Source organism: Dermacentor andersoni, chromosome 6 (assembly GCF_023375885.2).
Source record: "Dermacentor andersoni chromosome 6, qqDerAnde1_hic_scaffold, whole genome shotgun sequence".
NCBI classification, from domain to species: domain Eukaryota; kingdom Metazoa; phylum Arthropoda; class Arachnida; order Ixodida; family Ixodidae; genus Dermacentor; species Dermacentor andersoni.
This window is the reverse complement of record NC_092819.1, coordinates 59,434,706-59,506,794: the sequence shown is the minus strand read 5'-3', so window position 1 is coordinate 59,506,794 and position 72,089 is coordinate 59,434,706. Positions and strand designations below refer to the sequence as shown.

Genomic DNA, 72,089 nt, shown 5'->3' with positions numbered 1-72,089 from the left:
GCCGCTTACGGGTAAAAACAAAAAAAAAAGTGAGCGGCGCGCGCGGCATGGGGGAAAGGGGGAAAGGGAGTGGAGCGGGTCGGCATAATAAAAACAGAAAGGAAAGAAAAACGTTTGGGAGAGGAGGTGCCGCGCGGCTGCTGTTGCTGTTGCCATGACAACGTAAACAATCATGTGCGCCGCCATTTTGCTTAATGCGTCGCCCATTGGTTAGGGCCGTAACTGAAGGGGACCTTGGCGCTAGCGTCGAAAGAGCGTCTGCTCGAAAACGGCCAAGGGGATGTATACGGAGTGTCCCCCCCCTGATTGAATTGTGAAAGTAGTGCAAAGCTTCGCGGAACGCGGTTGCGGAAGAGCGTTCTCCTGGCCAATCCGCCAAGCCGCGGTATCTCTAGGGCGACGAACTGAATTGTTCGCGTATACGTCCAACGTAGCTTTAGACAGTTTCTTCGGACGAACGTTTACTGATTGCAGTGTGGGAAATCCTACTCGTGGGTATGAGCCATGTATTGAGGCAACAACAACATCAAGTGAATCCCACGTTCTGTGAGAATCGGTTTAGTCAGCCTTTCATTGGTGAATGTGAAAAATGCTGTTTTGCTTAGCGACCATTCGACAAATTAGAAAATATATTAGCTGCCGTAGTTGCTCGGTGACTTTGGTGTTGCGCTGCTGAGCGAAAGGTCCCGGGATCAAATCCTGGCCATGGCGGCCTCATTTCGATGGAGGCGAAATACAAAAACAACCTTGTGCTTAGATTAAGGGGGACGTAAAAGAATCCTGGGTGGTCAGAATTAATCCAAAGTACCCACTATGGTGTTCCTCATAATCAGATCATGTTTTTGGCTCGTAAAACATCATACCTTAATTAATTATAGAATACATTACCAAGTCGTACAAGTTCTCTTTGGGAGCCACTTCGCTCAACTTAATCTCGAGGATCTCGAACTCGCAGATCCCACGCATGACAACGATGCAATCACAACGGTGTGACCATTACTACAATGGGATGACGATGGTAAAACGACGGTTACGGCATGGCGACGACTGTATGACGGTCGTCGCCACACAAGGGCAACAATGGCACGACGCCGACGAAAATTAGGTTCCGAGTGTTTACGTGCCAAAATCTCGATATGACTGAGGCACGTTGCAAGGAGTGACTCCGCATTAATTTTCACCGCCTGGAGTTCTTTAACGTGCGCCCATTGTGCGCTACACGGACATTTTTTTTTTTTTTTTCATTTCGCCTTCAACGAAATGCAGGGGCCACAACCGCCATGTGGGCCCGCTCGATCGGGCTTGGCAGCGCAACGCCAAATCCACAACGCTGCTACGGCGGGTGACGACGGGATTCCAACGACGGTGCGACGACGACAAAAGAACCACGATACAATGAAAACAGAGGTATCACGACGATGGTATGCCGATGAAGGCGTCGCGACAACGGCAAGGCTAAATAGGATGAAGACAGTGCAACGAGAACGAACACATGATAGCGACTGTATTACGATGGTAATATGACTCGGTAATATGAGACAAAATGACTCGCCGGCATAACGACGACGGAACGGCGATGAAGGTGTGAGGATGACACCATGACATTGATGACATGACGATGATAGAACGGCGACAACAGCATGATTGCAGCTGAATGACGACGATGTCTTGATCGCTGCAGAATGACGGTGAAGGCGAGATAGCAGGAGCATGACGTGAGTGACATCGCGACGTCGACGGCATCGTGACCTTGGTATCGTAATGAAAGAACGACTAGACGACATTACTGTGTGAATACAACATAATGACGTCGAAGGCATGAAGGTAGAATCACGACGACAGCATGATACGTCTATGTTAGGAAGATTATATATGATGAAGGTGGAATAAAGAGCGTATAGGGACGATGCAATAACTGCGACTGTATGACAATGACGAAATGGAGAGTGGGAAGAAATCTTGCTTGATTGGCATTGCACTAAATGAAATAAAACCAGGCATCTGCCACAAAATAAATTATGAATGTTAACATGTCTGCCACACGGTAGCGATGTTCCCAAATCAGAAACAAAAGTGATAAAAGAGGTGTCTAATTATGATGCTTGACGTGTCCGAGACAGCGTATACAGGACGCAGATTTCCATCCTTTAGATTAGAATGTATCTCCTGGCATCATTATTAAGCAACTTAAGACGAGGACGAACGTTTCTATTACTTCCTTTCGTACTCGAACGATCCTCATCCCTGTTAATAACATGCTCTGATAAATCACAATCTTCAAAAAGCGCGCTACATGATACGTATTACTTAACGTCGTTCATGTGCTGCTAGAGCTGCCTTCCAAAGTTTCTACTTTCGCTGACGTAAACGTACGACTTATTCGCGTATGGGATGGCATAAACTACACCCAAAACTTTTTCGCTGTTTAGTGTGTCCTTCATATTCACGAAATAATGTTCAAGCTTTCAGCTTGCCACATGACCATTATGCATGTCGTACTGGCGTAGGACGCGTGCTATGGCTTCACTTATGCATGGGATGCCAAGACTGGAGGCCCATTTTCTGCTTGAAAACGCAGATGGTGCCATTGGGCGAGTACGCCGGCATTCCGTAGAGCTGACAAATGTCTAGCCGCAAGACGAGAGCTCTTGACCTACGCGAACGACATTAGCTTGTGGTCGTCACTACTCGTGCAGCTTTTTTTTAGTTCTCGCGATGAGTGAGTTGACAACAGGTAGAATAAGGTGTAATAAAAATGGAGATAGCAACCAGTACTGGTCCGTTTTCTAAACACGCTGAAGCACAGCCCGGTTACGACACAGTACGACACACTTATGCGAGCGTGTTATCGCTTTTAGTCTCATTTGTGAAGAAGGCTCCCCTGCAGAAGCAAAATCATTAACTTTACTAAATATTTTGTGGTTGGTGCCTTGTTTCATTTCATCATAAGACGGCGATGTAACCATGAAGCTCGAATGACGATTATGAAGTGGCAGCGACGGTTTGACTACAATCGGATTGCGACGATGAAGCAATGGCGGTTTGCTGACGACGCAATGAGGACTATAGAATGATGAAGATGGCCTGGCAACGATGGTATGATGACAGCGGCGGCACCACGACTGCATGACAATGACTTCACGAATCTGGAGAGACGAAATGATCCGGCTATGATGGCATCACGGCCCACCACGAATCCAGGACGGCGCCTGTGTGACGACTGAGTGACAATAATTTTTTGACGACGGCTTAATGACGATGGTATGACAATGACAGCGAAACGGCTGCATAATTGCTACAAGGGCATCACTACAATGGCGTGGCAACTATGCAGAAACCACGGAGTGTTAATGACGGCGTGAGTCGGCGGGGTTCTTGCAGCATGACAAATGTAGTAACGACGACATAGTGAAGACAGTGAAATGACGACGACACGGTAACGGATGAATGATCCCAATGGAACGAAGGTCTCAAACAATGGATTAAAGAGGACGGCATGACAAAAATTGCGTGTTCGTTAGGCTTGATTCACACTGCCGCCAAACGCCCATTACTGTCACCGTCGCGTTGTTGGCGTCTGTCGTGACACAGAGTTTTCTCGCTGGTTGCGCCTTAGAAGTGGAACGCCGATGACGTCGGCCGATCCTCCTAACCTGGCGCAACGTCTCATTTTTGTTTATAAGAAACATACGAGTAAACGCTGTCTCGTGACCAGTGTCGTGACGATGGCAGGATGGGGTGTTTAACGGTTACACGAATCTGACCGACACGTTTAACGACACGTTTACGGGCTTTACAAGACCTGCAGTGCTAATTTTTGTACTAACGCGCAAGAACCCAGGGAGGAGGCACACAGAACTGTTGAGAGGAGATAGAGAGACGAGACAAAGGATGGGAAGACTGGAAACTCGAAAAGCGTGGACTCTAAACGAGCGAATAACAGCCTTACCACTAATCGTATATGACAGGTGGCGTATACAGGCACTGTCGCAGGGGACACCAACAAATCACCATTATCATCATTATCATCATCTTCAGGAATGAGGGAGGCGCCGTTAGAGTGATTAGTTGGGGTTCTATTATATAAAGTAAACTCGCTCGTCTACTAGAAATAGAAATATTTGCGGACAGACTAGATAACAAATTATTTAAGGTCCGGTGCGGTAGGTTTCCGATTTTTCTGCAAATTGCACACTGGGCAGGTTTCTCTCTGCCGACAACCGCAGCAGTGAGTGCAGACGCAAAGCCGCATTAAAGAGCACACAGCGTCACGATGACTCGGTTCATGCGGCCGTCCAGCAGATCAACACTTCAGCCACGATGCGATACACTGCGCGAGGCAACGACAGTGCTAACCTTATGGCATGCCATCAGGACTAGCGCACAACAACGCCTCCTGCTAGCACGATTCGCTGTGTGTTCTGTTGTCTGCGTGCTGTTGTCAATAAGAGGATACCAATATATTTGCGGCAATTTTCATTTTTTTCCGTTAAATGAAGGTCTTACGTTCCTAACCCTACAAAAAATAGGGACCAGCCTCAGAGCACCGTAACTAATTTGATATAAGAGCTTTTCTACAGTCAGCTTCAGTTTTGTTTCCCAAGAGAATACCCTGTCGTCACGTCACGACGCCGTATGTGGTCACGTGGGAGCAGGACATCACGACGCTTTCACACTCGCTCCGGCTCGCATGGCCGCATCGCATGCTGCTACTCGTTTAGCAGCATAGCGGACGACTCATCGAGCCGAAGCATGTGTCAAAAGATCACAATGGCTCTCCCATATTGTGCCCTGACATCACGAGACAGTATCGCCCTTGAAACGAAACGGAAACTGAGTGTAAAAAAGCTTTTATATTTCTAGTGGAATTTTGAGGCTTGTCACTATTTTGTCTAGCGTTTAGAGGTCTGAAACTTCCATTTAACGAAAGAAATGAGTAGTCAAAAGTAATATTCAAAAGACCTGTATTTTAAACCCCCTACGATAACGCCGTACAGGCGATGTAGGTATACCGAATAAATAAATAAATAATAAATAAAATTATGCCAGTGCCCCTAAAAGATTGCTGCTGCCTGACCAAACATACCACCCAGAGTGTTTTGTTTGCTTCAGCGGTGAGTGACTTTCTCGTGGGCATTTTTTAATAATTTTAATTCTTTATAAATATCATTTGCGGCGTAGGAGTGCAATATTTACGTTGCAAAGTACGAAACCCGCCCTTGCCACTTTCGCCCATTTCTCTCGATCGGTGATCTCAGTCTTCAAACATACCGTGTGGCTCCTCTCTTCAGTAGCATTAAAGAAAACCTGCTCCCAAAATTGAAAAGGGTTTATCAATGTGAGTTTCCTAGTAGGTATCTCAGAGATATTGAAATAGAGAAAACATTAGCCGGAAGGGCAAGTCGTCGACGCACACAGCGTAATTGCATCGGTAGTGCAGCATTAACCGTGCTGATATTACAATGCAGCTATGGGCAGACTGTAGGAGTCTACTATGTGGACGCGGCAGCCTACACGACTAGACATCGTTGTGCTTTAGTGGTCGTAGACCACCAGGGCAACACTGTTTGTTCAGCATCAATCAATACCACCTCGGTGGGCGACGCGGAAGAGGCCGCCATTGCACTCGCATTGGTGCTACCCGATTGCGACGTCATCATTAATGACTCTAACATTGCTATCCGGAACTTCAGTAACGGCTACATTAACAACCTCGCGCACTCTCTACTTGTCGCTCACCCACCAGAAAATGACATCGCTCTCGTCTGGACTCCAGCACATCAAGGACTTCAGGGCTGCGAAGTGGCTCATGCCGCTGCTCGAGGATTCACGGACCGAGTAGCCACAAATTTGTGCCTATCTCTAGAACCCAATGACTCCCAACAACACACCAATAGAGACACACTCGTCACATTCCATGAAATTTGCACACATTACAGACACCAACGCCTATTGTATCCACCTCTCTCTGTGCCTAGAACGCGCCAGAGAGAAATACTGTGGCACCAACTACAAACTCGCACTTTTCTTACGCCACGCACTTTGCACTTATTCTTTCCCGCCACATACCCGACACCCAAGTGTCGCTTTGCCCTGTCCCGATAGCAGATCTCTCCCATATCATGTGGCAATGCACCATCAAAACTCCCCCTCCCCCCCCCCCCCCCCCCCCGCACGCTGAAACCATTAATTAGTAGGGAGGAGCTGTGGGAAACTGCCCTGCGCAGCTCCGATCCCACCCTAAAGGATCGAATCCTGAGGTCGGCTGAGGAGGTAGCGGAGGCCTACCAAGACTGGTAGACGGACGTCTAGCTGCATAATGTGGTGACGGGCGCCTGCTGGGACTGAAGTAATAAGACCTCCCTCCCTCCCCCCCGGCCCCTCCCCTCTCCTAAAAAGGGAATAAAGTTCATTTATTAATTCATTCACCCGTGCTTTCGGTGACTTGGCTGAAGATGGTACGCGTTTTTCTTATCAATTTCACAATTGCTCCTTTTGAGGCGATTTTCACGGTGCTTATTCGGCGATGTCACATGTATATAGCACCAGCAAGATCACACTGGAACGTGTGCTGGCACCGCGCCGTGTGCAGTCTGCGGCAACGACGTGTGATTATCATTGAGCTACAGAAACAGCAGTGAGGCAAGGGTAGAATAAGAGGAAAGATCGAGGCAACACATTAGTCGACAGAACAGAACAGCTATTTAACAGAGGCTTCACTTCGTAACTGGGCGTCTTTACGCTTGTCTCCGCGATGCACCTGACAGATATGCGGACTGAGTTGTCTCACACTCCGGTAACATCGTGTGCATGTCGGCTCTTTACAGGCCCACGCCTTTCCTGCAACTTTCCCTGGAGAAGAAGCAGTCTGGCATCCGAACAAAAGAGAAATCGCCGCCGCCGCCAATGTCAGTCGTTCCCTCTGAAAAGGGTTGTCGTCTGCGATTGCTCCCGAGCGTGCTTTCAAAAGCACCCGCCAGGTGGCTATGAGTCTATAGGCGGCGCACTACACGTGTAGTCGGTGACAATGGAAAATTTATATGTCTGCTGTCAAACTAAAACACAAATTACATATTTGCACCAGCCAATTTGGTTCGCTATTTTCGTGACTCCATCCGGTTTGGAGCGTGCAAAACGGCCATCTCCTCTGTTTTGATCTGTCTTTGTGTCGCTTGTTTTAGGAGGAAGCCTGGACGTCCCTGGTAAATTTTAAGGGTGATACTATTATCAGTGCTTTCGTCAAAGGGAATATTATCACTTTAAACAGAGAGCGTTTAGTAGAAGAGCTATGTCGTTAAGGTTTAAGCCGACCCGATCTGACTCGGCTCTCTTTCAGAGGTAAAAGGACAGTTCACTACGGTTTTGCTAGCGGAGCATATTTATAATACTTATGTTATCACCGGCTATAGTATTTTTCTATGCGAAAGCGTCAAATGGCTTACTGAGCGAAGAAGCTGACATCTGTATTTGCGAAACGGCACTTAAATTCCTACTGGCTGCGACGTCACGGCCCGAGCGCGCCTCGACGGAGCAGAGCAGGTGACAGAGGCACCTGCCGCTGCGCTTGCGCTCTAGGCGTTGCGTAAGGGGAGTAGGCGTCGCCATGTTGGTGACAGGCGGCGTTGGCACCGCAGGCCGCTGCTGCTGCTCCTTGCCGGCTCTAGCAGCACGAACCGATATGGTACATTACTAACAGCGCTGAACTAGAACGACCGCTCAGTGGCGTTCAATTGGACATCAGCGCTTTCCCTTTCACAACTCATAACTGATTAGGTGTCCTCAGATCTTTTTGAACTGCACAAATGCAGAAAACCAGTGTATTAGAAGACCACGTTTGAACAACGGGACATTAGAAATCATAGAGGCATACAGCTGCTTCCTTTCTCGACTTATATCCCTCAGCCATTAAGAGAAGCTACAAAGCATATGTTATATCATTGTTTTGCGCCTAGTTTTCAGCCCTTGCTGTTGCGATGAATTCCATCAGAAATTGTCAAATGCAAATTAGGTCAGCAATGCTTACCCATATTTGCTGTGTGAAAAAAACTCAGACTAGAATCACACAGTTTTCGTTTTTGTTGTCGCCTTTAACGTATGGCACGTACCCACGAGGGGGGATTGACCAAGGTTCGAAATGGAAACATAATATAAATCCTTGCTTCCCCTTAACTTAGTGGTCCGTAATACCTATATATAATTAATACTTATTACAGTGATAAAAGTAATAATGCGTAAGACCTTCTTGATGATATTTGTCGGGATTGCACACCAGTTGGACTAAGAGTGGCGCTTCAAGCGAAGACCGTAGCATGCATTTGCAGAGAAAACGCCGCTATCAAAAACGCAGCACAAAAGCAGAAAGGATTACGCAAACCACCATGTCTTCGTAGATACTAAGTTCACAATCGAGCTACAAATTAACAAGAATATATTCCCACGTTAATATCAACATGTGTACTGGTGGCGTCATTCCCTTCAAATAAATGCCTGCACAAAGGAGTCTGATATCAAGTTCGACACAAGTGCTACACTTCCTTCTTCTGCCCTTGCGCTGAAGCAGTCAATCTGGTCCTAACTAAAATGATATGTTTTGATAAAAGTATTGCGTTCCTTTGATTTTTCGACTAACAATGTCCGTGCAACTCGTGGCAGCGTCATTTACACTAGCATTATCTTCAACACAGTCCAAAAAGAAGGAAATGGTGGAAATTATATTCGTAGCCCAAATTGTGTAGAATCTTTCCCTTCAATTTTTTGCTGTTCTGGCTGTCGCCTTTAACATGTGGCATGTACCCACGAGGGGAGATTGGCCAAGGTTCGCAATGTGAATATAATAGAAGGCCTTGCTTCCCGTTAGCTTAGTGCTCTGCACTACCTATAGTTAAATAATAATAATAATAATAATAATAATAATAAATTCTTGCAGTGGCGAAGAGAGTCAGGAACTATTGAGAGAAGGCCAAGTATGGCAGCCCGGAGAGTGCGAGATCCAGTTATATCCCTTTCATAGAGCCATTCCACTATTCCACAAGTGGAAAAAGTCAAGTACCTTAGAACTATTTATAATGCAAATCTTAACTGGCGTCATCATATGGAACATATAACTTCAAAAGCTTTCCCCTAATATTTGGATATTAAGAAGTATAAGCAATAATCGATGGGGCATGCGCCGACAAACTAATAATGACTTGCCAGATGTATATCCGACCTATGCTAGAATTCGACTGCGTTTTATTTTCTGGCGCCTCTACTTATATACTATGTCCACTAGTTTTCCCGGAACGGGAAGCGCTTCGCTTATGTCTGGGACTACCAGGGTTTGTACCAAACGCTGTGCTCTACAAGGAATCACGAATACCTTCCCTTGAAAAGAGAGTTAAAAACTCACCCTTCAAATAATTCATAAGGCTCTATGAATTCCCACTAAGAAGGTGACAGTCATTTTTTATCAATCGATCAACCGGCCCAATTTTTTGGAGTATCATGGCATCGGTTTCACGCACCACAAGTGATTATAACACAATCGTTATTGGGTCCGTTAGATGTACATATAAATGATGTAATCACGATAAAAATTACCTCTAATTCATTCGGTATTACTTATGATGACATATACCCAAACAATGAAAAGAAGCTGCCCTCGCATATTCTTAAAGGCTTACTCCAGGATCACTTGAATCAGATCCACACAAACATAATTATAGCAACAGATGCTTCGCAAAGTAAGGAAAAGGCCGGAGTTGGAATTTTTTCATCCTCACTGGAGTGGCCTTTTCGGGCTCGGCTTCCCTACTTTACGCCAATATTCCTAGCGAAATTCCTACATAATGTCCCAGCTTTGCGTAAGCTACAAGCTTCCAGGAAAAGCGTAGTAATAATCACAGACTCCTTATCGCTGTGCACCTCACTTACTGCTCCCAGCGGGTCGCATATATTAAGAGCTTTGTTTTCACTGGCTCCAAGTCATTTGCGGAGTTTACTATTAATGTTGGTACCTGGACACAAAGGCCAATTTATGAATGAAGCGGCACAGCGGCCCTGTGCTTACCTTTCTTCCAATGACAGATTTATCATATCTGTCCGGTTTAGAATATACATCCTTTAAAAACCAAATATGAATCTAACATCACCCTTGGAACAACAGCACTTACAATTCCCATGGTGTGATCGCGTGATGAGGCAGCCCGGCAGTGACCTCTTCCTGTATCACTTGTCGTATGACTGGAGCTAGATGTGCCTGTGCTGCCTCTGGCGAGAGCTGTCGGGCGACCTCCTTACGCACGACCTGCTTGATCTAAATCAGCAGTGCATCCTGGTTGCCCCAAATCAAAGGCGCCAACGAGTCGTTCTCTTCCAGAGGGCGCCATGTTTAGGCGCGTTGACTGCGCAAATTGTCGGAACTCTAACAGAAGCTGACAATACCTGAGAAGGTTTGTGTGTCTTTGGCCAATAACATTTGAAATGCGTCATGGGCTACTCCTTGGACGATTTGTTGATCTTATCGGACTCGTGCATCGACGAGTTTATACGCTTACACACGGAGAGCTAGAGATAGTGACCGACGCTCCTGGGCCGAGGCTATTGCGGCGTAGCCCTACTTTTAAATAAACGCCCTTATATTCTAAAAAGGATTCATGAGCCACTCCGCTCTGTGAAGGTGAATGACTAGTGTTGTAATCGCACCGCTGGCACGAGTTGTTGGGGTCTCGGTGCTGACGCCCGTTAATGCCAATGGGTCGCAAGCCCCAAGGGTAGCGTTGGCCTGGCGGCCTGGGGCACAGGAAGCATCCGAAGGTCCCGGCAAAGCAAGAGAAGACTGGTAACAGAACAACTTGTTTATTCTAACATAGCAAAAGAGCGGCCGGTCAGTTCGACCGAAGTGGAGAGACGGGAGAGCACGTAACTCAACAGTACAAATCGGAGCCTCTCCCCTGGCGTCCGGGGGCAGCTGCTCTTATACTCTCGGCGTCGCGGTCCAAAAAGGGAAGGTCACGGGGAGAGCCCACGCGACGGCGGAGCATGAGCCCACGACGGCGCGCACGGTCGAGCCGAGAGACCTGTTGAGCCGAGAGACATGGTGAACCGAGTGCAGTGACGCATCGCCAACCCGCCCACACGACGGCGCGCACGGTCGAGCCGAGAGACCTCCTGGCTCCTCATTTGGGGAACTCCGCTCCCCGGCTGCCGCGCTTTGACAAGCGAGGGCACACACACACACACACGCACACACGAAGACACGTGGCACTGAAACACGCCTGGACACGCTTGGCGGGGAAGCGTTGCAGCGGCGTCGCACGGGCCAAAATGTCCGCCGCTTTGGACGAAGCCCCGGCGTCCGTTGCATCCGCGCCGGCATTACCGCGCGTTGTAGGCGAAACGTAACAGACCGCCCCGCCGGGGGAAGGAGATCCCGATGGTCAGGGGACTGCATCCGCTGTCCGGAGGGATGTCGCTCGATGATGCTCATAACCGAAGTCGGGCGTCCTTTGGCGTTTCTTGAGCGCAGCGCACAGAGAAGGCCTCGTTCTCACGTTCAGGTGCACACAGGACACTGCAAAGTGACTTCGGGAGAGTTGACATTTTTGTTCTCGTTTCCGGCAAGCGTTAGAACTACGCCGAAAGTCAACCGCTCAGTCAGCAAGCACGGCACAACCCTCACTAAGCCCTGCCAGGCTCTTTCCCCTTTTATACTGCTGCCTAGTTCCTTACAGTAGTTTAGCAGCACTCAGAACGCGTCCACAAATCGGAAAATTGCACTAGAAAGCACATCATCACTTTGAAACACTACACAAAAGCAATAAGTTAAAAAAATTCCTGCCTCAGGAAGAAAAACATCAGTAACAAGCAATTTTGAGGCTGATTCCCACGTTAGGGGCTTCGACTTAAGCCATCGGCGTTACCGTTGAGACTCCCCTTTTTGTAACGCACCTCAAAGGAATATTGTTGCAAAGCGAGGCTCCAGCGCAGGAGGCGGCCATTTTTGGGAGAGATGGTCTGCAGCCATTGGAGAGGGCAGTGATCCGTTTCAATGATAAACCTCGAGCTAGCTAGGTAACATGACAATTTCTGAACGGCCCACACGATACACGCACACTCTTTCTCGGTGGCGCTATACGCCTGCTCACGACTGGTCAGCTTACGACTAGCATACAGGACGGGGTGTTCTACTTCTCCATTTTCCCGTTGGCACAGTACAACGCCCATGCCTCGCTCACTAGCATCACACTGAACAACGAACCCTTTTGTGTAGTCGGACGATCGTAGCACAGGCTGGCTTGTTAGGGCGCTCTTTAGGGCGCTAAAAGCTCTTTCCTTCGTCTCATCCCAGACGACTGTTTGCGGCTCTGTCTTTCTTAGAGCATCCGTCAAGGGAGCCGCGATATCAGAGTACCTGGGGATGTACCTCTGATAGTAGCCGGCGATACCTAAGAACGACCGAATATCGGTCTTCGTGCGCGGTTGCGGGAAGTTTCGCACAGCGGCCACCTTTATTTCAGAGGGGCGGCGTCGACCCCGACCAATCACGTGTCCGAGGTAGACAACCTCGGCCTGTGCTAACTGGCACTTGGGAGCCTTGACTGTCAAGCCCGCATCGCGCAGGCGGGTTAGCACTGCCCGCAAGTGCGCCATATGCTCAGGCCAGGATGCGGAGAATATCGCTACGTCGTCTAGATACGGTAAAGCGAATTCTTGCTGTCCCCGCAACACTTTATCCATGAGGCTTGAAAAGCAGTATGGCGCGTTCTTCAAACCAAAACTCAAAACTTTAGGACGGAATGTCCCCATTGGTGAAATGAACGCCGCATACCTACTAGCCTCTTCTGTAAGTGGAACCTGCCAATAACCCCTGACAAGATCTAGGGTGGAAATAAACTGAGCGCTACTCACTCTCTCAAGGCGCTCCTCGATGTTAGGGATCGGATAAATTTGATCCTTAGTGATGGAATTAAGCCTGCGGTAGTCGACGCAAGGACGAGGTTCCTTGCCCGGTACCTCAACTAAAATCAAAGGGGAGGTATAATCACTCTCACCCGCTTCAATAACACCGAGCTGTAGCATTTTCTTTACCTCAGCCTCCATAATATCGCTCTGGCGGGGTGACACCCGGTACGCCTTGGATCGTACTGGCTCTGGGGAGGTAAGTTCTATGTCATGAGTAAGGACAGAAGTCCTACCAGGCCTCTCAGAGAACAGACCTTGAAACTCTTGTAAGAGCTGGTGTAGTTCGGTTTTCTGCTCAGGCGACAGCGATGCTTTACTTATTAAGTCACTAATGACTTGATCGGTGTCTTTCCTGTTTGTCACTGAGCCTAGTCCCGGAAGCTCGACCGGAAGCTCTTCTAACTTTCCCGCATCGGGAATTTCCTCTCCAGTATCTGGTGCCTTTAACGCTACAGGCTCAATTTTATCCCGTTCGGGCGTGCTCTGAATACCAGCTTGCTGCGCCTCTGACCCTTTTTCATCGTTCAACAACGTCGGTCCCGCAACTACCGCCTTTGCAGCGAGCTCCCGAACCTTCGATCTGGTTAAGGCCTGAACGCTGGCCTCACCAAACAAAAGCCCCTTCTCGCGCAGGAGGTGATCGGACCTGTTCGAAAATAGGTACGGGTACTGGGGGGGCAGCATAGATGACACTGCGGCCTCCGTCTCAAGTGCTCCGAAAGGTCCTTCAATAAGCACTTTTGCTACCGGCAGACACACGCTATGAGCTTCCACTGCTTGCTTGATCCATGCGCACTCGCCCGTGAACATATCGGGTTCTACGTAAGAGGGGTGAACGACATCCATCGTAGCTGCGGTATCGCGAAGCACTCGGCACTCTTTCCCGTTCACGAGGAGGTCTCGCATGTAAGGCTCGAGAAGCCTCATGTTCTCGTCAGTGCTGCCTAATGAAAAAAACACGACTTTTGGTTTTGTTTCTGGGCACTGCGCCGAAAAGTGACCCTGCTTCTGACACGTATAACAAACGCGCGCTTGCCTCGTCTCGAACCGCTTTCTGCGTTCGGCTTCGGCTGCCGCCAACTCCTTAGGTTCGGTCGGACACTGCGCCGAAAAGTGACCCGGCTTCTGGCACGTATAACACACGCGCGCTTGCCTCGTCTCGAACCGCTTTCTCATGGGCGTGAACTTCGGCCTCTCAAACTTGGAGCCAAATTCACCCTTTTGACCGTCCTTAGCTCCGCGAGCCCGACGCGTCACAAACTCCTCGGCTAGCTCAGCGGCTCTAGCCACCGTACTAACGTCTGACCTATCCAAGACCCAGTACCTCACGTTCTCAGGTAACCGACTATAAAACTGTTCTAGCCCGAAACACTGCAGAACTTTCTCGTGGTCACCAAACGCTTTCTCTTCTTTGAGCCACTCCTGCATGTTTGACATAAGCCTGTATGCAAACTCTGTATATGACTCACTTCTGCCTTTCTCATTTTCCCGAAACTTCCGACGGAACGCCTCCGCTGACAGCCGGTACTTTTTTAGCAGACTCGATTTCACTTTGTCGAAATCCTCTGCCTCCTCTCTCTCCAAGCGAGCGACTACGTCGGCCGCCTCGCCGGGTAGCAAAGTGAGCAAGCGCTGTGGCCACGTTTCCCGAGAGAACCCCTGCTTCTCGCACGTTCGCTCAAAGTTAACCAGGAACAAACCAATGTCCTCTCCAAGCTTAAACGGCCGCATCAGGTCAGTCATTTTGAACAATACTCGTTCTCCTGCACCGTGTGCCTGACTTCCATTACGAGCGCGTTCCATCTCTAACTCGAGACGCTTCATTTCCAAAGCGTGTTGACGGTCGCGCTCTTCTTTTTCTTTCTCTTTTTGTTCTTTAAGTTCGCGCTCATCTTTCTCTTTCTGTTCTTTACGTTCGCGCTCATCTTTCTCTTTCTGTTCTTTACGTTCGCGCTCATCTTTCTCTTTCTGTTCTTTAAGTTCGCGCTCCTGTTTCTCTTTTTGCTCCTCCCTCTCCTCAATGGTCTCAAGGCATTCCGACAGCTCGTCATCCTCAGCTTCTAACTCAAGAATAGCCCTTAGCAGTTCTGGTTTTCTGAGTTTGTCTGAGACATCCAGACCCAACTCTCTCGCAAGCTCCAGCAATTTCGGTTTGCGCAACGACTTCAAATCCATGGCTGCTCTGAATGCTGCTTTCTCTACTGCCTACTATTGTCTTGCCGCAAACTAACCCGGCAGCAACGACAACCACAATTACCAGCTCTGTTTCTAACACTAACAAAAGCCTGGCAAAACTCAGAAGAAGAAAGTCCCGCACTCACCAAACCTCGCAGCCAAGACTTCAGCGCAGTCGTTCCGCTGCAGGCAACCAGTCATCACACAGGGCTCGTTGCGCTGCTCCCGGATGGTCGTTGTGCTGCTCAGCATACATTCAACCGCATCTCTTCGCTGCTGGCCGCCGTTGTCGCGATCTCACCGCTGGCAACCAGATGTTGTAATCGCACCGCTGGCACGAGTTGTTGGGGTCTCGGTGCTGACGCCCGTTAATGCCAATGGGTCGCAAGCCCCAAGGGTAGCGTTGGCCTGGCGGCCTGGGGCACAGGAAGCATCCGAAGGTCCCGGCAAAGCAAGAGAAGACTGGTAACAGAACAACTTGTTTATTCTAACATAGCAAAAGAGCGGCCGGTCAGTTCGACCGAAGTGGAGAGACGCGAGAGCACGTAACTCTACAGTACAAATCGGAGCCTCTCCCCTGGCGTCCGGGGGCAGCTGCTCTTATACTCTCGGCGTCGCGGTCCAAAAAGGGAAGGTCACGGGGAGAGCCCACGCGACGGCGGAGCATGAGCCCACGACGGCGCGCACGGTCGAGCCGAGAGACCTGTTGAGCCGAGAGACATGGTGAACCGAGTGCAGTGACGCATCGCCAACCCGCCCACACGACGGCGCGCACGGTCGAGCCGAGAGACCTCCTGGCTCCTCATTTGGGGAACTCCGCTCCCCGGCTGCCGCGCTTTGACAAGCGAGGGCACACACACACACACGCACACACGAAGACACGTGGCACTGAAACACGCCTGGACACGCTTGGCGGGGAAGCGTTGCAGCGGCGTCGCACGGGCCAAAATGTCCGCCGCTTTGGACGAAGCCCCGGCGTCCGTTGCATCCGCGCCGGCATTACCGCGCGTTGTAGGCGAAACGTAACACTAGCGAAGCTGTTTAGAGCACGATACAGAGGTGACACTAAATGTTGAACAAAGGTACGAACATATTTATTCTCCTGATCCATGGTCATCGTGATGATATAAGTACGTACACATATTCGCTTATCACCTCTGATGCTAAATGTGTTATTTACATAAGAGAATGAATGCCTCATACCCACTTAATAAATGACCCATACCCCCGTAAATGCGGCCTCCCCAATGCGACGACAGACGAGAAGTGAAACTATAGGCTGGAATGATGAGCGGCAACGGGGCCAGCTGTGGAATATGATGACGACGCTCGAGTCATTGCTGATGATGATAGTTTTTTTGCACAATGGAGCAGCCATTGAAGAAGATGACGATGAAGACGAACGCACGAGCAGGGGCACGAGCGCATTTGCGCGGTTGGCGACGAGCATTGTGTAACATTCCCTTTCAAAAACGCTTTACAAATTTTTTTTTTTCAACAACATCTGCTCTTACCCTTGTGTCAGAGGCCTCTTTGGATCCCAGGTGTGACAAGGGTAGTTCAAGGGCACGCTACAGTCCCCTAGCCCACAGGGGTATGTGCCATCGCGCTTGGACCCTCTTCGCACAAGCACCAGCATCGGCTCACATGATGATAGTTTCTGCACACGGACGCCACGATACCCCGGATCTAAGGCCTATACAGGTTTCCTTTACACATTTCAAAAGTTATTGTGGGAATATTTATGCAGCTGGTAGATTATAAAGAGTTGATCTGGTTAACGATGAGGTAAATGTGTTAGATATGTAAGCCTCCCTGTAGCACTGAGGCGTCGGGCACAATATGGCACACTTCCTTTCGAGCTCGACCAAGGGTGCTAGCACAAAAATATAAAATATTTCTTCCTAAGAAAGGAAGGCCAATACGAGATAGGCTTTGCTGCAAGTAGGTCTTCCCTTCGAGATTATAGCTCCCACAAAATTGGCGAAATGATCTACTGATTTTACATCACGGTATGATGCCCAACGGTTCCACGCTGCGAACCTACTCCTACTTAGTTGCAGATTTAATTGCGCTGTTCGACACAGTAGAAGGGTTGCCGAAACTCCGCATTGTCGTGAGGGACGCATTCTACATTCCAGAAGAACGCTAAGTGGCTGTAATCCGGTGTGCATACCGTTGCTCATATTTCTCGCGGGTGAAATTTTTGTCTTCCGAATTTTCTCACCGCCAGCAGGGTAAAGTTTGGTACAAGGCAACCTACGCACCCATCGAGCGCTCTCTTTGCTGAACTACTTGCAATCTCATTAAATACAAGAGCACGGTGTCCAGAAATCCCCAAAGACAGAATTTCTTTAACGTGAGGCGGTATGAAAAGTGTAATGACCAGTGGAGTTGAGAATGAATTATGCTTACTAGTGACATAATAAATGACAGGCAGCCGTCGTGCATGATACTATGCGACACATTGTTAGAAATATCATATAGGGCCGTGCTAATGGCCATAAATTAAGGCCCCATGAATCGCAGTATGATCCTGAAGACGTGTAGCAAAGCTACATGATATTGATTCAGAGCAAATGACAATGGCGAATCTTTAGTCTTTCTGCGAGACATCCGTGCACACTATCTTGTGCGAAAGAAAAGCTTCCAGATATTCATTCAAGATTCAAACTTGCGTCATACTGGTTTATGAGCTTTACATTCCTTGGAATAACGTAAGCAAACTTAAAAATACTACAAGCTTCTATAGAAATGACACAATTCACCGTAGGTCAACGTTTGTGTTTTTTCTAGCAGACTTTGCGCAAACACTACCTTGTACGTTTTTTTCTAGATAAACAACAAATTTCGCAACATACTTAAGGCCACCATGACACTGACATAGCGCCAAACTCTCTACTATAAATAAGTGGTGTCCTTCAAGGACGCACAAGTTCTGGCGAGGCAGCCCGAGGCACCGTCTCGAAAGACACCAGCGACAAGCAGCGCGAGCATAGCGCAGTGATATGTGCTATAGGGGGCAAAATAAAGCGATCAGTGGGAGAGCAAGCCAAGCGTTGGCAATGCTGCTGGACGGAGACGCGCCTTCATCTTCACAGGTGCACTTTATAATTTACAGTGCCAGAGATCCACACAATCCCATTCAACAAAGGGCATTAAATAAGCGTGATAACTGTAAAATATGGTATTCCTATGGATTGCAAATTTCCTGTTGCATTATCTTGTCAGCGCACGTAAAGAAAATTCACCCCATCTCACAATTTTTATATGAGGACGCCAGTCTATGCCAGCCACGTAAATGATAGCCAGGTACCTTGTAGTATCCCTAAAATTTGTTTTGTAAAAAGTCTATAGACAGTCTATAGACATTTGTCTATGAATTCTATAGACTGTCTACAGACATTTCTTTAGACTAGTCTATAGACAGTCTATAGTCTTATGACCATACACTTTTTATAGACTAGTCTATAAAAAGTCTGAGTCTATAGACTTGCTATACACTGTCTATAGACTTATGGCTATAGACTTCTTATAGACTAGTCTATGAAAAGTCGGAATCTATAGACTTTCTATATACTGTCTATAGACTGTCTATAGAATAATGAAAATTCATGTTTGCAGACAATTGTCTCCAGAAAGTCTATAGACAAGTGTATAGGCTTATAGTTCTACATTTGTAGACTGAACTCTATAGAATTTCTATAGACTATCTATAGGCTATTCATATAGACCAGTCTATAGACTTGTGGCCATACACTGTTTATAGAATACTCTATAAAAAGTCTGAGTCTATAGACTGCCCATAGAGTGTCTACAGATTAATGAAAATTCACGTTTGTAGACAAATGTCCGCATAATGTTTATAGACAAAAGTGTATAGGGTTATATAGTTCTACTTTTGTAGACTGAATACTATAAAATCTATATAGACAAATGTCTATAGATAGTCTATAGACATTCCATAGGCTTCAGTCTACCAAAATAGAACTATATACAGTTCTGCTTTTGTAGACTGAAGTCTATAAAATGTCTATAAGCAAATGTCTATAGATATTGTATGCACACTCTATAGATTTCAGTCTACAAGAACCAGAACTATATATTCCTATACACTTTTTTCTATGACATTCTGCAGACATTTGTCAACAAACATGAATTTTCATTAATCTATAGACTGTCTATAGACATAGACATATTGTAGACAAGTCTACAAAGAGTGTATAAGGCCATTAGTCCAGAGCTATCTGCTATCTACAAGTTAGTTTACATGTGGTAGCAAAACGTTTTAGATGTATAAATGCATGTGCACCTGTTGCTTTTCATCTGCACTTATGCATTAACGTTAGTAGATTAATAATGCTCCTGAACCAGCTGTACTTTCATATATGTTGCATAAACAGACAGAATTGAAGTGCTGAATCATGCAGTGCAAAAAAGAAAACAAATGCACCGGCAATGAATTAACTGTTTTTATTGCACGATATAATAAATTAATTTCTTAAAATACATGTCTTACGCTATTATGAAAAAAGACTAAATATTTACACTACTTGCCCTTGGCAAGCATGGTCGCCAGGCTGGCCTTGACCTTTGTGTCATTAGACCCAAAGGGGATGCAGGTGTATGCTGCAAATAAGTAGATGCAGCAATATCAGGCAAAAATAACAAGTGTGTATTCTTTGTATGTTCATTAAGCAGCTTAATATATTTGCTCAAACCATGTAAGCCAATACTTCATGCGGCTTATCTATGACTAATGGCTGCTTGTCAATAGAAATCAGTAGCGTTACGCAATGTTTTATTTTATGGTATGGTGAACGATTAAAAAGTCACAACTGCTGCTCGTGGCAGCTACAGTGTGTTCCCTTTTATGACAACTTCATATATGATGTATTAATGTACTTATCCCAACTTACCTCTATATTTATTGCTGAAACGTTACCCAGTTGGACAGTCTGTGCATTTTTTTTTGGCTGGTAGTTAAATAGGCCCGTGCAGAAGGATATGCTCAGAAGACGTGACTGGAGTTTTCACAGTATCATGCGAAATATTGTCATTTATTTTGCTTAATACATATTTAAATGCCTTTGTCATACTCTTAAATGAATGCGTCATTGGCTATAACGTCAACAGAAGGCAGATGGATTGATGATATTGATATGGTCGCTTAGTTTTTTATGGGTAATGAGGCCTCTTGGGAATGCCAACAGGTTTCCAAGTTAGGTATACCACATGAGCATTCGAAATACCACGCGAGCACTTTGTGTCATGGGACGACAGATATGCACCTCCTAGGAAACAAAACTAATACTATAGTTCGAATGAATGCTATCACAGTAAATTATTTAAGTTGCTCTCAAAGATGAAAACTTTTTGTAGGGTTTCGAGGTTCAGGACATTTAGTTAACGCAAAAAAAAAAAAACAAATTGAGTAAGAAATGCCATGTCAATATGCTTGACTTTCATTCTGTTTTTCAATAAATGGGACCAATTTTCCTCAACTTTTTACTAGGTGAAACGTTTTAAAATTATATTTAACATAGAGATTCTCTGGAAACTGTATGACATATGACAAGACAGAATACTTATGTGGTCATTTTAAAATTCCCCGATCTTTTGCGGTTTTCATGAAAATTTTCTGGCAGTCTTTACATCCGCATCTTAAGTGCAACCAAAAAATATTGTGGTTTAATGCTTGCCAAGTGCTGCCGTCCATAATATTTAGATAAAACGAAGAACGCGTCAGTCATTTGACATGCAGTATTAGATTCAACTGAATTGAATCCCTTGTTTAATAAAGCTGACAAGGGCTTGGGCAAGTTCGTAATTGATGGCCACACGAGTACAGCAGGGAAGACAAGGACACAGAGACGCACACGTAAAGCAAATGGAACAGTGTGAGGGAAAACTATTCAATTAGTTATTTTTAGGGTTCAATAGTAGTTTTCTATATGATTTGCTCTCATCACTTATGCCTCTATTTAACTTTGTTTAACTCTGACTACAGACTACATGGCAATATGAATCAGTAACATTATGATGTTTCGTTATATTACAGTATGATTAGCAGTTAGACAACCGTAATGGTCGCCGGTGCCAGCAACGATACGTTTCGTTTGAAGACAGGTTCATGTGATACACAGTGTACTTATAAAACTAAAGAAATGCGAGAATCCCAAACGATTCCTACGATAATAATTGCTTAAACAAAGATACCCGGCTGGACTGCGCTCATTCTTAAGGAGTAAATGCAATATGCCCGTGCCGAACGAACATGCTCAGCATAGTGACTGCAGTTTTAAACATTCACATTAAGAATCGCAATTTATTTCCGCTTAGAACAGCCTGCAATGTCTCTTTTCTCATACTTCGAGATGAATACATTTGTCACACTTTCTGTAGGTTGCACATGAATGGGGGCGTATTGATAAGGTTACTTATCAACTAAAACGTGTTACGATCTCTTAGGTGTGTTGATAAAGGTATAACAAATGCAATGTCCACTGAATTATTTGCATAATCTGCGCGTTATAATAAACTGTATATAAAAGAGACAGAACAGGATTAGTATAATGTTGCCATTCTTCCAGTTTTCTGGGACTCTTGCAGTCGATAGACACTTCTTATAGAGAGCTGTCAGTTTTCCAAGCATTATGTCTCCTCCATGTTTTATTAAGTATACTGTTATTCCATCCTCTCCTGCCGGTTTTCCCCGTTTCATGTCTTCAAAGGCCCTTCTGACCTCATCGCTAGTTATAGGAGGTGTCTCTGCAGCCTGTTCATTACTGCTTCGAATAGAGGCATCGCGGCTCCTCTGGGTACTGTACAGGTCAGCATAGAATTCTTCCGCTGCTTTTACTATACCTTGGAAATTGATGATGATATTACGCTGCTTATCTTTCAGTGCATGCATCTTTCTTTGTCTTAGGCCAAGTTTCCTTATCACTGATTTCAGGCTGCGTCCTATTTTTACGGCTTCTTCAGTCTTTCTCACGTTATAGTTTCGAATATCACTTCTTTTCGCCTTGTTGATCAGTTTCGACGGTTCCACGTATTCTATCTTATCTCTTGACTTGAACACTTTCATTCTTTGTCGTTGATTTATTGCGTCCTTTATTGCGTGACTTGGAAGAGCTTGCCTACTGGTTGCTTTGGTGCCTTGCCTCCCACGTCAATTGCTGCCTCTGAAACGAGTCTAGTTACCGTTTCATTCATTACCTCTATGCCATCTTCATCTCTCTGTTCTAAGGCTGCATATTTGTTTGCAAGTACCAACCTGAATGTGGCTGCTTTAACCCTTTCTGCCTCTAGGTTGACCTATTTCTTCTTGACCAATTTTACTCTTTCTCTCTTCAAATCGAGGTGAATCGTAGCCTTCACTAGTCTATGATCACTGCACTTTACCCTACCTATCACTTCTACATCCTGCACTATGGTGGGATCGGCCAAAAGTGTGAAATCAATTTCATTTATTGTTTCACTATTAGGGCTTTTCCGGGTCTACTTTCCGTTGCTACGCTTCCTGAAAAAGGTATTCATTATTCGAAGCTTCCTTTTTTCTGCAATTCTATCAACATCTATCCTCTAGCATTCCTACAATCGACGCCGTAGTTGCCAATTGCTTGTTCCCCAGCCTGCTCTTTCCCCACCTTTGCATTGAAGTCCTCCATTACTACCGCATATTGAGTTTGTACTTTTCTCATCGCTAATTCAACACCTTCATAAAACTGATCTACTTCGTCATCATCGTGACTGGATGTTGGAGCGTAGGCTTGAACTGTCTTTATTCTATACATCTTATTAAGTTTAATTACGACTACTGCTACCTTCTCATTATTGCTGTAAAATTCGTCCATGTTGCCCGCTATGCCCTTGTGGATTAGGAATCCTACTCCGTATTGCTTCTTATCTGGGAGACCTCTATAGCAGAGGACATGTCCGTTAGTCAGCACTGTATAAGCCTCACCAGTTCTTGTAATCTCGTTAAGGACAATGATATCCCAAACAATGTCTGATAGTTCTTCAAAGAGTCCTGCTAAGCTAGCCTCACTCAACAAAGTTCGGGCGGTAATGGTTGACAGGGTCAGTCTCCATTGGCGGCCTGTCCGGACCCAGTGATTCTCAGCATCCTCTACTGCGTTACAGGTATGACCGCCACCTTGGTCAGATGCTACGCAGCTGCTAGGGACTGAGGGCCATGGTTTAGCTGTTGGAGTCTTTTACGAATTTGAGCATGCTAACAAATATTCCATCATAAGTCGGAGATGGTGACCTCACACAAGCAACGACATAGAGAATTCACGACGAGTTGAGTTCTTCGAATTCCTTGAACTGATCACGTATTATAACCGCAACTGAGCACTGCGTCTCAAATGGCAGCGCAAGGCAACGTGCTGTGACATCCAGAATAGCCATAGCTTCCACTGTGGTCAGTACGAAAGCATTCAAAATGTATATTACAGATTATTTCTTGTGCTCTATGAATTTCTAAAAGGTTTACCTATTTCTAGGACCCAATAAATAAGTGTTTACATTAGCGTTACAATATTCCTTAGCTTTTGCAGTAGTTCGGCTAAACAGTGCAGCATAAGATGGATAGTTATACTGATTTACAGGAATCTCATAATGAAGAAGGCTCTTCTATGGAGTTTCCTAAGGATGTATGCACTATAAATCTTTCAGTCGTCCGAAGAGAAGTTTTGCTGTTTTGACTAGATTCTTCTATATTGAACGTGGCCTGCTGCATTGCGTCAGAGGTTTTAGAAACTGCTCTTTGCAGTGGACTTTATCAGGCGAAGTTTATGAGTTAACTGCCCAGTGAACTGTCCTTTTATATGTACCTCGGTTCACATATTTATCGTTTTATCGATGACTCTCGGCTAGGAGCACAAAATCGAAAAAATATAGAGAAATTTCCACTGAAAGTCCAGCCATCTAGAGTATCTGCCAGACTTGGATCAATCACGGAACCTAAATCCCGGGGCATAAATGTTACAGCCCAGCTATTATAGCAGGGATTCTTTTTTGATGATCGCTACGTACGTAGAAGCTCATCACGCGTATCTGAGTGATAATTCCATGTGACATGATGTGCATTCGAAGCCCCTGCAATGACAGCTCAACCAGAGCTTCTCAACAAACAATCAAAATCTTTCGCATGACAGAAGCCTGTCAGAATGCAAATATTTACTATAATAAGGAGCACATCTGCGAAGAACTAGAGTAATAGCTAGCTTTTGAAGACTGGGTGCATGTTTTTTTGTGTATGACCGGTCCGTCAAGTATTTTTATGAATAGCATAGTAATTAAACTTGCGCCACGGCCATAAATGTGGTCTGTTCTAAGGACGCAAAAATTACTTAAAGAATATTATTTGAGAAGTGTGAAACAATTTTCTTGTAAAAAATATGTTTGGATTCTAGGTCCGAATAAGACATTGAAAACCTGCTGAATAAAAGCAACAACAGGTAACAGCCTCCTCCAATACATCACTCTGCTCTTCCACGGAGAACATCTTTTTTTTCTCGTCATGTCTGAAAGCATTCAGCCTTGTTTGGCAAGATATCCGAACACCTGCTCTTCTCAGCCACATTTTGTTCGACATTTTGACCTATTCAATCTGAACTGTATCTTCCCAGATAAGTATCAGGGCGACACGTGCAAAGTGGGCCAGGAAGGTCCCTCAACAATCAAACACATGCTGTGGGAGTGCAATATAGTTATAGGAAGGGTGGCAGTTGCTCCAGAGACCCTGTCGTCGAGGTAGGTCGTCGCTCTGCGCAGCTCAGACCTCGGCATCCAGACGTAGGCAGTCAAGCAAGCTCGTGAGGCGGCGTTGAAGCCGGGCCTTGACGTTCCCCCGTGGGAGACCTGAGCCCAGGTCGCGTTAAACCTTGCCTGACGTACAATAAAGTTGTATCCATCCATCCATTTGACATGAGTTCTAACATTGAGTCTAGGCGTGCTGGCGCTATAATTTTGAATGGTATCATTGTGGGTGATTGAATGGAAACAGAGCGTATGGGCGGTATATGAGAAGTTGAAGGAGTAGGGGAAGGAAATGTTATAGGCGTAGGAGACGCACGAACCTGAGCTTTAGCTGTAAAAGACATACGATAATGCCCCTGTAAAGGAGGTAAGCAGGTGATCTAGTACGCCACTCATTGGGCTCTCTACAGATGCGCCTACTAAAGTTTTTATATTGTTTTCCGGCACATTACTAGATGATCTTAATGCATCAGCGTATATATGGTTCTTGCACTCTGAAAGTGCATATGCGTCTGTTCCGGATCACTTCCTGTGACTTATAAGTTGTAGTACTGTGGTCTCGTCGGGACCTTTATGAACATTTAAATCCCCTGCTGCACGAGCATTTTGGCATAGGCAACAGGTCGGCAAGTTAGAGGAGCAGACGTTTGAGGATGTATTTCACGGTACTCACGGAAACGCTTCGAATATTTACACGCTTTGCTGCTGTGTTCGAGACGGCAACAGTTGTTGCATTGGTAAGCTTGCAGTTCCAAATGACCTACGCCATGCATAATAAGCCTCACCTTTACATCGGTAGGAAAGAAGATTCCAGCAAACCTCACTATTATGAACTCTGTCTGCACTCGAGAGCCGTAAAGAAACAACCGAAGGTCCGCTTCGTCGGAGTCTTCGTGCATTTCTTAAGGACAACAAGATGCGATTCGGACCATGAATGCTACTCTTTGTACATAATTCTTGAGGGGCGGCCCTTTACCGGTAACAATGTGAAGGTTGTGCATCGCAGCTACCAAACTCACAAGCCTGGTTTGAAGATTCGCAGACAATTTTCTCTCTGCTAAGCGATGTGGCCTCCGTAATTGCAAGATAATTGCTAATAAATGTACACAGCTCTTCTTAAATCATTCTAGCATTCTTTATTGTGGTTGCCGCACCAATAATTGACATAACACCTCATTTATATCATGTAAGCCATTCCGAGTGAAACTTTCAAGTGTAAGCCTGATTAGACTTTCAAGCTGGCAAAGCAGACTGCCCACCCTCCTATTGAGAGAGCTAGTATCGAAGAATTGAGAGTGTTGTTAGCCAAGAATATTACGGCACATACCCACTACGTCGACAGACCCAATCAAGATGGATTATTGAGACTGAGCACCACTATTAGACTATCTAGGATTGATGAACGCAAGTGATATGACAAGAAAAAATTCATCGACGACTATTATACTCCCCAATGCGAACTTTGAATGCAGCTTTTTAGGTAATTTGAATTCGCGTTATTTTGAGGCACATAATTTGAATCTGAACGGCAGAGTGCTCTCGGTAGTGGCGCTGGGCCTCTGCTCGTGCAGCTTTTTTAGCAGCGGCAGCAGACGAAGCACTTTCATCGGTTCCGTCGCTCATTGGCCAGGAAAAAGTATACCAGTGCGCATGGCTCGCGCGGAGCGCATTCTATAGCGGAAGCGGCGCAGGAGGACGGCACCGCGGAGCACGTCTTGTCTTTTCCTCCTAATCGTTACGCTGCACCCTTCTCTATTTTCCTCCTCGCGCTCTCATCACTATCGCATTTCTTTCATCCCCCACTGAGCTCCACTTTCGCTCTTTCATCCTTCGCTGCATTCGCTTGCTAGGTTGCCAGGCACGCCGACGCTAAACGCAGGAATGGGTGCTTAAGTGCTGCGCTCTAAAATTACATGCTAACGTGAAAACAAGTGGAACGTTAGGGTTAATCATGAATTAGTAACTAAAAGCACAAAAACAAGCAATTTTAACCATATTGAAAAAAAATGTGATCGACAATCTACGAGAAAAGTACGCGATTATTGCTCCCTACTCTACAATTTCTCGTAGATTGAAGGAGTTCTCGTATACTGAACGATTTCTCGTACTACATATGTGTATGAGATCGCGTTTTTGTCACTGGACGAGATTCTCGTACATAATGAACGAGTTTGTACGAACTGAGTGCACACAAGAGAACGAGCTTGTACGATCTGTGCGAGTATGCGCCCTCAAAAAGATTGGCATCTCACATTCATTTTTACTATATTAATGCAAATATAGTTCTTGCCAGTGTACTGCATGCACGATCACTTGTACTGACCTTACTTGAGTGTTGTGTTGCTGTAATGGTTCGTTCACATATCTACAGTAAAAACTTCGAAGTGAAAAAAAATATCAGGTGAAGTAATGGCTAGTACTTTAAATAAAAGAGTATACGTTACACAAGTACTTCTGCACACCCATTCAAGCTTTAAATAATAGTGAAATCCTACGATTTGAGCATGCCATACATCGCACAAGCGTTGTTTATTGGAACTTTAATGGTACTTCGATACACCGAGTCTGCTGACCGAAGACCATTGGAATGTGTTGCTTGAGTGAGAGCTATCAGGGCACCTGAAAAGGCAAACCGAACAATTTCTTTGCAACCATGCAATAAGATAGCACATCAGCGGAAGCACTCTGGCTTACAGTCACATAAGTTACGACACTTATGTATGAGATAATGAACACTAACAACACTAACACTAACATGAACAAATAACAGAACAACACTAATGAACACTAACAACACTAACAACGTATGAATAATGAACAAATTTTATTAAAAGTAGTTTCCTAGAATACTTATGACGCCAAAAGGAACATGCATTACTGCGGTACAATAACGTGTCACATAAGCAGGCCACTGAAACGAAAATTATCACAGTGAAACAAAGAAAGACACACATGATTTGATTACCAATAATCACTTGTATTGAAGCAACAGAATTAACAAGCATAAAAGATATATTTATAAGGAGAAAGCACAGGTCGAGAGAACTAAATTACTTGGAATCTACCATTCTGTCAGCAAAGCGAACACCATGCTGGCGCAAGGGCTTTGCCATCCACTGGTAAGCCGAATCGCGTAGGATAAGATCCCGGTCACAACGGCCGCATCTCAATGGCCGCGAAATGCATAAAAGACACCCCTATGAAGTGCATTGCACACACGTTAAAGAAAGCCGGGTTTTAAACCAGAATCCCTCGCTACACCACCCCTCATAACCATATCGTGGTCTTGACAGATAAAACCCCAGAATTTAATTTACTTAAAGGGGCCCTTAAAGAATGATAGGTGTAACGTTAAGGGATAAGAAAAGAGCAGATTGGGTGAGGGAACAAACGCGGGTAAATGACATCTTAGTTGAAATCAAGAAAAAGAAATGGGCATGGGCCGGACATGTAATAAGGAGGGAAGATAACCGATGGTCATTAAGGGTTACGGACTGGATTCCAAGGGAAGGGAAGCGTAGTAGGGGGCGGCAGAAAGTTAGGTGTGCGGATGACATTAAGACGTTTGCAGGGACAACATGGCCACAATTAGTACATGACCGGGTAGTTGGAGAAGTATGGGAGAGGCATTTGCCCTGCAGTGGGCGTAACTAGGCTGATGATGATGATGATGATGATGATGATGATGATGATGATGATGATGATGATGACGACGACGACGACGACGACGACGACAGGGGCCCTGAACCACCCTTCGGGCTTGGTGAAATAACAGTCCGCGGGTAGCATACGCTGTTGTGAACATCTCAGCCAAGTTCTGCTGTCGTACGCGATCCGTGAAGCTCGCAAGCGGAGCGCGAAGTCACCTTTTTCTCAAACGCTCTCGTTTCAAAAAACCCCATGATCCTCGCTCTCTTCTGTGTGCTTTATTTTGTCATAAAGCACGCTCCAATACGCGGCTGTTATTGGTCGCTGCGCTCGGCTACACCGCGGCCGCCGCGAGGTGCCGCCACGAGTCCAGTGGCTCAGCGCACTGCGGCTCTCTGAGGACAGCCGCGTTTGGCTTACGTTTAGCGCGGCAGAGGCACCAAACCGGAAATTTGAACGGCGCGTCACGGTGACGTCTCCACCGTCACTCCGCCGTAGCCTTCGCAGTGCAAGGCATTGGAGGAGGAAGGGGGGCACAGCTCAGGCCGTGTTTGATTGCCGATAACTCCGCTTCTGCTGAACGCATTGGAGTACTTTCTGCGGCAAAGTGGTTCTGAAATAGCCTATCTTCACTTCAAATGTCTTTCTCCACTTCGATAGAAAGTGGTTCAGGGCCCCTTTAAAGCAAATAGTATATTCTTAAGGCCAAATACTTTTATAGGATCATCTGACGGCGGCCAAATTTAGCAAAATTTGTTTATTTTCTAAAGCAAGAAATTATCGCATCGTTTGAGCAAAATTTTACTTAAGTCTAAATTATTGCCGTTAATTTTATATGGCCCATTCTGTCTTACTGTCTTTTTAACGAAAATTAAATGTGCACTGGAGGTGCTCACAACACTTAAAGAATTTGGCAGCACTCCTTAAAGAGCACAGTACTGTTGCAAACGACAAGACAAGTTTGCTTCGCAATTGTTATCCTATGCAAATGATTTTCAAACTTCTTGACATCAAGGGCTTCCGGGCAGGATCACTAGTAACATTGAGCCCATTTTCATTACATTTCGGGCACAAAATTACGCAGATCAAGAAATTTAATTCAGTTTGCAACTGCTAATTCGTGCCCCTCGTGGAGAAGTGTCAACACAGACGGTCTCAGTTTAGAAGGGACAATAATGCAAGTGCCTTTAAAGTTAAGGCCACTAAACATTGAGATTTCGTTCGCAGCTGGGCCATACTTTGTGAGGTGAAGTGGCATTTTGCTTTTCTGGGGCAACCCTCGTTGGACATAAGAGGTCAGAATCTTGCCCTCGCCGTCAGAGTGTTGTGGCTTTATCAAGTCGACGACATTTATCGGTACAACCCCGAAGCTGCATGTGTCAAATGCGAGGAGTTTCCACGTCGTCTACTGGACTTGACCTGTTCTAGACAGCGTGCAAGCAGTGGCAAGAAACCTTTAAAGAACATAAAGCGCGGAAACCTGGTAGCACATCAGTTTCAAGCGAAGCCTTTGAATTCGGGGAGGAAGCTTGTCCAGTTCTATTTTTTCCAAACAGCGGTACCAGTGGCTGGGTGTCCGTTCCCACTACAAACCTGATGCCGCGCACGAACTCTTCCAGCCGTAGGACGGCCCATGTTACGCTTAAGGTTTCCTTCTCAGTTTAACTATAACGATGCGTAGGTATCATGGAGCTCGATGAAAAGTTCCCCAGAAGGGTGAGTTTGTAGCAGCACTGTGCCCAGACCGAAAGAACTTGCATCGGCTGTAGTGAATCCCTCCGGAGCGACTGACAAGACCCAGGATAGCTTCCCTAACATTTCAATATGCGCGTTAGATATGCGTGGAGAGGTGCAACCGTTTGCTGGGATAATCCTGGAGGTGGCTTGTTGAACAGTGACCCGATTCTGAAGGCAGTGTTATGCGCTGCCTCGTGGATAAGGCATGTCACTCTGGAGGGCACCAAGGTCTCAATCACTGTAAAGCTAAGGCCCGTGAGTGTGTTTGGTGCCCAGGTATCGCTGCCCATTTCACTGAACTTGGCTCTATCTGCGTACTATGCAGCGCTATTTATTGGAGCAGTCCGGAATGCACCCGATATGGAGATGGCCAGTCACGTTTTTAGATCTTGTCACCGTGCTAGCAGTCCCACTTAGATGAACATGGGCATAGGAGCCTTGAGCACATTCCTTGTCAAAGTGAAAAAAAAATATTAGGAAGCTCACTTATAAAAGTCAACCTACACTGCAAAATAATTGAGAGCCTTAAACGTGAATAAGGGTATCAATCGTTCTATAAACCACACCTGGCCTTTAACCTTTTTGAATGTAAGGGTGGGAGTTGTAGACATATATACACCTAACTTTTAAGGTTGTATATTATTTTACAGTGCATGTACTGATTCCACCACATTGGATAAGGTGCCAGTGCCGGTCCGAAGAAACGCACTCCCTTTCCGCACGTGCCCGGGATAAGCGAGACCTCATCACACGTGCTACGTAAATGCGACGTCGACGTCGCTCATGTTCCTGTGCGCTAATTGAGGCACGCGCTCGCTACTCAAGAGGACAAGCTGCCGGATGAAATCTTTCCTTGCGTTATTTACAAGATCCGCTGTGCGGATTGCGAGTGCGTCTACATTGGGGAGAGAAGCCACATTATACAGCTGCTGCGGCTAAATCAAAACGATGTGGATAAGGATAGCTTCTAATGCTTTGGCCGCGTAGCCATCAACGACTAAATGCAATATTTACTGGATGAAGTCTAGTCTAATAGGCCAGGAAAGAAACCAGAAATCACGCCTGTACCTGGAGTCCCTCGAGATGCCATTAACAGGGCACACGCTCAATTGAAATACATCCCTCCCACCGTCTTTCGCGCACTGCTTCACTACATGCTAAAACCTGTTTCAAGGGCATTTGAACCTTTTTTGTCAGAGCTTCCTCTTGGAAGCCGAAATTTCTAGTTTTTAAGAAGTTTTACTTGGTCGGTGTTTGTCTTTCTTTGTCATGAATGACGTTAGAACGTTCACCTGCTTGGAAGGTGGTGAACGAAACTATGTCGACCTAGCCCAGAGCCGTGTGTATAAGCCATATGCTTGGATTCCTCTGGAACCCATCATTCCCATGGTGGACCAACGAGTGCAATGCCAGAGTTCCCTCTACTCTGTTGTAGGACACTCTATAATGTTCCTCACTTTTCTGCCAAGCTATGCGTGAACAACGCTGAGCAACGAGGCTAAGATAAGGAAACTACCATCACTGATAACGCCCGCGCATTAAAACATGGGCTCTCGTGCGCAGCCTTGTTGGCGCATAGCTTGGCCGAAAAGAGAGGCATATCAAAGCTTTTGCAATGCGGTCTTTGGGATGGGTCTGTTTTTACCAGCCACCCCTGCTTTGGAAAATGGAATGCGCCTGGAACTCTCGCAATTTGCAACAACGCCGCGTGTCATCTATTGGCCACTCCGGCCCCTACAGTCACTTATGCTAATCTTTTCCCTCTGTGACTGTACGTCTGAATCGAAATTTCTGTCAGCAGGCCTCAGGATACAAACACGTGATTGCACTTACAGCATATAGAAAAAAAATTCCACAAGAGGGGACATTCGGCGAAAACTGGCAAGAGGAAACACGTCACGCCGAGTTTTAATCCCATCCGTTAAACAATGAAATACAGACAACGCTTTATTATTTTTGACTTCCCCCTCATACTAAAAGGTTTTGCGTGTAAATGAACTTATGCTTTGCGACTTGTTTTTCTTGCGTTAACTAGCAACAAGCTAACGGCGCTCACGCGCGACAGATGCATACGTAATGCGCCAGACAGTTCACCAAAGCCAGCGAGACCGGTTGCGCTTCTGACGACCGCCTGCTCGGCGCCCCGTCTCTTCTGGATGTGGTGTGTTTGTTGGGCTCATGGCGTCTTCTTGGGCTCCTTCTGTACTGCGACACGGCACCACTGCACTATTTGACTAAGGCAAGGTGAGAAATATTGTTTCACAGCATGCGACGCATTTCAAGCAATTTTGGCTTTTACTGTACGGAGCCGAGACGGGTGACGCAGTTTGCGGGAAACAGCTGGGGCGTCCTGGCGCATTTAATTTGGCTTGACGACCCTTACTGCGAGATGTTTGCGACGCTTTTTAAGAACCGCGAATTTATTATAACTTATTTCGGTAGTTTTGGGGCACGCTCGCCACACCCGGCTTTTTGACGCAGTCAGCGAACGGCAACTCGACCATGGGATGCAGTTAGTTTCGCGTGTATTGAATCTTCCTAGGACAAGATCGTGACGCATTCTTTGACCCCCAAGATTATTGTAATTAAGTTACTTTTTGCGATACATTTCGCCGCCCCTGTGGTTGTGACAGTTAGCAAAAAAACCAAGCCGGTCTTGGTGAGATAAATTTGTAGATGAACGTTGTATGAATGCACGAACAGCCCGGAAAGAGCATTTGTATAGAGCGAAATAAGCATTGCCTCATTTACAAGGCGTTCTGCGTCTAGCACGTGGCACCGATTCGATGAAGGCTTCTAAGGCTCGTTCGCAATTATCTTAATTAAACAATTCCGCCCTAAGACCGCGGCCGATTCAGCAGCAGAATAAAGAAAAGGCGCCTAGTACTGCAGCCGGCGTAGCGCGTGCGACCTAGCGTTCAGAATGCCGAAAACCGAAACCGGAATTAATCCCACCCGCTTGGTGCGATGTAGTCAATTCGGCAACTGGTCTTTATGGAGGTGCCCGCTCTTGTCAAATGTCTTTCTCTGTGCTAGAGCTTGACGCACTGCTTCGGGAAAGCGCAGCGATTGATGGTAAGGGTAGCACATCCATTCTGAAAAGACCCAGGGCCTACGGTGTTCTTTTCAGCATTTAGAATGGTGGTTAGCTGGCATCCTAATGGCATATTCGGTTGGCCGTTTGAGAGCACTAGGATCTTGTTGCGAAAGCCGTGAAAAACAGATTTAACGGTGTGTTTCCGAGCCCGCAACGAGGCTACGATAAAGAAACTACCATCACTGATAACGCCCGCGCATTGCCGTCCTGCCAGAGCACCGAACCACCTCTAGAATATGCCATAAGAAGCCTACAGGAGGTTACAGAGCGTCCGAAGTGACCGCTAAAGAAAAGCAGTGTTCGTGGAGTTTGCCACAATTTCGTCGTTCGGCAGGCTATGCGCCGCTGCTTACGCATGGTCTCTCAAGAAATAGGGCTGCAGCAGCGATGATGATTTCAATAAACATGAGAAATGATCGATGTTTCAGGAGCTTGAAAAGGGCTCGCCGTCGTATTATGTTTCACGTAACTTGAAACAAGCTTTTTGAAATAGTGCTTAACCGCAGCTTAATGAAACCGAAGATATATGGTTGGCCGTCATGCGCTGCTGTTTAGTGAATATTCTATATGCCTCGTGATTAGTTAATTAGCCAAGATTAATTATGCCAAATTTTTTGTATTCACTTTAGGGCCAAGTGCGTTTCGTTGCGTTGTAGAGGGGGTACAGAAACGACCAATCCACTTTTCTGCGCCAACGTAGATGCTGCGTGGCGATTTTCGTCCGGCGTTTAATGAAAGCCCGCGAAATATGAAATAAAAACACGTAGCTGCACTCGTGCGCGCTATCACATTGCAGCGCTCTAAACCGTGCGTGAAGCCTATCGCTCATCGGGGACAGCGGCCCTTCCTTTCCGTGTGCCGCCGCCAGAGATTCTGACGCACTGAAGCCGATGCCTGGGGCCGCGGCTGCCATTTCGCCACCGTCCACGCCCACGGTTCTTTCGCACGAAATGCGGCTGAGAGCGCTGCAACAGGATAGCGCATGAACGCAGTCACGTGGTTTCATTTCATTTTTCGTGGGCTTTCTTTAAACGATGACAGAAGAAAATAACCGCGCAGTATGTACGTCGCCACAAAAAAAAAAAAATTGGATCGGTCGTTTCTGAATCCCATTTACGTTGCAACGACACGCACTTGGCCCTGAAGTGAATGGCGAGAGTTGAGCATAATTCATCTTGGAAAACTAAGCGAGATATAAAAATACTCTAAAGAGCGTCACATGATCGCAAACCATATGTCGCTGGTTTCATTCACTTGCGGCTAACCACTTTTAAAATCTTTGGTTCAAGTTACATGAACACCGTATATATGGTGGCATAAGTTATCCGCTTGGAGGAGTATTCGGCTGGGCTGTGAATGCCAGCGTTGCCCAAGAGCATGTATACAGCAAAACACACAGGATAAAAGCATTTTTGTAGGGTCCCTGCACGATGCTTTCACGGCCGTTATAACTTCAAAAAGCGTAAGCTATACCCTCGTTTCAAATCTAGCTGTAGACTGGCATGAAAAAAAAAGAACGCAGTACGTCCCACTCATCCCACCATGGCGTAAAGCTGAAATTTTGCTTTATATTCAGGGCACTGTGTCTTACTGGCCACGCGCAAAGGTGCTCTGCCGTCTTTCCGTTGAAATTTGTCCAATTAAATAACAACAGATTTATCGTTTAATAAGCAATAGGGCTCAATATTAACTGGACAGACTGTTGATGTATGATGGTCTGCTCACCTTCCCCGTCGAAAGCGAAGATGAAGAGCAGGGCTTGCACGACCACTGAAAAATGCATGACAACGTTTCTTAAACATTGCCTGCCACAGTTCCTATTTCTCGATATTCCCATAAACTACAAAAGCTACAAAGAAATTAATCACCACATCCGTCATAGACTCGTGAGAATCCGTAGAGACTTACATTCTTTATTTCCCGCTCCCTAATTTGTGATAACGCAACAATCACTTAAGCCTTCAAATTGTTTTTTCCACTAGAACACCACAACAGTTACTCGAGGCATTGAGCCCGTATGTGCGGCCCAATAAACCTAGAAATAAACGTAGGCAAAAATTGAGCTTGTTTGGATTTTGGAGTAAATGTCAAACAACACTTATGAAAGAAAAATAGCTTTATGGATTCGGTCACTCGAGAACACGCCGCAACAGAGTGACAAACTGAAACATTTTCATCCCTTTGTTCCGGTTGAATGGTTTTCTAGTTTCTGTTCAACTCCTAAGATCAAAAAAGAAAGGGTTCAATGTGGTATTCCTTTACATAATCTAACCACAAGAAGCTCTGCTTCTATTCCTTGTTTTCCCCCATGGACAAATATTTGGCGGTCGCCTAACGAGCATGTGTATTACAAAGATGACTGGTCATCTGGTTCTTTAACTAAGTCACGTCCCTGGCCCATGCATTCTACCTGCCTGTGCACCTCGGGTAACGAAGGCATTTGTGTTTCCTTTCGTTGGTTTGACTTCATTGCGGATAATTTTGCGCACGCTGACATAGACCAGCGCGCTTAAAGTGAACGCCGTGCTCTCGCACACAGCGACCACGCAAACAAGAACCGATATACTTGTTGCGCAACATCTAATTGAGGATACACAGAAAAAAAACTCGGAAAAACTAGAAATGAACTGCGATAAGACTGAAAGGTGCGCTAGTTCACTTCATTGTGAAAGATTTTTCCGCACGCTGAACGACGACAAGAAAAGGATACATCGACCAGGGCCGCATTGAGCATGCAGAGTGTAGCGTTTTGAGTATGTTGTGTATCTGTGTACATCTGTCTGGAATAGCATGCTACCAGGGAAACCCTTCCAGGATTTACTAAAGATATCACGGCTTTCCGACGCGTCACGTTCAAAATCATATTTGATTGTGCTACCATTTGTAAAATGACAGGGAGCTCATGTGCATATACAAGTGAGGCAGCACGGATCAATATTAAGGGCAGAAATATACTAATGAAAACCTCCAGACGAAGTGGCCAACCTGAGCCTGACGCGGTCAATACTTTTCAGTTTGGCTCTACAGTAAAAAAAAAGTATTTCTTTCCAGTTCACTTCCTGCTTGCGCAAAAATAACGGCTTGTTTTTCCGCTTTAAATTTTCAATTCTGTACCGGTTCGATAGCCTCAGTAACTCGGATGCCCAACGGCATTAAAGAGACCGCACCTACCTCTTAGGGTGGCATTGCTGTGCCTTTGCACCACCAGCTATGGCATTACAACCCATTGCGCGTTATGTCTAGAACCCATACATCTTTAAACATGAAATGGTTTTCACTACCGTTGTCGGCGACCTTCAAGTGACCTTGAGCCAAAAGCCAGAGCCATTATCCTGACACTCAAACGAGAACATCCGGGCAAGTTGCGAGAACAAAACAATATCCCCCCTACTTTTTGTAAAGGAACGCATTCCATATGCTACTTACCCCAAACAAGTTACAATATATATTAGTTGCGAGTTATTCCTAATGTTCACAATCCCTCAAACTGTAACTTCTAGTACACTGAAGTTTTATTTGTGATTTCCAATATGGCGACGTTCAAAAGCCAGATAGAGGCAAGCACGCATTTTTAATTCTGGGAAATGGAATTTGCTGCGGATCTACTGTTCTCGCCGAGCTTCTGTGTGGCCTGGCGCCGGAAGAGTCCGATGCACTGCTTTGCCTTCGCGAAGGAAGGAAAACGTAAGCAAACAGCATTACGTCACGCTGCCAGCCTTGGCAAGTGAAAGCTCCGTGAAGGCAGTCCTTTGCTATGTGAAGGCGCACCACGTGGCCTCTTGCGTCAAGATCACGGAGAAAGAATCGAGATTCCCTAAGATGTTTGGTCGCGCCTCCTTCAGGCGCTTTCCTTCTAGCTGGGCAGTGCGCTTGGCCTCCTGGGTGTTTTTCGCCACCTGTCGAGCCACCTTCAGCCGTATTTCTTCTAGCTGGGCAGCGTCCATATGGACCAGCGCACCGTGGTGCGTTGTGGTGTGGCGGGGCGTGCCATTGCGAACATGCACTACACCCATTTTAATATTGCGACTAGTATCAACCAATCTTCGCCAGTTGCCGTTTCACGCTTACATCTACTCTCGATTATGGGAGAGCCACTTTAAATGTGAAGCATTTGTTGGCGAACATTTGCCCCTTTGACAATATCTATCTAACAGCACACGTCTTGGTGCTCTCAAGGTCGTTTCGCTAACTTGGCAGGTACCAAAATTGGCATAGTATGACAATTTTGTGTGACAAAGAAATGATTGGTCTCGACAGGAATACCATTTGTGTCTTGTAGGTCATGGAACAGCCGCCTAGGTTTTGTTGCTCTCACGGTAGTTTCGTAAACGTGGTATGTAAGGAAATTGGCCTAGTATGACAAGAGTGTATGACGAACATTAATAGGTAATGACATGAATGTCATGACATGCGCGTCATGCAAGTCCATGTAGGTCATGAAACAGCTGCCTACGTCTTGGTATGCACCAAAATTGGCATAGGATGACAAGAGTATGAAGAACATAAATGATACGTCATGACATGAGTGCCATAACATGAATATCAGCCGGCAGATCGCACAGGGCGTGGGATCTGCCGGCAATTTTTTTATTTTGCTTTCTTAAGCGCCCATGTAGTGAGCTGCTTGCCGTCTTATCTGGAAAACTGAATGAGAATGGAAAGCACGTAAAATGTTTATATGCAAGCGCATGCTTGACTTTCAGTGGTCTCACCAGACCTTTTAAATTTAGTTTCAATGTGCCGAAAAGTGTCATCAGGACGAACAATATGAGCGACGAAAAATTGACATACGTACAATGTCAGAGTCAGAACAGTGTAATTTGCCGTATGCATTTATTCCCACCACATGAAGACGTCTGCTTGCCAGTGTGTTCTCTGGGTTATGTACTAATACGAAATGTCCTACTGCGAAAAATTATGTGCTCATCGGAAAATACAATACGGTACGATTAGAATTCGCTACACATTGCATCTGGTTGACAGAGCTAGTGTTGTGGAACTCTCCTGGTTTCTATTTGCCCCCACGTGGCTCGTTCAATATTTGCCCACCACTTGCGTTCTTGTGGCACGGGGCAGGCGAACACCTTATAGCTTTGATTACCCTAGTGAGCATGTGGCCCTGTCTGAGAGAAGAAAGTTGTTATAGCTTACGTGTTTGCCGGAGTCGGTCCTTGATAGATTGCAGGGTGGCGCTAAATTGCAGCTGCAACAGTTGATTTTTCAGCCGCCTCAGGCGCTCGCTTATTCGCCTCCTCCTTCGATGGGACCGGCCTGCACAAGCGTAAAACGAGCAAATATTTACTATTCCCGAAGATTCCATTATCAGGTCAGGTGTAAATGCACGTAGGACACAAAAGACCGTGACGTGATACGCAAGAAAACCTCACTGCAAATCCTCAATTAGGTACGAAAAAATTTTATACAATTTAAGATCCCTCAACAAAATTTCCTGCCATGTTTACCTTTGAGCTCACATGTTCAGTTGACGCAAATTTTCGACCGGTAAGGCTGCTGTTTCTTTATGCTTAAGAATGGAAAACTTTATTCTACACAACAATGAATTCAAACTACATCTGACCACCTACCTTGTGTGCAGCTTGGCAAAAATTATGCCAGTAAGAAAACCTGAGATGTCACGATGAACGATTCCATCTTACGCAATGAAGGGGAAATACCCTGCTATAGTCGGATACAACTTGTCGGCAGGGAAGGCCTGCCCACGCACTCATAACTACCACCCACTTACTCCGCGAGGCTGCAAAACGTTCGTACTTAAAACATTCCGTGTTAAGTAACAAAATGTCGTAACCATGTAAATAAAATTATAAGAGTAATTTTATACGTTTTCACTCATGTATTATGGCGGAACGGTGAAAGCCTAATTCTTCATTGAATAAAACCCTTGCTTTGCTGCAACTTCAGTTGGCAATGAAGTTTCAAGAGTAAAACGGGCTCAGCAGTGAAATGAGCTGAACCTTGAACATTTCAAGAGGGAAATTCTCATACTCCATACATTTCGTCCATATCTGCTGCACACCTCATCGCTTCCGCCGATGAAAATCAAGAACAGCAGATGCTCCGGAGGTATACCAAGTACGACTCCAGATTGAAAATGTCGCACGACTACGATTTTTTTGCTTCTCTAATTGCCTGACATAATTAACAATCCCGCGTGGTCCGTGTGTCTTGGTTGCCAAATCCTGTTTCTTTAATTAAGTAATATCCTACTGTAAATCCTTAGTGTCAGTGACCGTACTTGGCCACGTTGAAATGTATGCAACTAGATGCGAAACTCCAAGTAAGCAAATTATACTTAGCATTCCAGCTGACAGTCACCTCTTAGCGACAGAAAAATGCATCATGAAAAAAGAAAAGCTATTTCATTATAAAATTGACAGTCGCTTTACAAAACCACGAAATCGGTTACTAAATGTCACTTGAATCGAGTTGTATTTTTGGGCCGGGACTTCATAGTTCACCACAATTGCCAGCATCTTATATTTGACGAAACGCGAGAAGGAACGGTTCATCGGATGTACGATGCCTCCTTATTCACCTACGCCTTGAGGACTGGCATCGGCCTACCATGGAATATCTCTATTCTTTTTCTTGCTAATACAAGTGGCCAGAACACATTCCGTGCGCCATGCCCTTGACTGCAGAATACATAACACGTAAAAAACTATGTATTTCAGCTGCATCGAAGCGCGGCCGCAGCGGCCGGGATTCAATCCCGCGACCCGGCCTGTCGAGGTGCCCTCGAGAACTGACCAAGCTGGTGTAGATTTATGTTGAAAGTTTAGCGCTAGCAAATACGTAAGCCAGGAAAGCGCTCCTGCCGTGTTTAGTTCCTTTGTCTTCATGCTTTCGTGCGCTAAATTTTCAAAATGTGCAGTCGAGTTTCTCTCAGCCGCATTAAGAATTTTTATTTCAAAATTTAATACGTTAATCATCGGAAGATCTTATTTAAAATGAAGCGATATCCGCTCGTTACATCTGTGCACACCCGGGATATTTATTTATTAGTGCTCTTGATTAATATTAGGAGCCTAGTTGGGTTGTTGTGACGTGCGCGAAATTCAGAATTCACTAGTGAGGTATTGTGTTCAGCCAGATCATGCCACAATAACTAGAAACACGGTGGCGTAATAATTTTCTGTATACACGAGGTTATGCCACTGGACATGCTGTTCACAGCGCCACGTTGCCCATGCTGCAAAGCAATTTCTTTTTTGGGATCCTGCCTTCAGGTGGCAGTGCTACAGCATAGTGCTTTGTGTTCGACAGACAACCATTCTCGTGCAATATTGTGCTATACCCAGCATATTACTGTGCATCAGGCGGTTTCCCAGGCAAGTAATCTTGTTTTATATACCCTGCAGATGCCCTGGAAGTGCCCTACCAACTACAAATATCGGTTAGTTAATGGCAGTTAGGGGAGCAACCAGCTCGCGAATGCCAGACAACCCTGTATCACTGACAATCCACCAGCACCGCGATAAAGTCTATGACTGCATGTTACAGGTTCCGATAGTGTGCCGATGTCCACTCGTAGTTTACACCCTTCTGGGTGTAAATTTGCCACACAAGAATAATCGTCGTCTGCCTTGTTTGCGTTTCCTCTCTTGAAAACTCGAGAGTGTCTAGAATGTCGAGAATGCTGTGTCAAGCTGATAACGAGCAAGCCGTTCGTGACTGTAAAGTACCGGGTTCGCAGCGTTAAAGAAAGAAAATGCGAGCAAGACAGATGACGATTATGTTGTGTAGCAAGATACAACCCAAAGGGTGTAAACTTCTTTTAGAGTGTGTCGCCTGTAACTCACCTCGTTTTGCCCTCCCGTCGTCACCGTCTGGCCAATTGGGGCCAAACCTGACCCGACGGCCCTCTGTAACCAAAAAAAAAAACGAAGAAAGCAAGAGACGCCGTGTAATGAATCGGACTACGGGACTCTTCATATACGTAACATTGAACTGTTAGCGCCACTGCGGTACAAATAGCACGAAAGAATCGCCGCCTCGTGACAGAGTCGACCAAGCAAGCCCACGTGCACAACTACAAACACCGCATCGTCGCGGTGGCGCTCAATCTTGAACGCACAGCAAGAACTCTTGGCTACTTGACTGCGTTTTCATGCCGAATGTCACTGACCACGAGAGCCTTGCCAATCTGTCGCGCTTTCTTCAACTAAATTTGACCATTTTATTGACTGTTTATAGAAAGAATGATCGCGCCTCCTAGCAGTACAATTACGTCATAGCGGAACATTTATATATATATATATATACATATATATATATATATATATATATATATATATATATATATATATATATATATATATATATATATATAATATTAGTAGCGTTGCATTTGTAGTAGTTGCACGAAATCGAACAATTCCAGCGATTCGCTGGGAACATCATGGCATATCCTGACAACTGTTAGCGTTCACCGAGAACACTTAACCCCTATTCGAAGCCTCAAATTCGTTGGCGGCGCACATTCAGCAGTTCATCGGGGTACGGGGTACCATTTCGAGCGCTCTTTGATTGCACTGTGTTGTGGAACTTTGCCGTATTGGCGTTTCTACTCATAGCCTTTCTACGAGCCAATCAGAGATGAGAAAAATGGAGACTTCTCCATAATGACGTCTTAATATAGCGACCAGAACGTTACCCAAGATGAAACATCGCGGCATATACCGCGAGTGATAAGGATAAATTACTTATCCCACAAGAGTAAAATGACACGCGAAATGCTTTTTCTTGTTCCTTCAGCGGCATGTAAAGATTTTGTTGTGATCTCGCTTATCTCAGTAAACAGCCACTGCTAGTCGCGAGGAGATGGGCACCTATTTAGATTGCTTCAAACAATCAATCAAGGGTTAAGAAACACGTTGCGCAGAAGTTCAACACAGCTCTAGCAAAAGGGATATGCCTCTCTGAGGTCGGGGCAATAATAATAATAATAATAATAATAATAATAATAATAATAATAATAATAATGTTTATTGCCACAAAATATACAAAACAACACAAGCAGGCCGGTCTAAGCCTCAGTTGGCTTGTAGGACCGTGCCAATGAATGTGATAGACAAAGCAAACAAACATACATCAATTGACGAAAAATGAAGAAAAATAAATAAATAAATAAATAAATAAATAAATAAAAACAAATAACGAAAGGCAAAAAATTGAAAAGAACAAGATAACATTTGGTTATCTACATATAACAAAAGTTGAAGAGGGAAATATTGCGATGCAAATAAAAATGTACAAGAGTACATATTATTATTATTATTATTATTGTTATTATTATTATTATTATTATTATTATTATTATTATTATTATTATTATTATTATTACGCTACATTTTACTACTGCAACCGCATGAGACAGATGTTGCTATTGCGAGACGTGTGTTGCGCCTCTGCGCTGTAATGTTGCGGTATGACGTCATAGGGGGAATCTTGATGGTTGTCCGCCTTCATGGCCGACAGTGCCGTCTTGAACGGCGGGAAGCGATATCAACGTATGCTGTAGTCTATGCTAATCGATGAAGGAACAGCAAAAGCATGCATTGTCTGTCACATTTTACTTTGACGGCGAAAACTCGTCATTAAGACTCGCGGTTCATGGCGCGACCTCCAACTATATATATGGGTACCAGAATGTCACGGACATAATGCGCATTTGTGTCGAACTCGCCGTTTCGTCATCTCTGAATGGCTCGCAGGGAAGCTAACACCAGAAACACCAACAAGGCGGAATTTCGACAACACTGTGATATCTGACAGTGTATGTTATAGTAATTACAGTGCGTTGTACTTCTGAATCGGGATTTACGTCAGCACACCGAAGGCTTAAGCCATTTGACTGCAATAACAGCTTGGCGCGCTTGCTTCAGAGGACACAGTGATTAATGCAAATGGTAGCACATCCCTTGGGAAAAAGCCCAGGGGCTACGCCATTGCTTTCAGCGTTTCCGAAACGAGGTCAAGGGACATCCTGATGGCATGTTCGGGCAGTAGTTTAGAGTGCGCTCGAGCCTCGTTGTGAAAGTGGTGAAAAGCAGCGTTAACGATGTGATAGCCCTGTTTCGTTATCATGAGGGCAGCGCATGTTTGCTAGCAGTAAAGCTGAGTTACTCTTTTAAATGAACATTTCAGTGCTGTTGGAGCACTCAAACGACTGCCCGAATATGCCATAAGTCTCCTGCAGGAGGATTGAGAGTGTCCGCAGGGACCGCCAAAAAAAAAACCCTTCCTGCATCCCTCTCGAGGCCTCAATGAAGTCCAACGCAAAGTAGCAAAATTGTGTAACTTATGAACCGTAATGAACGCTCCCGGTTTTTCTCAAATCTAACGGCAGCATTCCCCTAACAATCACCAGCAGCATTCCCCTAACTGCAAGCGACACCACTTTCCTTGAATGGTCGGTAAGCTCTCTCTCGTGCAAACAAGTTAAATGTGCACAAGCTTATTCTCATAATGTTAAATATAACTGGACAAGAATTGTGTTATCGCAACACGACTACAATTATGCCAATCTTCCGTGTGATAAGGCTACGAAATTATTCACGCTTTGTCAGCGCCCGTGTCACGAACTCGTACTTAACGCTGCTGCTCGACAACTGGTATATGGGATCGCAGCTGCTACGCGTTTGCGGACAAAAGCGCTGTCCGAAACATGATCGATACAATTGCTTTAATGCGTTACAATAGATATGACCATCCTCTCGACGCATACAGAATCGAATATGTATAGGCCTACGTGGAGTCGTTCGCACTGTCTGTCGACAAAGCCGAGCCGGCGCGCTGCGAGACGAAGTGAATTTCCGTGCGTTGCTGGCATTTCTTTTTTCGTATACTGCGTGTTAGTATATAGCGAACGCCAATATAACGCCCGGCCAACACTGTATTCAGACGTGTGCCTTGAACCTAGCACCTGCTGGGCGATTACGAGTACTTTGCTCTGCAGCGCTGAGTTCTAGTGTTCTAGACAGAAGTGCGCAGGCGACAGTTAACCCCGAATACCAACGAGATACCCTGTCTTTCAGCATAGAGCTGGAGCGCAGGCTGACTCCTGGGTTATACGCAAGAGTTTCCGTGAAAGCCCTGCCCAAACGGCAAGTGAAAATTTCTATGCCGAGCCCGGCGCCATCGAATAGCCGGCGAACGCAGCATCGCGTCCTCTCGTTCGAAGCGTACATCACAAAAGCTCGATCGCGTTCTCCACGTCAGCGCGAGCGAGCGCGTCGAAGCACAGAACGCGCACCGGCCAGTTCCGTCATCTCAACACAAATAAAATTCCACTAGCCTTTCATAGAATGCCACGAAATTATTAACGCTTTGTCAGCGCCCGCATAACGAACGCGTATTTAAAGCTGCTGCGCCTTTCGCTGCTGCCCAAAGCCGTGACCTCTGTGTTGGTCTCTACGCTCTGCGAAGCGAAAGGCAGAGACAGGCCCTGTTTTCGAATAAACACTACGTCGCGTCTATTCCTCACATGTCTAAGGCACTGTCCGTGAAATCCACGCGGTAACTGCGAAAGAAATTGCAGAACATCTGACTTACCCTTCGGTGCGGGTGGCTCGCTGAGCATATTCGCGGAGGCAGCTGACGCGTCGGTAAAATGGAACGAAATGGTGGCACCTCGCACCTTGGGGCCAGCTAGCGAGGAAGCATGAGGAGAGGCGCCACGAGGCGTCGCATCACGCGCACATCTTCTTCCTCTTTTAACTGCGAATGGAATGTTTGGGCTAGAATACATGCGCGGATCCCACGCACTGTGGGAATAGATCTAAGCGAAGTTTCTTTTTTATGCGGTTCGATTTGATTGAATATGAGTTATCGGTGATGTTGGCGGCGGAGGTGTAATTTCTTCCGCGTTTACTCCAATACGAGAGTGGTGAGTTGATGTCCGACATTACCTTGCGTGCACCACTGCTGTTTGTCTGCACAGTCCTCAGAACACACAGGAAGACTTGTTTGCTTGCAACGTCGTTCTTAATCCCTTAGCCCCTCCCCCCCCCCCCCCACACACACACACATTCAGCGCTTTTAGCGGCGTTTTCTGCCGTTGCGTCTGTCGGTGCTACTCGGCATGGATGGTTGGATGGATAGATTGATGGATGTTATGAGCATCCCCTTTGGAACAGGGTGGTTGGCTGCGCCACCAAGCTCCTGCTATTCTACGGCCTAATGTAATACCTAGGTTAAAAATAAAGAAAAGAAAAAGAAAGAAAATACGCGCGATGAATTAACGAAGTTTTCTCAGCCCATATTGTGTACTTTGTTTTTGTGCGTCACCGTTTTTTATTTTGTTTTGTTTTTTTGTCGTTTCCCTACTTTTCTTCTACCCATCTTCCAATGGCCTCTTACTAATCTCTATTGTAGATATGTTTACTTTTCCCTGTTCTCGCTGAACCCAAGGGCTTCAAGGAGTCCACTGGTGCCTAAATTGACCGCTGGGCAGATATCTTCACATTCTGATAAAACATGCTCCATCCTTTCCCTAGCTTTACCGCAGCAAGCACATGCTTCATCTTCCTTCTTATATCTCGCTTTATAGGTGCGTGTTCTAAGGCATCCTGATCTCGCTTCGAAATGTAATGAGCTTCCCGTTGAGTTATCATAAATTGTTTCTTGCCTGATTTCGTTTTTTCGACTTAAGTAGTTACTCGGGGCCAGTTTCTTTTCCATTGCCACTACCAACGAGATTATTTCTGCCTTTTTGACTTTCCTCTTGACGTTCCTTGTTGCTGTGTTGCTCGCCCTACAGGCCGCATACATGCTGGTAAGCTTCCTAGTCCTTTTCCTACTCCGTGAACTACTGTTTTTCCTGTACAGATACCTCAGCACACACCCAGCCCATTTACTTTCTTCCATATTCCTCATTCGTTCTTCATAATAAATTTTACTGTGAGCTTCCCTCACTTCAACACTAGTCCAGCCAATTTCACCCTACAGAGCTTCATTTGTAGTCTTCCTATGAGCGCCCAGTGCGAGGCGTCCCAGTGAGCTTTGGTTCCCATCGAGTCTTGCTTGTACCCCTGATTTCAAGCAAGCAACCGCATTTCCAAAAGTATGACCTGCAACCATTACGCCTTGCCCCATACCCCGGAGATGCGCGGAGGCAAGCGCCGTCTGGTGGTGTTGCAAGAAACCTATCAGCATGCGCGGCAAGACCATCAAAGCAGAAGCAGTTACTGGCCAGGGAAAACTTTTTTCTCAGGCCGGTAACACTGAGAAGCCCGCGGCTGGGCACCACGAGGCGTTGCACCACGTGTTGTCGTACCACGTGCGCAGATACTTCTTCCTTTAATGGCGAACGGAATGTTTGCGCTAGAAAATGGGCCAACGTTCCGTGCCGCATAAAATTTGCAGGATGCTTAAGCTTAGCCTTTAACAGTAGACACGATAATATTCTAAGACCTTTGACTGGCTTCTCATGATTGCCGGCAACTGGAGCGTATGCAACCGTAATGTTTACAGGGAAACGCTTGTAGCGAACGCAATGCACGCAGGGGGCCTTTCTGGTAGAAACACTGCCTCTTGCGTGGGCCACGATGCGGTGGAGGCGAGCGCCAGCTGGAGGTATTCCAAGGAAGTGGGTGCGCCACTCAGTGGTGGTGGTGAAAACGTTTATTCAGCAGAGAGGGTGAAGCTCATAGGCTCCACTAAACTAGGTGTCGTCCTCAGTCCGGGACGTCATTGGTCGAAGCCGCCGCTCGAGCCCGTTCGACCAGAGCTCAAATGGCGGTCGCCGTGACCGGCCAGTGAATAGTAGAAACGCTGGAAAAGGGGTTTCTTTGTGTTTTCGCGTAACAGAATTGCTTTCTCCTGTAGTCAAATTACGATCCGACGCCATCAAGCCTGTAGGTTGTGTGTAAGTGGTAGTTTACGATTGAAAAATTGAGCTTCAGATTGAGCTTCCTGAGCTCGATAAATTTAGTTCACAAATTTCCTTGCGCCACATGGAGCGCCAGGGTATATGGGTGGTTCGAAAATCTTTTTGCCGAAACCACGTCCAACGTCGCATTTTCTGCGACACGGGGCCCTTAACACGTTCGCGTTAAAACGTTTTCGCTACTACTGTTAACGCTTTTATACACGCATTTAGAACATGTTGCATGCGGTTTTACAGCGAAGCTGTATACGGCTAGGGTTCCGTGCATTCTTGTTCTCCGTGGACAAAAACTATCATCATCAAAGACTCATAGCCCCGTAAGGCAAATGCTACAAGCACTCAGCAAAGTGAAGCGAACAGTGCTTAAATTCTTTCTAATCACTCATACAACGTACAGGACAGCATGTCGAAGCATGTCTCATACCACCGTGAGCAATGTCTCTTGCCCCCGGGAGCTAGCAAAAAATGCGACGACTGATAGTCCCGTAATGTTCATGGCTACTCACTTTGCGTGAATTAGCTGCGATGACGCTACCCCTGTTGGCGTTGTCGGTGATTTCAATGTGAATGCGTCGGTACGGAAAAGGGAGCGGATTACGCGTGCCGTGTTGCAGACACATCCCTTGCGATGCCACACCGATCCGGCCTAAGCGACCACCTAGCGGCGTACGTGCATCGATTTGACATTATCAAAGAATGTGATTGCAATTGCAAGTGAAAAAATTACCACCGATCAAGACAATAAATGAGTGTGCGTACTTTTCCTCACGACAATAAATGAGTTCGCACCTCTGTTCAAAATTATGCAAAGCACACGCTGTATAGCAAACTCGGCTGTGATTTGATCCTACAATTCATGACCGCAAACCTCCCGGAAATTCAATAACCGGGAATGTCATTATCGGAATGAAGTTTGGCTTCTGCACCACTGCCGTGTCACCTCTTTAGAAACGTCCAGGCGACATTTATTATTATTATCGTCCCAAGACTCCGTACAGATCAGTAACGGTAACGTCGATGATATGCGTATACATGCAAGCGGTCCCAACTAAACGTCGCCAATTGTTAAGAAGAATCCACGGAGGGTGTCGCGGAAAGAGCACACACTTTACAGGGTGTCCCAGCTATCATGCACCAAGATTTAAATATATGCAAATGCGAGGTAAAGTTGATACAGAATAAGGTAATGTTGTGCAGAACCATTGCACAACATTACCTTATTACCATTATCATTACCATTACAGGACCGAGGTAATGTTGTTCGCAGTCACTTGAAGATACTCAGAGTATTTTTTTGCAATCTGCTAAATACATCATTAGTCTTAATTGATTAATCTTCTCAAATGTTATAATTAGGTGAAAAGTGTCAGGGACGAAATTTTAGACCAACATGAAAGAAAAGTGGCAGGGGTTCAACGTGGCATGAACCTAGTTAAACGAACGAAAGTGCTGTTAAGCTAGTTTAGACACGGTTCTTCAGAAGTGCTTTCCGGCGAGCTATATCGGCAAGGTGCTCAGACTCTGCGCGCCTGCGGCGAATAGTCGAGGCGCTTGCACCTGTGCGCGTTTCATCCATGGCGAGTCTTTGCGACCAAGCAGCGTCGAAGCAGCTGTTTTAAGGCGTGTTTTACGACGTTATCGGCGCGCGCTAGCGTCGCTCGACGTCCGGCGCGTAGGAGCGCGTTGGCAGCGTCCGGTTACGTTGGCTGCGCCAGTGCGTCGAGCCATAGGTGGAACTATGGACGCTGACGTTCTCGTCAACGTGACGTAACGTATGCGCGCACTCGCACTACGTCGGACTGTATTCAGCCATTCAAACCCTCCCCTAGTGAGGCTGTAAACAGCGGCGACCCTCGAGCGAGCGCAGCTGTGACGCCTCTCCGCTGCGCATCACGTGACGTGACGTCACACATTCACACGTGCGCGCCGGCGGCTGAAGGTCAAACGCGCGCCGAGATTGACCTTGCGACTTTTACGTTGAGAAGCAGGACTATCGCTCTAAAAATCCCGGAACAGCTTTCTGTTGCTCAATACGCGCAATACGTGCTATATAGCGTGAAAGAAGCCCGCGAATACACCCAAAGTGCCTCGAGCGGCCACTCGCGTGGCGTTGCATTCGTTGCGCCAACTCAGGCGCTTTCGCGGTTATCGCTTGGACTGCCATTCGTTTCGTCTGCTCCGGGCGCTCTCTACAGACGCGCACGCCTTAGCCTTCGACTGGACCCTGTAAGATTGCGTCGTACGTACCTGAGGTTTCCAGTCGTGATTTATTGCTTCATTGCGCCGAATACATGTATGTTCACTGACGCTACTTGGTCGGTCAACGTTTACACAACGGCTACAAAATTTGTCTATTAGTCGAGAGACGTTTACGCACGTACACCGTCACATCAAACCCAGAGGTGTTATGCAATGAAAGCTTCGCGTTAATAATTGTAGAGACCCTATCATATGGCTTCACTTAACTAACAAAGTAGGAGTCGCTTCATAACGATAATTGTCATTTGTTTTACAGCCCCTTCCAGCAAAGACGCCAATCAGCCGTTTCTACTTGAATAAATATGCATCTATCATTCCCCAGCGACCGAATCATCTCTCATCGACACGCTATCAGTCAGTGCGCAAAGTTGAAGGCCAAGGGCAAGGAATTTCAATTTCACTAAATAGGTTATAAACTAGTATATGCTGCACACGGATGCTTCGTGGACAGTGTATGCTATTGGCGCAATCTTGGCAAAGTGTCGGTGCTCGAAATTGTGTTATTTTGCTGCTAGCATCATTTTTATAGTACGTGATGACGCGTGTACCTGATAATGAATACGACGCAAATCAAACTACTTCGAACATGTGACACCCAATTTCGAATTCCACGCCCCGCACGTCCACTCGAGCGCCGATGGATTTCCGGTCCATAACCTCTACCGCTTCGGCATGGCCCAGCACGCCTTGGGCGTATAGCTTAATCTCTAAAGTCATGCAGGAACACCGCATCGGTTAACATTCTACGTTCTCCGTCATTTCCGGCGAACGATAAATCTGGTTTTCTTTTTCCTTTTCGCTCCTTTTTCGGTCTAGAACCGTATATTATTGCGAGCTTTTGAGGGTTAATCGCTTTCCACTTCAAACGTTAAATGTTGAATTAGGTCTGCAGTGTCTTAAACTAAACTTCTTAGAGAGTGCAACATTTCGTTACAGCTAGCCTTCAATCACGTACCCAACAAAATCTCAGCGGCCCACCTTTTAAAGTCCGTTCCTGAATGTCAAACACTCTATTACTATTCCAAAAGAAGTACTAGCTTAATCAGGTTGCATTTGCACATGCCCGCTTCAGCACCTCCTTATTTGCGGATAGAGAGTCCATTCCTCGTGCTCATTCAGGTATCATTGCATTTTTTCCTATACGCATAGATATAGGTTTAGCGTCACAAGGCAGCTCCTTGCCTTCACTTTTCATCCGCGATTGCCGCGTCATCTGGTGTCATTTTGAAGTGACCAATTCGTTCGTTTTTCGCCGTTGATGACGACAGAAGGGTACGCCTCGCGAAAAGTATCAGTTTACTCTAAAACCAGTGGCAATAAAATCATTGCACGTTTGACGCAGGGCGTCCATGAAGTGAACGTCCGTTCCCTAGCGTGGCGCCCTTTCAACTCCTGCACCCGCCGGGCTTGCCGACAGGCTATTGCGTTGAGCTGCTAAGCACGAGATCGCGGGATCAAATCCAAGCCACGGCAGCCCCATATTGATTTAGACGAAATGGAAAAAACGCCCATGTACCGTGCATTGGGCGCACGGTAAGGAATCCCAGGTTGTCGAAATTAATCCACAGTCGTTCACCACGGCGCGCCTCATAATGAGATCGTGGTTTTGGCACGTAAAACGAGGCAATATAATAGTTTCAAATCCTGCGAAAACATTCCCAACTGCCCTGGCAATGGTGCACCGAGTTTTCTGCGAAGGTTTTTCCAGGGAAAACGCCTAACGCTGAAGATTCACACGGCAGACCAGATCAAGCCGCACATAAGGACGAATTAGATAGGCTGCTGGCAGCGCAATTTCAGGATCAGCCTAGTCATGCTCGTCAGCTGAATTTTGTGCTGCGATGATGATTGTGCTGTGCTTCTTTTTATGGAGTTTTTATGTGCCAAAACCACTTTGATTATGAGGCACGCCGTAGTGGAGGACTCCGGAAATTTAGACCACCTGGGGTTCATTAACGTGCACCTAAATCTAAGTACACGGGTGTTTTCGCATTTCGCCTCCATCGAAAGGCGGCCGCCGTGGCCGGGATTCGATCCCGCGACCTCGTGCTCAGCAGCCCAACACCATAGCCACGAAACAACCACGGCGGGTTGTGCTGTGCTGTGCTGTGCTGTGTTGTGAAGTGCGCACGTACGCGTTGCACAGAAACAGTATGATGTGGAGCCCTCATCATCATCATATTCACCCTACCACAACCCTCCATCTTCACCTTTTTTCTCTGTTTTTACCCCAAGGCCTTCCCCAGCGCGGAGTAGCAGGCTAGAGGCACTTCACTGAGGACAACCCCTCTACCCTATTGCCATCAAAAATTTCTCCCTCTCTCTCTCTTGCCCGTCATGTGAATCGAGCTTACCTGGATTTATCCGTAACGGTAGCCCGCCGTGGTGCGATGCTATGGCATACTAGTATAGATACCTTTTTTTTCAATGATATTGAGCACGCCATCGCGGGTTATGAATCACCTTTTTTTTATTTTCCTTTGTGTTCATTTTTTTCGTTATTTACTTTTCGCTCCCCCTAATGTTGTAAGCCGAGGAAAAAGATTGTTCGAAGAGGAGGGGGCTAACGAAACATTCCCTAGGTTTGTCTACCTGCTACGTTGTCCCCAAGGGGCAAGTAGTGATGGGCCGTGGCGGCCATGTTCTGATTACGGCTGAGTACAGGAACGTTCGCATGCCATGCTTCATGTGCGCAACAAAGAAGCTCGGGGGACCAAAATTAATACGTTCCACTACGTGTTCTTTGTAGCCCCCATCAAACCAGCACAATATAGTCCCCGTGAACTGCGCTTAGACAGGCAATTGTGCTCGCAAGAGCTGCTACGGTTGCGACATACCACAGTAAGTAGCTGCTGCTTGCGCGACAGCAAAGTGAGTAGAACCACATGAAAATTGCCATTCTGTTCAGGTAAAAGAGAAGACAGCAGGTTAAAGAGGGAAAAAAAGAAAAGCAGAACACTCCAGCAGAAAAGGCTGCCGTAGCCGACATTCGCCCGCATGTTTAATAGACGAATGCAGCCCAGTCGGCCCAGCATAGCAGTTCTACGGGAAGCGGCGTGGATCGTTCACCCGCGCTCCAGAAGACCCTGCTTGCTCGTCGTCGTACTCTTCCGTTGCCAGAGTTGTCTCCGAAAGCACCCACAATTGTGCCCTTCGTCGCCGGAAATGTGCTGTAAGCGGCGGTGGTGGCAGTGGCGGTGGTGGCAGCGGCCGTGGCCCTAACAGGGGTGGTCTGAAATCAAAAGGAGGTGGAAGCAACTGAAATATCGGCTGTCGTGGTACCAACTGCGGCGAAGGTTCTACAGCCGCCATTCTTATCGTGGCCCTGAGCGAGGCGATGCTTGCCGGCTGACGAGCTGCTCTGACGAAAGGCGATGGCTCCTGCCGTAAACCTGAAGTACTAAAAGTAGTGCGAGAATCGATCAGCACTTCAGAAGTTCGGCCTCGTGTGCCGCTCGTGCGAATCGTTGCCGGCATGTTAACAGACCCCGGCGTCGGTAGAACATGCCTCTGTTGCTGCCGCTGCCCTTCGTCAAATCGGCCCGCAATGTCAAGAGCCCTGGGGGCCCGGAGCTCTCTTACGCGAGTGCCAGACGACCAGACGCCGGCGATCTGTCGAGCTTCGCGAGATCTTCCGACGCCGCGTGCCGGCTCGAAGACTGCGCTGGTTTGCACGCAGGTTTGTTGCCACGGCTCTCTCGACCGTGCCGCGTTTGGGTACCTCTCAGAGCTGACCCATGAGCGTGGTCGCGCAATCTCGCCAGCTTTAGCCGCTCTCTTGCCTTTCGGGATATTTGAAGGCGGCGCAAGCCTTGTCGCCCACAACACCGACGTGTTCGATGGGAAGAATTGCTGCGCCGATGGTGACGAATGCGGCTGCGGTAGGACATCGCGTGCAGGTGCGTGAATCACTGCTGGGTCGTGCTTTGTTGGCGAGACTAAGGACCCTGTCCGACGGGTGTCGGGTGGTGCGCCTTGGAATGGAAGTGGTTTGAAGGTGGCACTTAAAGCCAACCTTGTTGCCTCAAGCGGCCTATCTTCTCCGGGCCTTACTCTCTGGGATTCTCGTAGGACACCACGCCCAGGTGCGGCCAGCACTGCTGGGTCGAGCTTTGTTGGCGAGACAACTGATGTCTCATGGATGTCGGCCTGTGCGGCTTGAGAGGGAACTGGTTTGAAGGTGGCACTTAAAGCCAACCTTGTTGCCTCAAGCGGCCTATCTTCTCCGGGCCTTACTCTCTGGGATTCTCGTAGGACACCACGCCCAGGTGCGGCCAGCACTGCTGGGTCGAACTTTGTTGGCGAGACAAAGGATGTCTCACGGATGTCGGCCTGTGCGGCTTGAGAGGGAACTGGTTTGAAGGTGGCACTTAAAGCCAACCTTGTTGCCTCAAGCGGCCTATCTTCTCCGGGCCTTACTCTCTGGGATTCTCGTAGTACACCGTGCCCAGGTGCGGCCAGCACTGCTGGGTCGAGCTTTTTTGGCGAGACAAAGGATGTCTCATGGATGTCGGCCTGTGCGCCTTGAGAGGGAACTGGTTTGAAGGTGGCACTTAAAGCCAACCTTGTTGGCGCAAGCGACCTCCTTTCTCCAGGCTTCATTCTCTGGAATTCTCGTGCGAGCTCATGGCGCGATATTGGCTCCAAATCAGGACTGAATTCCGCCTTTGCATCGCGCTGGACAACGGAAGGCCTCCTCACAGGTTTGAAAGTAGCGTTCAAATTCAACTCTGGTGCCCTGAAAAAACCTGGCCTACCGTGAGGCGTGCGGGGACGCTGCTGCAACCCTCGCATTGTTGGTCCCGTTGTACGCTCAGCTACCACCTCCTCATAGCCTCTACGCATGGTAACTCTTCGTAATGTTCTGAACGTACCTCTTCTGAGTTCGTAAAATTGTGTCCTCAAAAATTCCATCTTCCACGGCGTCGCTGTACCACCACGTCGCTTCTGTTGCTCATGTCCGGTTGGTGAGTGCCGGGATTTCTGGCGCTTTTGCAGTGGTGGAGGAGGCGCGGGGAAAGTCGGTGTCATTTCTGCTGCCGGTGCTGGCTCTGGTGCTAGCTCCGCCACGAGTTCCGGCTCCGATTTCGTCGATGACGCCGGCTGCGGTGGCAGTACTGCCGCCGCCACGAGTTCCGGCTCCGATTTCGTCGATGACGCCGGCTGCGGCGCCAGTACTGCCGAAGGTTGATGTTTAGTCTCTGGTACAAGTTTGGCCTCGGGTTCCACTTTGGGTGGAGGTGGAGGTGCCATTACCGGTGCAGGTACCGCGGGAGGTGGTAAGGTTGGTGGCGAAGGCTTCGCTATGGGTGGAGGTGGAGGTGGAGGTGCCATTACCGGTACAGGTACCGCAAGAGGTGGTAAGGTTGGTGGCGAAGGCTTCGCTATAGGTGGAGGTGGAGGTGGAGGTGCCATTACCGGTGCAGGTACCGCAGGAGGTGGTAAGGTTGGTGGCGAAGGCTTCGCTATGGATTGAGGTGGAGGTGCCATTACCGGTGCAGGTACCGTAGGAGGTGGTAAGGTTGGTGGCGAAGGCTTCGCTATGGGTGGAGGTGGAGGTGCCATTACCGGTGCAGGTACCGCAGGAGGTGGTAAGGTTGGTGGCGAAGGCTTTGCTAACGACGCAAGTTCCGAGAGAGGTTGTGGACGTGGCGGTAAAGTAGATTCAGGTTTAGATGGAGGGAACTGCATGGGTTCCGATAGCGGAAGTGGTGTCGCTTTTGGAGGCGGCAAGGAATCTGGCGGTTGTGCCGACTGCGTCGCTTCCGGTGACGATATGACAGGCTCTAAGTCTGTGGCGTACTTCAACATGCGCCGAAACGACTTCTTGGTCAAAACTACCGTGTACACCTTATCCCTGGCCACCAGTGCCATTTGGTAGCCATAGAGTACAAAGAGGATCATCATCTGCATGTGACATGAAGAACAAATGATGAAATCGGGCATGCATAAGCGTTTTTTTTCATGGGTGAGCGCACTGTGAGTGGCTTGTCACCGAACGCCGACGCGCTATTATAATGAACGATGTAACACAGATAGGATTGGTGCGACAAGCAATTAGTATTGACCCAGTTAAATCTAATTTTATAGAGACAACAAGAAAAGGTAAAAAAAAAACATTGGAGCAATCTTGACTTTTCATTACTACATATCTTACCACACAGTTGGTGCAGACGAACTTTAGTGGGATTATTCCGGCGGATGCGCCTGGCGCCATCAGTGCCTATTGAGAGTGCTTTCCTCTGGTTACGTTTTCGCTGCAATCGCGTAGCACTTGACGCCTTAATGAGTCGGTTTCTGAGCTTTCTTTAATTTTTTTTAGACAAACCACTAAGCGCAGGCAGACGGACGAAAACGCACACAGCGCGAAGCTAAAATAGACTTAAAGGGACACTAAAGAGAAACAGCAAATGAGTTAGAGTGATAATGGATTCTTTCGAAACTCTAGTCTTATTATTGTTCTTTTTTTTTGTGGTAAGAGGTCGCCTACCGGAGGAGAGCACGAGGGCAGAGCTTCCCTTTTCTAAATTTTGCGCGGAAACCTTGGCACCTGATGCGTCACAATGTGACATGACTGCTTTCAAGGCATTTTGTCCTATTTGAGCTCTTGTGGTGCAGTCGCCCAGCAGGCACCGTGAACATCCGTGACGTCACGGCGAGGAGAACAATTAAGGGGGCGGCGTCACGCGTCTGCCGTTTCTTTATCTTTTTTTCATTTATCGAGCCCAAGTACTAGAGTTTAGTGCACTTACTAGAGGGAACTGTGGCGCTAGTGTATACGGGAGCTGCGAGCATGGCATGCTCAGCCAACATGGGCATGATGGGCAGTGCATGGATTTGCCTAAACGTTGTCCCTCTGGCTTTAAGTCGATTCGTGACTTTGCATGGGGACCATTTCTTTCAAGAAAGTACTGCGTTGCAAATGATTAAATAAACATTATTAAAATTATCCAACGCCAGGATTCGAGCGCATGGCCTCTAGCATGGAAGTACGATATTGAACACATTAACGCCACGGACGCATGTACAGCGGAGCCACTGAAATTCGCGGAGATTATGCGTGCTTGCCGGCTCTTATTACCCTGTGCGCTAAAAAAAAAATGTGTACATTGCTTTAAAATTTACGCCGATTTGGGCCCCGAAAAGGCGTAATAAACGGAGCCACAAGAAAGTCTGAAGACCCGACCACGAAGGTCCGAGAAATTCATGTACTATCCATCGTTCCCATGATGGCTAAACGACCACAGCGCCAGATTTCCCTCTGCTAATGAGTGTAGGAAACTCTATGGTGTGCGCCAGTTTAGCGCATGGTTGACGGCTAAATTACCATCCACGAAGTCGCGTTTCCAATAGGCAGAGAATGGAAAAAGTAGCCGCACACTAATATTGCAGCGCGCCCTGAAAGGAAGCTTCAGCTCGATGCCACCTCCAATGTTCCTATTTAGATACACGTAAAACCTACAAATGCACTGATAAGACGTCATTCGACTCATTCGAATGAAATTTGCTGTATTTAAGAGCCAAAGTTCAATTCCAGTAACTTTAGGAAACAACATTCTTGACTTAGTGCCTGAAATATTTTGGAAATTTTCTAAAGTATAAAGAACATTTAAGTACAAACTTAACAAATCTCTAATTCAAAAGAAATGTTGTAGTTCTGTTAGCTGCATCTATTAGATCATATAAAGTGGATCTGTTAATTTACAGCCTACGTGGAGTTACTGTTTCACGAAGGTAATGCAAAAGTCGTAATTTTTCGACTTCAGTCTGCGTCCGGTATTAAGTCTACAACAGTCAGTTTCAGCTAAATATAAACAATATTTAAGTTGTCTATCACCTGCTACATAGTCCACATTGGAATGACATCCACCAGTATATCGCAAAAACCACGGGCGCCATCAACAACTATATGCGTCTCAATTCGGAACTCGGGCGACGATTATTCTTCATCTCTCTATGAGGGAGAACATCGTGCCCAACATCTTCGAAGATGCAGACCAGTGCCTGTCCCCAGGTATTCAATCAGTCATCAGCCCAACGAAATCTCAAAGCTAAAATCCCGCACAGCTCACATTTGTTGATGTTCGGCCTGGTGTGGAAACTCGTCATTTAATCGTTTATCGTCCGCGGCCCGCTGCACGGTTAAGCAAATAAGGTACTGTACATAGCTGAGCCCCGCTTGTAGCTTTAGTGCTTTAAGTAGCCTTGAATGCTTACAGGACCTGCCCTTATTCAACATCTTTTTAGCGCGAAGAAATTCTGACTTTTCAAGAATGAAAAAAAGTCGCAGTTTAGCTCGAAGGGCGAAGCATCGTTTTTGACAGCAAAGCAATAGACAGCTATAGATAGTAAGCATAGTAGTTTTGTCGGTCGTATATACTTGCAAACCTTTGCTTACTAGCCATAAATTAACAAGCATGTTATCAGCGCGCACACGTAACCGCGAAGACATCACACTCCATGAGCACGGACACTGGCTGTCAAAATGCTTTCGTGAGGAAACGTCGCAGCAGCAGCGAGCGGAGTGGCCTTCGTGCTCTCCATCGCTTCAAAGCAAGCTGAGCGGCGAGAACGCAGTATGCACAGAGGTATGAGCAGTCGAAGCGCCTAGACTTTGCCCCCAACGCAGATCGCTTTCAAGATATGGAGCGCGCGGCCGCGGAATACTCAGTACAACGCCGCCCCTTCATTCTCCCCTCTCACCTCGGAGCCCAGTGCGCTACGCAAGACAGCGCGCTAGCTTTCCGCTCTCCTCCCTTGCGGACGCGAGATTGGTCCGCGATCGCCAGCTCCTCTCGCACGCTCGCGCTCGCACATACAGCACGTGGCGCGCGGCGACGGTGTTATCGCCCTTGGATATTGTACGGAACATCACGGCGACACCAACGGCGATGGCAAGAATGCGGCTGGAGCGTCCATAGAATTGATTTGCTTTCGCACTAATAACGCGACTCTTATAGTTCACAGCCAAGAAGGCAGACGAGACCACGTGAAATGCAATCGCAGATGCATGGTCACCTCAATACCGGTGAGTATTCCGTTGATGACGAAAGATCCGGCGAGCAGCGCCATCTGAAATAAAACAGCCACTTGTTAATGCACGTGTATAATTGTAGAAATGTGTCATCTTTACCGGCTGGGCTCACGAAGGATTGACAGACACACGAAGGATTAAGAGCTTTTCTCGTATCTGCCCGCCCCTTATACATGCTTGCGTGAGTTGCGATAGAGAAATATGGGAACTTTTCCTCGGGACTTTTGCTTCTCAATATACGCCTCAATTTGCCTGTGTACTACGGAGGACGACGCGCTTTGCTCCTACCGCCGCATACAGAGAATGTGATGGCGAAGCGGCATTTTGTGGTTGTCTGTGCGTTTGGCCCGTGCCATTCGGGTACACGAAACATCAGGCTTGCCGCGTCGCAGTGTGCCGTCGGCGCTCCGACTATTTTGCCAGCGTCACTACCTGCCAGTGGCAGGATCATCGGCATAGGGCACTGGCGCGCCCGTACCCGACGCCTACGTCATTGAAAAAGAACTGCAGCACCTTCGACCTAAAAGGTGCAAACAAAGGCAAAATTTTCATAATGCAGTAATACTTCAACGAATTTTTTTACGGCAGAAACTACGCATACTCCACGATTATCCAAGTCAATGGGAAGTATTTCTTCCCCGGACGTGGTTCAAAGCGAGTACTCGCGTCCCCCCTGCGGAAACGCTCGCTCGAGGATTGCCCCATGCGCAGGGCGGCGACACCCTGACGACGCATGTGCTCGGAATCGGAGGCTCCCGCAGACACTATACGCGCCGTTCCAAATGACGCGCCTGCGTCCTGCGAATGGCGGTAGGCCCAGACTCACCGAAATTTCACTTTGCCGGGAGCTACATGGCTGTCGCGTTCATGCGCAATCACCGCATAACAATATTGTGACGGATCATTCTTGTTTTCGTGGCGGTAATTCGTCCGTCGGCTGTGTTGAATTTTTAGAAATATGAAATGCCACTCAATATGCAAACCTGTCATGAAAGCTGAATTTTCCTGAGTGCATGCCACGCCTGACGGGTCAGAAACTAATGCTGCTTTTGTCAAGCATGAGGTCACGTCTTCAATTTATGCCACAGTGGTTACATATCGGCAGTGGGCAAAGTAAAAAAAAATAATAAAAACTTCGCTGGTACTTAAAAAAGTCTGCATTAGTGCACTCAAAAGCCGAAGCGTGTACTTTTGCAGGAGTAAGTATGCTTTTTAACATCATGAAGCTGACCATTATTTTTTATAATGCATGCATATACGGATGGCGAACTAGATGGAACATGGATATGTGTGCTGCGCGCTGTCATGCTTCTAATAAATCGCTAGTGGTGTTTTCATGCAGAATGTTTCATGCTGGTTGCGGCAATTTGAAAGCAGAGAACTAATATATATTGCCGCGCCTGTACTCCGATGAAGAAGAGGACACTGCGAGTATGCGTGAGCGTTTTTCTCAAGGCGCCGTGAAGAAGTCGCAGTAGCGCTTTGTACTAAAAAGGTGACCTGCCGCTGTGCCTACTGAATAGCGCCTACGACCCCTGTTTTTGACGTTACGACACTGGTGGAGGTGCAGGAGTCTGCTACCCAATGCAGGCAATCCCTATTTAGATCCGTACACTCAGTCCCGAAGCTCCACCTCTCGCAACGACTCCTGTCCACCGTTTCAGTCGGCGCCTGCTCGGCCTCAGCCCAGTATTGCCTCCCGTGGCAACTCCCACCAACATGGCTACACCATCGGCGCTCCCCCCTCCTTCACAGATGGCGACTAACGTTTCCTAGGTGACGAAGAGCCTCGCGTCCCCGAAATCTTCCACGGTGGTGTTTTTGAGGATGTTGAGGACTGGCTTGAGCAGTACGAACGCGTCGCTCTGGTAAATCGCTGGAACAAACAACGAAAACTCGCCCATGCTTATTTCGCACTCGAAAACAGCGATTGTACATCGTACGCGAACAGGGAAGTCAGCTTCCACACGTGGGGCAATTAGCGTCGTCAGATCGTCGTTACATTCTCGAGCTCGGACCGCTGAGATTACGCGCAACAACTTATTGAGTATCGGGTACAGAAACCCAACAAAACCGTCGCCATGTATACGGAAGATATTGCCCGTCTGCTTCGCCTAGTTGACCTCAATATGGCCGAGGCAAAGAAGGTTCGTCATCTTATGCGGGGAGTTTAAGAACCGCTGTTTGGCCGGTCTTGTACGAAACCCGCGAACAACGGTGGACAAATTCATCAAGGAAGCGACATCGAGCGGGCACGTCAGCAACGTTGCCGCCACTCCGACCGCCAGCCAAACAACACACCAAGAAGCTCCGCAGCTCAGATTCTCGACCAGGCTTCTTTACGGTGCATTATTCGAGACATCCTGCGTGAAGAGCTTCGAGCCCTCGGCATTCCTCCTGCGTAGTCGCCGGTCGTTTCTGTTGCCGATGTCGTGCGCCAAGAGTTGCGCCAAGCCTTGTACTCACCAGCCCTATGTCCAGACGCACGTCCGCTGACATATGCCGACATGGTCTGGGGTCCTCCCCTTTCACCTCCGATAGCGCCATTTCAGCCACGGCCTGTTTCCTTGCCATGGTGGCAACGCCAGTCCGTGAGACGACCTCCGGTTCGCCGTACCGACTTGTGGCGCGCGGCCGACCGCCGCCCACTCTGCTTCTACAGCGGCGAACCATGCCACATTGCCGCTACTGCCCCCATCCAAATGTTGGAGCTGAGCCGGCTCCAGCATCTGGATGGAGGCAGTTAATTAATGCACCGTTACTTTTCGCCGGACGCTTCCGTGCGCTCCGACGACCGTCGCACCCCAAGCAGGGATCAGCTGTCGCCCATCCAAGCAGCTTCGCCACCACGTCGCTAGCAGTCCCCGTCACCTGTTCGTTACACTTCCCCAAACTGGCAGACTTTCACCACTGACGTCGGCAGGGGTGGTCGCTCCCCTATTCCGCGCCGGGGAAACTAGCGGCAGCGACCTCCGGGGGGAAGGTTGCCCTGTATCGAGACGCCAAAAATACCCCCTCCCCCACTCCTCACGAAGGCGATATGACGACGACGAATACTCGCGCCGACGACGTTGCGCGTGCCGATCTCAGCATTCTGTTGCATGGACATCACGTCACTGCACTTGCTGACACTGGCGCAGACTTCTCGATTATGCGGCAAGAGCTGGCCGACCACTAGGAAAATGAGGACACCGTGGACAGGGCCCCACATAAGTGACCGGGGTCAGCTAATGACACCAACGGAAACATGCACCGCTCAAATCGACATCGGTAATTCCAGCTTCGCTGCCACTTTCGTCATTCTCTCTGACTGCTGCAAAAGCCTAATCTTGGAGATGGATTTGCTCCGAGATCACGGCGCAGTCAAAAATTCCATAAGCGTATGGTGACGTTTTCTGCCAGCCCATATGCTGACACCGTGAATGAGGGGTAACATGAGTGTTTGCGAATCGCCGATGATGTGACTATTCATCCGCGATCCTGCCGCCTTGTACCTGTATTATGCAAGAAGCCCTACTACGGAGATGTGATCGCGGAGCAAATCACTGCACTATTGCTCAAGCAAGGCATTTCCATTGCTACAGGCGTTCTTGACATGACTCATGGACACGCGGAAGTTCTCACGAACTTCAGCAAAGAACGCCATCAAACGACTGTCCCGCCCTCGACGCCTTTGTCTGTCGACGTCAGCTCCACCGTGTCGCGTTTGGAGCGGCATTGCCTATTGCAGCTGATATGCCAGTTCGAAGATTGCCTTTCGACTACGTCAAAGGTCAAAGAAACACCACTGACCAAGCACCGTATCATCACGGATGATCCTACGCGGCCGATTCGACCAAATTCCTACCGTGTAGCTCCAAAGGAACGTGGAGAGATTCAAAAGCAACTAAAGATGATGCTCGAGGATGATGTGATACAGCCTTCGCAAAGTCCGTGGGGGTCACCCGTGGTCTCAGTCAAAAAGAAAGACAGTAGTTTCCGATTCTGCATCGATTACCGCAAATTAAACCCGGTCGCGAAAAAAGACGTCTACCCGCTGCCTCGCACTGACGATTCGCTGGACAGGCTGCAGCATGCACGTTACTTTTCATTAATGAACCTGCGAAGCGGGATAGCAGATCAAGATCCATGAGAGAAATCGTGATAAAACTGCCTTCGTGACCCCCGCTGGTCTTTACGAATTTAAGGTCCTTCGTTTCGGTTTCTGCTCAGCGCTTGCCACTCTTCAGCATCTAATGGACACCCTACTATCAGGCTTGAAGTGACAAACATGCTTGGTCTATCTAGACGACGTCATTTGAGGAGCGCCTAAGCCGGTTACCCACTGTTCACCAAGCCATACGCTCGGCTGGTCTGACGTTACAGCTCGAGAAATGTCACTTTGATTTCAGTCAACTGTGCTTCCTCGGCCACGTCGTCAATAACGAGGGTGTACGACCTGACTCAGACAAAATAGACGCTGTGGCAACGTTCCCCACACCGGCCGACAAGGAGTCAGCTAGGCACTTCTTGGGGCTGTACGTGCACCTATTACCGATGCTTCATTGCGAATTTTTCATATATTGCTGCACCGTTAACACGCCTGGCACGAGACGATGTTCCCTTTCTGTATGTGTGTGTGGGGGGGTTGGGGGGGGGGGAGGATGAGCAAGTAGCATTTAGTGAACTACGCCAACAACTGCAAACGCCTCCTGTTCTTGCGCACATCGAACAGGATGCCCCTACAGCACTTCACACTGATGGGAGAAATGTTGGTCTGGGTGTCGTACTGGTGCAGTCGCAAGACGACTCCGAAAGAGTAATCGCCTACGCTAGCCGAACTCTCTTGTACGGAGGAAAATTACTCGACTACCGAGAAGGAATGCCTCTCCGTGGTGTGGGCGGTTGCCAAATTTCGCCCGTATTTGTACGGCCGTTCATTCAACGTTGTCAGCGATAATCATTCTCTTTGTTGGCTGACTAACTTCAAAGATCCATCTGACCGTCTGGCGCGCTGGAGTCTTGGGCTTCAGGAGTTCGGCATGACCATAACTTACATATCAGGAAAGAGGGACAACGACGCCGACTGCCTCTCGCGGTCACCCGTCGAGTCCGCAGGTACCGATGGCGTGGATGCTGCATTTTTGGGCGCCGTCCACTCCATCACCATTTTACAGGAGCAGCGCCACGGCCCAGAGCTGCTCCCACTCATTAATTTCTTGGAAGGCCAAAATAAAACGTCCCGCGATTCTATGCCAAAACGACGGCACATCGTACCGTCGTTTGTCTCCGGAAGGATGTTCTCTATAAGGAACTCCTCTGCCAGTGGCAGCACATACCTGCTTGTCGTACTGGCATCACTTCGAAAAGAAATACTAAAAGCATGCCGCGATGATACCACCGCAGGTCATCTAGGCTACACGAGAACATTGACCCGACTCCGACGCAAGTACTACTGGCCGAAGCTACCCGCTGCTGCAAAATATCCTGTACAAACATGTGCCGCCTGCCAAAGACGCAAAGCAGCTCCTGGCAATTCCGCAGGTCTCTTACATCTGGTCGAGGTACCAGGCCAGCCATTCGCCTAAGTTGAAATGAATTTCCTGGGCCCGTTTCAACTTCTACAGCGGGCAATAGATGGGTCATTGTTGCCGCTGCTTACCTGATTCACTATGCGGAGAAGGCTACACAGCGGGGCACAGCAGCCGAATCAGCTCATTTTTTCATCGAAAGCGTCGTCCTTAGGCACGGCGCCCTAAAGGTCGTCATCACAGACAGGGGAACTGTCTTCACTGCCGAACTCCTTGACTCGGTTCTCAAACTCAGTGGTACAAGCCACCGGGAAACAACCGCACATCATCCCCAGACAAACGGACTAACCGAGCGTCTTAATGATATGGGCGTAGACATGCTGTGCGTGTATGTCGACGTAGAACATAAGAACTGGGATCAGTTTTTGCCTTACGTAACCTATGCCTACAATACCGCTCGACAAGAAAATACTGGAATAACACCGTTCAGCTTGCTCCAGGGTCGCGAAGCCACGGAAACGCTGGATACCATGCTGCCGCACGAGTTTGACGACATACCTACCGACGTTGACGAATTTACCCAGCCCGCCGAGGAGGCCAGACAGCTTGCCCTCGTACGCATCTGCATTCAGCAACACCAAGATGCGAAACGATATGATCTTCGCCACAGGTCCGTTTCCTACACTCCCGGCGACAAAGTATGGGTCTGGATACCCATATGCTGTCGTAGACTTTCCGAAAAACTCTTACCACGGTACTTTGAGCCGTACAGAGGGATCCGCCGCCTGAGCGACGTGAATTACGAGGCCCTTCCTGACAGTGACAGTAGTTACAGTCGCCGCAAGCATTTACCCGAAGTGGTGCATGTGGTACGGAGGAAACCGTACCTGTCGAACTAACTTTTGCTTTTTTTTTTCTATTCGCGTGTGTTACCCTGTTCCGTTGTACACCGCCCTCATACGCTTAAATTGTGCATCGGGACCATGCTGCCTTCGGAGGGACGCAAATGGCGCGCCTGTACTACGATGAAGAGGAGGGCAATGCGAGTATGCGTGAGCGTTTTTCTCAAGGCACAGTGAAGAAGAAGTCGCCGTTGCGCTCGGTATTAAAAAGGTGACCTGCCGCTGCGCCTCCTGAATAGCGTTCTACGACCACTGTTTTTGACGTTGCGACAATATTAATGAACTAAGTAGTAGTCTGTTCAACAGTTCACAGTTCTGCTGTGCTTATTCTTCACAATCAGTCCAACAGCTCGCCGTTGTTGAGGTAGAGCTAAAACACGTAAGCTGAATCATTACTGTAAATAAAGTCGCTCGACTGTCGTTGCCATGCGCGAGCTTAAGAATAAAATATACAAGTTTGGGTTGTACTGCAGACTAGTTCTAGCTACATGACCGACATGTTTTTTTCTTCATCTTCATGTTTACTTTAGTACATATGTCAACAAATGCTACAAGTGCTCCAAACTCAATTGTTTGTCCATTTTATGAGATCAAGAAAATGTAAATTCCATGCTGTCCATTTTATGAGATCAAGAAAATGTAAATTTCTTGCTGTTTACATCGGAAAAACTGTTGCGCTGACCGGTGGGGATCAGGGGAAGAAAAGGTAATCTCGGAGTGACGCCAAAAAAAATTCGCGGTCACTCCTCCCGTTCTCGTTACCGCTTTCAGTGGCTACACCTTTCCATGGGTTTTTCTACAGCCAACAACAATAGCCATTTATGACTTTAATCAGTTAAAAGTGAGCTTCGACGCACATCTGCGCTTGAGAGACTTCCTGCTGGCGCACTTCAGAACGTGACTGCAAACCCACCACGCATACGATCTGAGTGACTTCATTGTACTTCAACAATATGAATTGCCCTTTCCTCTTTACATCGTCACCGCAACCTCATTCGCCTTCACCTCACAAAGTCCACCCTCCCTCACCTGACCCTCACCAATCTTCCCCTGGGCGATGCTCACCCTCACCGTCGCCTCGTGACGGTGAGGGCAGGTGAGGGTGAGGAACGCCCTCGTGAAGGTGCCCATGTCTGCCGGCAATAAGTGGAGCAAGGAGATGAGGCGACAAGCCAGTAGCTGTGTGCAGTGAACGGATGGGGGCGCCTGCGCATCGGCGACAAACTCTGTGACCTTCAATGGCCTCGCGTTTGACCTTGGCCCTGACTAGGCAAAGAAATGCTGCACATTTAAAATTTCAGTGGCGATTTAGCAGTATATGCGAGATAAATGCGTTAGCATTTCGTCATACCTCTTTGAGGGCCTGGATCCGTGATTTAAACCGTGTCGACCGCATTGCAAAGTGTTAAGTAGCTCGATATGCACATGTCGTTTCACTTCGAGGAGCAAAGTGTAACTCGCGGTGGTTCTGGAGCAGACCACCGTCTATTGCACTGTATTTATATCCGTCTTGCACACGTTACAGAAAAAAGTAAACGTTTACAATTGCAATTACTTCCTTCGAAAATGGGCAAAACGAGGAGAAAGTGAAAGCGGGAGCGAGCGTTTTGACAAGTGGGCTTGTCTTTCTCAACACGACATATGTCGCCTCGAAATGCTGGCTCCCGCTTTTACCTTGTTCCCGTTTTGCTCCTCGTCTTGAATTTCCATGTCCCACCTTCCCCGTGTTTTGCTTCTTTCAAAAATGCAATTTATTACGGTTACTACAATTCCGCTCCTACGAAAGTTATTGAGAAATTATTAAAACTAATTTATTGTTTTTACGTTACTTTCCTCCCTACTTTTCTTTAGCATTACACGATAGAGTAAATAAAACGATCTTGCCTGGCTCTCTCAATGCGCCCTCTGCGGCCCTTCGCACGTTCTTTGTCTTCACTAACTATTGCTTTCAAACTTTTTCTCGGTAATATTTCCAGGTAATCTTGTTTGCCATCGGTTGGTGCAAGTCAGACTCTTATTTTTGTATTTCATTTAACTTCATATTTAGTTATGATTAAATAATTACCTTCTCAAATATTACATTGAGAGCAAGATTGTCAATGAAAAAGTGCAGACCGATCCCTAAAAAATTTAGGATCTAGCTTTCTGTTGCTGAATACATGCTACATAAATGTTCTTTCAAATCCTGAATGAAGCACCACGAAATTCTGCGAAATTAGCAACGCGATTAGTCGCGTGGTCTCTTTTTTTGTGTCTTGCGGTCTTCTTTCAGGTTTGGAAAACGCCTCACTCTGAACACGGAGGCGCCCTTTGGTATGTATATTTGTGCGACAACAATAATAATCTTCTTTGCTTGCGCTTCCTTTCTTAAAAACTTGGCGCTCGCTACTTTCTTGTCGAGAAGCCACGTTGATAACGCGCAAGCCGTTCGTGACTTGCAAGTGCCGGGCTCGCAGCGTTGAAGAAAAGGAAATGCAGGGAAGACAAATGAGATTACTGCTGTGGTACAAGATACGACCCAAAGGATGTAATTTTGTTGAAGAGAGCACTCTAAATAAAGGTTACACCCTTTGGGACTTATCTTGTCCCCAAACAATAAACGTTATCTGCCTTGCTAGCATTTCCTCTCTTGAAAACTCGGCGCTAGCTATTTTCTTGTTCAGAATGCTGTGTCAAGCTGACAACGCGCAAGCCGTTTGTCATTAGGAAGTACCGGGCTCACAGCGTTAAAGAAATGAAATGCGGGCAAGACAGATGACGATTACTGTTTGGGGACAAAATACAACCCAAAGGATGTAAACTTTTTGGAGTGTGTATTGAGCAACAGAAAGCAAGGATTTTCCAGGATGGGGCTTGAAGTTTCTCATCGACAATCTCGCTCTGAATCTAATATTTGAGAAGGTAATTAATTATAATTGTTTCGTACGCGAGAGAGAAAGAGAGAGTGAGAGAAATCAGCTTTTATTTTCTGAAACGGCAATCTGAAATACAAAGAAAAGATAGACTTTGCCCATAGCCACGGCGAACAGCACTACGTTGGCTCTGTGCAGTTACGTGGCACTCACATATCTTTATTTTTTTTTTTTTTGTGTGTGTGTGTGTGTGTGTGTGTGTGTGTGTGTGTGTGTGTGTGTGTGTGTGTTTGTGTGTGTGTGTGTGTGTGTGTGCGTTTGCGTGCGTGTGCGCGCGTGCGTGCGTGCGTGCGCACATACACACACCTGTCGTTCTGTTCATCTGTGATCATTGCGCATGTCGTCCCCGACACGAAGGTAGAAAGAGAGAGAGACCTATACTAGTTGATGGCAAAAACCATGACTTACAACTACGCTTGCGTACGTCTCCTTCGAATATGGTACGTTTCTTCGCAACCACACGTGTATCTAGAAGACAACAAAAGAAAAGAAGTAAATTTCTATTTCATATTGTCTTCCCCTCCTCGTCTTACTGCAATTTGAACGTGGCCTACTGCTGTCAGCCTGCGTGTGGGAAAAAGCGTTGTCTGATTCTGCCAGCATGTGCACTTAGGACCTTTTTGCGCAAAGTTATAGCTGACGTCATTGGCCTTGATGGCCACCAGACAGTATTGCTGCTGTCGCTGTGACGTAGAAAGTAACATCGCTTGACTACCGTTCGCACCTTTGTCACAACCAACGCAGCTCACCGCCTGGGTGATTGAAGCCTTGATTGTAGATAACTTGTTTCATCCGCCCCAAGGTAACAGTTTAGTTTCCCACATTAACAGCATGGTTTACTTCTTGGTGCCGCAGTGTCGGCGTATTCGAGCGAGCCCGGCGTAAGTTCTCACTCGTACCTAAAAACGAAGCAGCAGCGAGATGTTTGTCTAATAAGGTCGCTGAAAACGAAACAATGCGATCATCGTATGGGTCGAGCAAGCGAAAGCGATGCACAAGACGCTTCTAGCGCACTCGTTTGATGTTACATAAGTCAAAATACCCTGCCCGAAGTAAAGACAAAATATAGATACATGCGGTTGAAGTTACACGCATTAAAAGATAGGCCGGTGATAAATAATCGTCCCTCGAGAATTCTGGCGAAAGTGGCAAGCCACCGTCCCCGCCACGAATGCTGTGAACAGTGCTGCTATTGCGGCAAAAGTGTGTATAGCTACTTTTACGAAAGATGATGCGAACAGAATAAGCAATATCAAAAGCATCAGGTCGTTTTGACAAACCATACTCGAAGGTACGCGATAAAGGTTGTTTCGCAGCCAAGACGCGCCCCACGTACAACACTTAAAAACATGCGGGCACTCAAAACTGGCCGTGGCTGAACCGCTGGAGGTGCCCAACACCTCGCATCCGGTATCACGTGATGTCTCTTTCTACGTCACGGAGAGATTCTAGCAGATGGCGGCGAGGTATGTCCTCGAGGACATCCTCCTATCCTATTAATTTTGCTATCCTATCCTATCAATATGGCTGCAAACATGGACACATTATCATTACAATACGTCAGCGAGCATTGGCATGACTTGGGCTTTCTAAGCTGTCAGAAGACTACAGCTTGCGTCAGTTAACGAGTCTAAATGGCAGACAATCAATCAGTACGTGAGTGTTGTCGTATTGTAGCTGCACCGTACTCTGACCATTTAGTTGACCGGTTAATAAAATGCCACTTCCTTGCATATTAATTAATCTACTCCCTTGCGCGCACGAGACTGAAGCGCCATCGTCAGCTCGCCCTCGCGCGCTTGCGATCGCGCATACAGCATACGGCACGCGCCGACAATGTTATCGCCCTTGGACTTTATACAGAACATCACGGCGACGGCAGCTATGCGCCTGCGGTCTCTATATACTTGCTTTCGCAATAAAAAGTAAGTGGAACGGTAGAGCATTTTTACCGCAAGCTTTTCGGCCCATATATGCCTAAACCAGTGTGCCCCTTAAAGGTCGTTCCAAGCGAATATGCCTAGCGAACTGATGGGCTACACTACGTAAATTGTAATATATGTTGTAAAGTAATTAAATATTTAGATAGGGAATTCTGGTTGATCAGTCTATTACGTATTTTGATTTCTCGTGCGAGTGATGTCCGCCGCTTCCAGTAATCTAGCTCAAGGATTACAATAACCCTATCTGCCACAGACGTCTCTAAAGTATTACGCATAGCTTTGAAAAAGAACGCCTCACTTATTACAGACCCGCCCAACACAACGGTCTTCACAATTGTTACGTACGTTGGCAGAGTGTGTGTTCTTGGTCTCATCGTCGACTGCGATGAGGAAGGACTCGAAGGAACGTACAAAGAATAAAAGAAACGTCAGGCACATTCCGTTGCGAACAAGGTGAGAAATGGCGTCTTTCGGGTCCTGGTGAGAGAGAGCAAAGAGAGGAGGGAATAAATAAATATTACTGACGCACGACGCCAGTTTTCATTTCGTTCGCTAAGGATGGGGCTCGCGCAATGAGTTGAAAGGTTTGTTATCTCTTTTTTCACTCCATAGCACTCCACTAAAAAAACCAAGCCTGAGAACCATAAAGCCTGCACTCTCAAATAAGTTACACCCTTAAAACTTATTAAGGGTGTAAATGTGTCTATTACTCCAGTCCTTACACCCAAAAGGTGTATGTGGGTGTGAATTACAGACGTTTTATTATAGACTCCTGTTCACATTTAAGGGTGTAAATTATTTTGCAGTGTGGTTGACGTGTGAATTTGTCAATAAGAATTAGAAGCTTAAGTAGCAAATTTGGGAATTAAAAGAATACCGAAACCTCTCATTAACTTGCGAATTGTCTTGTTCTCGGGACATCTGCGATATATTGAACATGCCCTCGTAATACGAGTTTGTCATCTATCGATGCGCAGGTATATAAAGTGACCTCGAGGCCGAACGACGATGCTTTTAGTGCCAACATTAGATTGCGACGCGAACGTTTTTGTCGAAGATGTGCATTCGATGGCAGTGCGACGTATGCATAAAAGATTTTCGGATGTGTACCTATCTGCCTTCAACCTCATTGCGAACAAGGCTCCCGGAGCGTAAACATGTCACTTTCCCAAGCTTTCGTGGTTGGAGTCCATATTTATTTGTTTTTCACATCTCAGTCATTGCAACGAGCAGCGAATCCAGCAGAGGTCTCTTGTATAGCTGAGCGAAAACGCAGTCTGTGTTTATGCACAACCAGGAAGAAAAAAAAAGCAACGGGCTGATTTTCTTACCTTTAGCGGAAGGAAAGTTTTTTTCAACGCATTTCGTGCTCTTTTGCCGTCGTTCGTGCTCGTTAACTCCGTGCCCTGCAAAAGTAGAGAAAAAGACCTTGCACGACGGACTTCGCACGACGCAGTGTATATATGCAGGAGAAGGCAGTACGAAAGCAAGACTGTAGGACAAAAGGGCACGGAACGGGACGTACAGAGCATCACAGGATAAACAAGGTACGGATCTGCAGGTACGGAGTTAAGGCATTTATTTCGGCAAAAAAAAATCGAAGTTTAAAGGATTTCTTTCATCGTCAAGCAAAAACGCATATGGAAAAGAGGAAGGCCGAGGGCCAATGTGCGCAATGAACCATAGAACTAAGCTTGTATAACCAGCTAGGCTGGCATTTTATGTCTGATGCATTTTTTTTACATCTGATATCTTACTCCTCTATTTTATTCTACGTTGGGCTAACTTGTCATTCTGTAAACAAGCGGTGAGGAGAGAATCACAGTGATTGGAAGAAATCAGTGCCGAAGCATTTCGTCGCGCTATGTTCAGCGTGTTGTTTCTATGCGAACTTATGCTATAACCACAATGCGTTTTGGTTTCTGCAAACGCGCGGAAAGATGGTCGTCAAAGCCTGTCACACTGCCGAAAGCGGTAGTTCCCGTGTGGCGAAGCCTTCGCGTTCGTTGACTGAGAACTGTGGCTTCCCTTGAAGCTATGTAGATCGTCAAGATACGTGGGCGTGTTGGGCTTGTTGGCGCAGTCTTTTTGTTTTCTTGGTTTTCCTGCACTTTTCTTCTGATGCCTGCTTGAGGTATCGAGCTGATGTTACGATAAGCAAAACGCGAACAAGGTAAAAGCGGGAGCTAACGCTTCGACAAGTGGACCTGTCTTTTACAAGGCGACATATGCTTTCCTCGGCACAGC

General features: G+C 47.0%; 2 protein-coding genes across 2 annotated transcripts; both read right to left on the bottom strand.

Moving 5' to 3' along the window:
- Positions 1–27,379: 27,379 nt before the first annotated feature.
- Positions 27,380–45,156, bottom strand: LOC129382538 (uncharacterized). Its single transcript, XM_055066675.1, has 5 exons — positions 44,948–45,156; positions 41,194–41,256; positions 38,522–38,641; positions 35,096–35,140; positions 27,380–27,507 (listed from the first exon to the last, which is right to left on the bottom strand). Exons 1-5 carry the CDS (start codon positions 45,141–45,143, stop codon positions 27,380–27,382), a joined length of 552 nt encoding a protein of 183 aa, XP_054922650.1. The 5' UTR covers positions 45,144–45,156.
- A 7,201-nt stretch (positions 45,157–52,357) lies between these two features.
- Positions 52,358–56,563, bottom strand: LOC129382398 (uncharacterized). The gene has a single exon (XM_055066278.1). The coding sequence runs from the start codon at positions 55,485–55,487 to the stop codon at positions 52,584–52,586; it is 2,904 nt and encodes a 967-aa protein (XP_054922253.1). The 5' UTR covers positions 55,488–56,563; the 3' UTR covers positions 52,358–52,583.
- Between the last annotated feature and the right edge of the window lie 15,526 nt (positions 56,564–72,089).

Excerpts from the sequence above, each read along its gene's own strand:
- LOC129382538 (XM_055066675.1), bottom strand. The coding sequence starts at position 45,143 with ATGTATTCTAGCCCAAACATTCCATTCGCAGTTAAAAGAGGAAGAAGA. Across the intron at positions 41,257-44,947 it reads CGAGCCACCCGCACCGAAGG|AGGGCCGTCGGGTCAGGTTT; the intron begins GTAAGTCAGATG and ends TTTTGGTTACAG. Across the intron at positions 35,141-38,521 it reads GGACCGACTCCGGCAAACAC|TGGTCGTGCAAGCCCTGCTC; the intron begins GTAAGCTATAAC and ends TGCATTTTTCAG.
- LOC129382398 (XM_055066278.1), bottom strand. The coding sequence starts at position 55,487 with ATGCCCGATTTCATCATTTGTTCTTCATGTCACATGCAGATGATGATC.